General features: G+C 39.1%; 4 protein-coding genes across 6 annotated transcripts in view; 2 read left to right on the top strand and 2 right to left on the bottom strand.

Moving 5' to 3' along the window:
- The window catches only part of LOC147856473 (uncharacterized), a 7238-nt gene extending 3956 nt beyond the window's left edge, over window positions 1-3282 (bottom strand). The window contains exons 1-2 of one of the 2 annotated variants that reach the window (XM_087329316.1): window positions 2174-3282; window positions 1288-1628 (exon numbers count right to left, since the gene is read on the bottom strand). In XM_087329316.1, coding sequence (XP_087185442.1) covers window positions 1490-1628; window positions 2174-2913 — 879 coding nt within the window. In that variant the 5' untranslated portion in view covers window positions 2914-3282 and the 3' untranslated portion in view covers window positions 1288-1489. Of the gene's footprint in view, window positions 1-1287; window positions 1629-2173 lie in introns of those variants that run through there. The other variant, XM_087329317.1, reaches the window with a different exon arrangement.
- Window positions 3283-10770: 7488 nt separating this feature from the next.
- On the top strand, window positions 10771-17559 carry LOC147856472 (ATP-dependent 6-phosphofructokinase 6-like). Of its 2 annotated transcripts, XM_087329257.1 has the most exons (15): window positions 10771-11165; window positions 13410-13456; window positions 13549-13588; window positions 13704-13769; window positions 13860-13997; window positions 14161-14319; window positions 14400-14453; window positions 14542-14610; window positions 14769-14898; window positions 15753-15793; window positions 15878-16093; window positions 16539-16587; window positions 16674-16828; window positions 16924-17142; window positions 17173-17559. In XM_087329257.1, the coding sequence occupies exons 1-15, from the start codon at window positions 10809-10811 to the stop codon at window positions 17260-17262; spliced, it is 1830 nt and encodes a 609-aa protein (XP_087185383.1). In that variant the 5' UTR covers window positions 10771-10808; the 3' UTR covers window positions 17263-17559. The 2 variants fall into 2 exon arrangements, with proteins under 2 accessions (XP_087185383.1, XP_087185382.1); XM_087329256.1 differs by having other exon boundaries at window positions 10772-11165; window positions 16924-17559.
- Window positions 17560-19177: 1618 nt separating this feature from the next.
- On the bottom strand, window positions 19178-24882 carry LOC147856471 (phosphatidylinositol/phosphatidylcholine transfer protein SFH2-like). The gene is made up of 11 exons (XM_087329258.1): window positions 24711-24882; window positions 24106-24143; window positions 23009-23092; window positions 22865-22918; window positions 22120-22197; window positions 21555-21608; window positions 21388-21447; window positions 21075-21170; window positions 20828-20929; window positions 20039-20119; window positions 19178-19873 (listed from the first exon to the last, which is right to left on the bottom strand). Exons 1-11 carry the CDS (start codon window positions 24763-24765, stop codon window positions 19514-19516), a joined length of 1062 nt encoding a protein of 353 aa, XP_087185384.1. The 5' UTR covers window positions 24766-24882; the 3' UTR covers window positions 19178-19513.
- A 31845-nt stretch (window positions 24883-56727) lies between these two features.
- On the top strand, window positions 56728-59937 carry LOC147856470 (ubiquitin-conjugating enzyme E2 28-like). The gene is made up of 2 exons (XM_087329416.1): window positions 56728-57263; window positions 59428-59937. The coding sequence occupies exons 1-2, from the start codon at window positions 57048-57050 to the stop codon at window positions 59656-59658; spliced, it is 447 nt and encodes a 148-aa protein (XP_087185542.1). The 5' UTR covers window positions 56728-57047; the 3' UTR covers window positions 59659-59937.
- The last annotated feature ends 12152 nt before the right edge of the window (window positions 59938-72089 follow it).

Raw genomic sequence — 72089 nt, 5'->3', positions numbered from 1 at the left:
GCCCATTGGACAGGACTTTGAAGTGAAGCACCTTCAATGTCGATAACAAGAGTGATGGGGCTATGGTCAAGATGGATGTGCCCTATCTGCATGACAAATTGCTATTTTGATTTATTGCAACTCCTTTCAAGTATCGAAGTTCATACCCTACTACTGTAGTCATTGAGTTATTGTACCATGGAGGAAGTGATATAGCTAAAGAAAATTGTGCGGGTTCTTGATTCATGAGGTTTTGTGTTTGTATTGTTGTCCAGCTCTCACTATATCCTTTGATTGGCATTATTGGTCTTCATATTCCATTATTTGCACACTGTGCCATAGGCATACTTGAAGAGGTAGTGGTATTTCCCTCCTTGTTTCATAAAATATAGTGCAATGGTAAATGCAGTGGCCATAACTTCATGCACATAGAATTGATTCCCTGTTGGTTAGAAAGCCCGTTTGATTCATCAATCATTTTTATTTTGGTTACCAATATAAAGAAATACCCAGGTGTACCAACCTATTCTGTCACTGCTTTCAGTAGTGAAGTTTCAAGAAATTGAGGTTTTTTCTGAAGGAATTGCTGTTACTGGCCATATCCTCCAAAGAAAATGACCCTTTCTCAGCATCACCATTTTGTTTTTTGGTTTTTGGTTTTTGGTTTTTTCTGCTTAATATATCAAATGTTCGCTTTGTTGCTATATCTAAGAATGTTTAACATAGATCCTGAAATGTCCATTGGAATATCCAAACAGTAATTATCACAAAACAATCTACCAGAAGCAACATGCCAATAGCAACTGGAATTGCTTACAGGACCTTCCAACTAGTAGATGATTAAGCAACCCTTTTTCTAACAAACTCCACATTTTATTGGCCCAAAAATTTTCTCACAGAAAAAACCATCTCGCTCTGGCTTATGGGTCTCATGACCCAATGTATAAGGTTAAGTAACTTGACCAACAGTCCCTTAGTTTTGGCAATTAATAGACCTACAAAACCAAGCTGATTGAAAAACAAAATTTGTTTGATCTTGAATATATGAAAGATATTTGGATTTTTCTTATGGTAAGCGATCCATTGGGCTCTATCTTCCTTTCAAAAAGAATTCAATACCAACAAAAGACAAAATTATCGGCTATGGAATATAAGTAACCCTCATAGCCAGATGGTTCCTCGGTTGGTTCTCAATTTGTTCAAAATGATGGAAGGACTGTGTAAAAATGCCTCATGCAAGGATCAGAATAATTCAACATTGCTTCAATCTAGGCTAATTTCCGGTTGATTCATCACAGACAACCCTCTTCTTTAAAGAGGCATAACTCTCCTCTGCCTTGTCTTTGCGAAAACAAGCAAGCCTTTTTTGTTCCTCCTCCATACTCTAAACTTTACTGCGATTCTTTTCAAACCTTAGGGTTAGCAATCACGTATTTAATTCGGTAACAGGTTCATTCTGATTTACAGGTGCGCCTGACACAGCATTTCTATAATTAAATAATATTCTATTTCAGTTGTCATCATCTTTACTGTTGCTTTCATCAAGTTTAGCCTCAGTAGAGCTGGATAGTGGCAGTGGGTGGACGGTTAAAAAGGCTGTACCAACTGGAAACATAGGGAACAGTAATTTCACTCGATGCAGGAACATCCTCACTACAGAAAAAAATGCAAAGCCATGCCACGGCCTTTCAACAAAATCCAAACTCCTATATGCAAAAACCTTTTCCACAAGGGGACAACCTTCCTGAGAGGGTGAATCTTCCCTCCCATCAGAGACTCAATGTGGAATATCTATCACTCTACGAATAGCTTGTGGGTGTGAACTGCTTCGGCAGGCAGCATCGTGCTCTAAGACATAAGCTTTTGAAGCACGGTTTCTAACCTTAAACTGTGCAGCCAAAAAATATTTCGTTATCTTCATGAAGAATTCATAGGATCACAGTACACCAGCAAGAATTTGTTGAAGAATTTATTGTCCATGTAGATAAAGATATTGAACTTAAGCAATACCACAATTCAAACTTAGTTATATTCCAGCTCAATAATAAAACAAAGTTACAATTTCTAGTTAGATCAATACCTCCACATCGAAATCTAAGACATCTGGACAAGATCGATATTTAAAACATGATCAATAAATCCGAATTGAAAACAAAATAACATGCAAAATTTCCTGTAAAACAGGTTCAAATACCTCATTTTGAACTCGATGACATTTACAAGCTCTTTGCCACATTCATCACTCCATTGAACCTTCTTCCGTTCATTCAACTTCTGGGCACAATCTGACTCTATGCTATCTTGTGAATTAACAGACAATTCCTGACCATCTACCACTGATTCACATGTATCAAATTCAAATAAAGATTTCTGATGCAAGATATTAACTTCATGTAATATAGGATCCTGATGTGCAGTTATGACTTCTGGTGATATAGGCTTCTGATGCACAGTTATAACTTCTCGTTGTATAAGATCCTGATCTGCAGTTAAGAATACTTGTGATATAGGTCTCTGATGGGAAGTTACTACTTCTGGCAATATCGGTTTCTGATGCAAAGTTACAATTTCTGGTAGTATAGGATCCTGATGCACAGTTACAACCTCTTGTGATGTAGGCTTTTGGTGCAAAGTTACAACTTCTGGTAATATAAGCATAGGCTTCCTATGCAGAGTTAGGACTTCTGGTGATATAGGTTTCTGATGCCAAGTCACAACTTCTGGTAATATAGGATCCCCATGCACAGTTATACCTTCTGGTAGTATAGGATCATCATTCACAGTTACAACTTCTGGTGATACAGCCTTGTGATTGCGATGCACAATTACAACTTCTGGTACAAGATTCTGAGATGAATCAAGCTGTTGTGGTACACTATGATGTATTATGCTTTGCTCATGTATTCTATGAATGCTGTTATTCTTTATGTCCATTTTTGTTTGTGATCTATCTTAAGACATGCTAATATCATCTCTTCCCTTTTCATCTTCATCTTCATCTTCACCTTATTCATTTTCATCATGTTTCATTATCCCTCCATTTCTGTTTGTGATCCCTCTTCAAAAATACTAATATCATCATCTTTCACGATTAAACACAAATGCTGATGCACCAGGAAACAGTGAATATTCATAGCTTACTTTGATATTATTATTATTACAATATGATCTGTGTGGAGACCCTAATATTAATTGAACGATTCAAGTAAAGAAATCATCTTTCTTGACTGAATGGATGGATGAATGAGCTAACTACAAGTAGAAGGATGGAAACGGACCCAAAAAAAAGAAAAAAACATTCATTTCTGCAAACTTAACCCTAAGCAAAATGGAAAGCTTCATCAAAGCAAAGACCTGGTGATGAAGCTCGAATGCTGCACGAATGATGATGACTTGTGCGATATGTAGAAGCGTAAACAACCCGTTAGCTGGAAGAAGGAGAGATTCTCTCTCTCTCTCTCTCTCTCTCTCTCTCTCTCCTCGTAAGAGCAGCAAGAAACAAAAAGGATTCTAGGTTTTACTCTGCAGAGCAGACAGTGAGTAGAGGCAATGGCAGAGGAAGAAGAAGAAGAAGAAGAAGAAGAAGAAGAAGAATCTCGATGTTCTGGCCATGCCACGTGTCACCCTCCCCACCCCCCCAAACTTGGACGCCACGTGTCGCCCCTCGAAGTGACCGAGGAGGCCAGACACATGCGGGTCATTCGGCCCGGCCATCTGAAATAGGCTCGTATTGCTCGGTAGTTACGAGGATGGGAATCGATCGGAAATGGGATTGTAATGCTCGGAAGTAACGAGAATTGGAATCAGCCGGAAATGGGCTCGTAATGCTTAGTCGTAACGAGGATGGGAATTGGCCAGAAACGGGCTCATAATGCTCGGTATCGTCACGAGGATGGGAATCGGCCAGCCGGAAATGGGCTCGTAATGCTCAGTCTTAACGAGGATGGGAATTGGCCAAAACGGGATCGTAATGCTAGGTCATAACAGGGATGGGAATCAGCCGGAAATAGGCTCGTAATGCTCGGTCATAACGAGGATGAGATCAACCAAGAATATATTATATGCCCAGGAGTAGCAAGGATGATACTCATCAATAATGAGCTCATAACACTCAGCAACAAGGATGAGATTGATTGGGAATAGGCTTGTAACGCTCCATAGTAACGAGGATGGGATCCATTGGGAATGGGCTCGTAAAGCTTGGTATTGAGGATGGGATTGATTGAGAATAGGCTCTCATGCTTAGTCACGAGGATATTGGTGTCTTGCAAATATGGGCACTTCATAATAGCCATCCCGCCAATCCGGCCTTTCGATTCTTCGCCGATGTGCAGTCTATGTGATTGGAGTGGGAAGTTCTGGAAATAACCATGAATGCTTGCAAGTATTGTAATATCACCCATACTTGGATTGGCATAAACTAGTCTATTGAGCATAAGTGTTGGGACCTATATATTGTGGTTTCTCGTTCTTATATAACAATTGTTGTTCAACACCAATCTCGAGTCCTCTCACATCTACCTTATGCCTTCTCTAATCATTAGATAGTTGAAATGTCAAATCTACATTATATAGTTCGTCATTTGTTGATCTTTTATTCGTTTTCTCGTACATTTGAGTAAAACCTCATTCACTTCTATAAATATTGTGCCCAATATGAGTGCAACATGTGTTTCTTGCTCGTGATAACATGAACCACATTCGTAATAGATAGAATGTTTCGTTCATTCCACTACATTATGTTGTGACATGTATCAAGATGTGAATTAATGGTGAATGTTTGCTTGATAAGAATTTGTCGCAAAAAAATATCACCATGTCACTTGATGTTAAGCACCTTGCCTACCAATACCAATGTTAGCTAGTGTACTAAGATTTTTACTTCTTCACTTTTCACTTTAAGATTAGTGACTAGACCTTTAGGTTTATGCTCTCTCTCTCTCTCTCTCTCTCTCTCTCTCTCTCTCTCTTCTTAAAGAATGGATTTCATTACGAAAGAAAAAAACACCACATGACTAACTTAGAACCCTTCTAGGGATCTAAATACTACTCCTACAATAACAAACTCAATGCCACCGTACACACCAATTCAAATGGCGAATATGATGATATGTGACCTCCGGTTTTCATATGGTGTTTGAGGTTATACCTTGTATGTAAGTATGGTTGGTTAATTAATAAATAAGATTGTGTTGTTGGTTAGTGATTTATTGTATTCTTTTGTTTGTCGATCAAGTGATTGTGTAGCATTAGGAACATAAATCCTGGTCATTAATACATTTCATTGTTTTATCATGTGAGAGTGAGTGTGAGTGCAAGAAGACGATTCACAGAGTGAGCATATTGATTGACACACTCTCTCCCTTGTCTCACCAACTATAAGGTGTTTGCCAAGTTCCAACACAATCCTTGTGCATATTGGTGATTTGATTAGTAATATTCCCGCTATCCATTAATAAAGTATGACCAATACTTTACTTATTATTAACGTTTGTGAACTCATTGTAAAAGTATTCTTCACAATCGTCAAACTAAAAACATTGTATCTTTTGATCAACCACTTTCTTGACAAGACTCTTGATGTTTTGGGAAATGCAAGGAAGACTTCACTCTTATCCCACATCATGAAAACATAGAGCCATGTATGACGAGAGAGATCATCAATGAAGGCCATCTAGTACCAACATATGTTGAATTTCACAATTTTGCTTGAGTTCCCATACATCGAAGAGGATGGTTTCCAAGACTATGATACTCACATTTCACACTTGTGGAATGGATAGCAATGTTGTTTCTTGAGTTGGCACACTTTGCACACACCAATCACTCAATTAGGGAGTCTATTGACGACTTTCTTTGGCTACATTGATTTTAGCGTCCAAAAGTTTATGTGACTGGTCCATTTGTGTCACTTTTCAAGGTCAATCATGATCTCTTGCCATTTGGGAAACATGGCATATTTCACTTTTCTTTTGCACAATTCGAACTTTCAACCTTCTCTTCAACCATAGGTGACTATGTAACATTTATCCTTGAGGTTTTTGATTAATCGCACACGTTGGTTGAGATGTGGTTGCATCATTGCTTCCTCCACAATTTGTTTGACAAAAACCATTTTTTTGTTTTTTGTGCGCATATGTAAAACATTGAATATGCACCTTAGATATCCATCATCATTGTTGAATAAGACGTTCTCAATGTGGCAAATCAATGTAAATGATGACTTGACATGGTTGCAAAGAATGGAGTGTGTCTAGTAGAAGAATGCACATGTATGCAAACTTCGCAATATGCAAGAAGCCAGTCGACCAACTATTATTGTTGGAATATCCAAGATACTATAATTTCATATTTATATACTTGATTGCCACATTGTGGATGATAGCTTAAAGAATGCTTCAAGAGATTACAAGTAACTTGGGAGTAAATGTTTCAACAACTTTAAGATGAAATATGACACTTGAACATTGGTAGCGTCATTTGGAAAATCATAGTGCAACTAAAATACTTACAATTCAAATGGTGAAAACAATTGCCATCATGGGAAAAAAGGACCATCTATTTGCATACAAGGAAAAACAAGATTTAAAAAGTGGTTTAAGATGTATTAACTAAAGGTTGGCATTGAATTAGAACGGTTTGACAATGTTGCAACCTCCCTTTGTATAATAACAATAGTTTTATACTTGTTAGCTATCATGCATCTAACTTAGATTTTTATCATAGCAAACGTTACAAGCATAGCCTATTTGAGACGGTGTAAGGCATGTGTGAAGGAGGTTTTAGATTTAAGTTCTACAACTTCCAAGTCATTCATGAAATTTGTATGATGGTGACGAAGTTAAAAAAGTTCACAATCATTGTCCACTTTGGAAGCCAAGAAGAAGATACAAGCTATTGTAATGTTCCTTATAAACCCAATCTATTTAATCAAAGTCAATTTATGATTGGGTGATTGTATAAAAAGCACTAATTATATATACGTGCATTGATGATCACTCACTCTTATCAAAGTCAACTAATTACACATATTGTACAAAAGCGATCAATATACCTACACTTTGATGGTTGTACAAAAGCGATCAATATACCTACACATATTGATGATCAACAACCCACATTAACAAAGCAATGTATTAGTAAAATCATTTATGTTTTAGAAGTCCTCATTTAGATCTATAATTTATAAATTATAATAAAATATGTCACAAATTGGATTTGCGTTCAACAATATGGCATATGAACTCCTAAACGAGGGATCACACGAAACTCAACTTACACTTGAGTCAATAGTAAATATTAACTTATGTAAAAGTGTTTAGTATCATATGATTACAATATGGAGATGGGAGAAGAGTGGAGGTTAATAACATTGTTTCAAAAGAGGTGGAAAATCAAGTAGAGACCAACCAAATGGTCACTTGCCAACAAGAACTCCCCTCCTCGAGGCAAGTTTTCACCTCAATATAGACATCTCAGAAAACTCTAGAACTAAAATTATCATCAATATGTTTCAAAGTTGAAACCTATTTTCTAATATGTTTAACCAAAGCTTCGTTGAATTCGGAAAGTTGAGGCTCTAATGCCACGACATAATTTATCCCCAATCGAAATAAGAAAACAATGAAATAAAAATCTTTGGTGCTTATAATGCAAGGAACTCAGAGCTCTATGGATCGTGATAACGACGAGATTATACCATCAATATCTAAAGCCTAGACCCACACATAAAAACTTCATCGAGAGAATATCCTATTTCTATATCACTCTCTATCTCAAGGTCAACCTAACTCTTCCATTTCATAACATCGGGTATCAATGAAGACACAATGAACAAATAAGATACATTGGGAAAATGGATGGGTGTGTTTGCCCATTATTTTAAACCTCCACGGATAATTCCGTTATATCACCCAAACTAGGTTAATCAATGGATAAAAAGTTAGGATTAACATAATTCAACCAAATTAATGTACTTAAATAACTATATAAATAGGTAATGAGATTAAATCCAATATAGTTGTCCCAAAACAAGTAAAACATGTGGAGTTTTTTTTATGAGGGGTATGGTGATATTAATGAAGATATATATATATATATATATATATATACGGCCAATAGAGTCAACATTAACCCCCTAGCCCAAGGGACAAATTTGATCTTTTTCTATTCTTAGCATATGAAATACTGTCTATTGCCACTTACAATGAGTCGATAACATCAAGTCAAACAAACTATTTTATTTTCGGTGGTTGCTTATCAGAATGGTCATGGCATATAACAAAAGTAAACATTTCATTGATTAAGTGAAGAGGAAAATGAATATTATCTCTGATGTTTAAGTCTATAGGCATTATGACATCAAAAACAACAATATACACAAATTATAACATCGTTAATAGAAGCCAACTTTTATCGATATTGTTAGTAGCACACACACCGTTTAACGGATGAACACATGAATATGCTAGCGCAAATTATAAACCTTGAGTTTACATTCTAATTTTTCCCATTAATGGAATTTGGTTCCCTTCATACGAATGTTGTGAGCAATGACTCTTCAAATAATTATGACCTTGTAATAATTTTATGAATAAATGTTACAAACTATTCAAACAATTAGTTCATAATTTTATGAATAGTGGTTATGAGTTGTCATGAAGTGGTTGCCTTTCATAATTGTTAATTATTTCAATCATTTCACACTCCATCTTTGAATCAATAGTAGATAACTTGAAATCGAGTATCTAGAATATCTCGAGTTGTCTTGAACATTTTTGTGGTTATCAACTTGGTTATGTGCATTTCATAGATTGTCTAGTGAACATCAAAGTCTCTCTCTCATGCCTTTATTTGTATATTTTTTCTCTTAATATTCCTTCAACTTTTCCACATCTTTTCGCACTACAAATTATGTTGCTTGTACATGGATAAAATAGTCATTACTTTGCAAATGAGCATAAACTCTCACAAGTTTCTGCTTCTTTCATGGTTGATGACTTCTTTATATTATCTCACAACCAATAAACTAAAACACATAATGCCCATGCACGAAAAAGTAAAAAAAACATGGTAAGATCAACTAGTGGTGTTGCCTTGCTCATCACAAGGTCTTTAGTTTCACAAGCATACATTAGCTACATAAAAGTGAATGGCAGTAAACAGAATCTCGAGACAATAGTGTTTGGACCAACACTGGCATTATTACTCGTATGTGTGACTTTGTGAGTGTCATAACTTTGCATGCTAGATGAGTATCAATCCCTAAGCATGCAAATAGTTATACCATATGATAACTTGTTCAGTTGAGTTGCTCAACAAACATAACAAAATGCAAAGCAAGGACTGTGTCATCACATGCTTCTAGGTGTGCCAAGGAACACACATAACATCACCAAAAACTTTCATTCAATTGACTCAACACCAACAACTTCATGTAGCAATAGCATAATCCAATATATGTTTCCAAATCTTCTAGTATTTCCAATACTTATAATGGAACACTGTAAACAACAACATATTTAAGTCGATGGTTCAAAGTGAAATTCTTTATTTGCTTGCTAGATGTTGTATTGAACAAAGGATGGAGCACGAACACAACAATATAGTTTGCTGAGCATAACGAATAAGGTAAGGCTTCTAACAATGTAATGAAGAGTCCACTCTATGGATTCAAATGTCAACATATTAAAAGATTAGGTTATGATAGAAGCAGAGAGGTTCTAAAACAAACAAGAATGAAAGCGAAGAAGCTCATCACTTTGAAGGGAAGGCAAGCATGGGTGCATAGCTCGAAGCAGAGAGATAGAGCTCGATACGAAAAAGAACTCGTTAATAGATCAACGAGACATGGATAAAGACTCAAGAGTGAGCATGGCACTCGCTACTTGCCTCGGACACATGGCTACCAATTGCTAACATCCAAACTTGATGTTTTCTCGGGCTTCATAAGGATGCGAATCAGTTTGACTGATCAAGACTTTCAACCGTCATTCCTATTTCTAAAGTGGACATCCTATGTTAGAAACCGTGCCCTTCCCCAACTCCTCTCTCTCTCTCTCTCTCTCTCTCTCTTCGTAAGCCATTTGTCTCATGGGCCAAATTTGGCCTTAGAAGACGTTAATATATCTTTCTTTCTTTCTCTCTCTCTCTCTCTCTTCGTAAATAATGGCTTTCATTACGAAAGAAAAAACACCACAATGACTAACTTACTACAAAGTATAGAACCTATCTATCTAGGGATTTAAAGACTACTACGACTTCAAACTCAAGGCCACCCTACACACCAATTCAAATGGCGAATACGATGATATGTGGCCTTGCAAAGTTCTCTCTCTCTCTCTCTCTCTCTCTTACTCACTCCATAAGCAATTTCCACTCCTTCCTTCCACCTCTTAGGCTCTATGCTTTCTTCTTTTTCTTTTTGCTTTTTGCTTTTTTGCTTTTGGCTCTAGCTTTTTGTTTTTTGACTTTTGGGTTTGGCCTTCCAAACCATTTCTATTACAAAAGAAGGAAAAAAAAAAAAAACTCTGTTCTCTTTACCCTTCCTCGACCCTTTTTTTTCTAACCAATAAAACAATTTCTATAACAGAAAACAGAAAACCTATTTCCCCTGTTTCCACCCCCTCTCTGCTTTCTGCTTCTTCTTCTTTTTGCCTTTTGAAAAATCAAACCAATTTCTATTAGAAAAGGAAAGAAAAAAAACTCAAGTATCAGAAGAAAAGGAAACCCATTTCCTCCCTCTCAGATTCGCCCATCTCTGCTCCCTCCCTGCTTTCCTGTATTATTATTTCCATTTCCCCCCCCCCCACCCTTTCTCTCCATCTTACATGGGAACTTCCCTTCTCTCCTTTTCTGCACACTCTGGATATGTCCCGTCACACTCACATGCAAGAGAAGGAGGAAGAGAAGATGGTCCCGTTTCATCCCTTTCTTCTTCACAGCAGGTTAGGGTTTCTTCCTGGAAAGCTCTGCAAAATAGGGTTTCAAGAAGAACCTCATTTTCTTCAACAAATCGCGCCATTGAGAGGGGGCCGGATAAGAATAAGAAGAGGAATATTCTCATTATCAGAGGTTCGATTCACGGCTCGATTGGTGTTCATCCAACTATCAATGATCCTGATTCAGGAGGCCCTCCCATTTTTCAAGATGTTCCCCATCTTTTAGACTATTTGCCTCATCTACCTGTAAGTGTACAGATTAACTGGAGTAAATTCTACAGAGTGATTTATTAGAGATTAATTAGAGTAATTTTTTTCACTTATTTTCAACCTTCCTTTGAATTAAATTTTTATTAAGCTTAAATTTGCACATTTTAAGTTTTCTTTTATTAATTTATTGTTTATTCAGTGATTTTTAGTGAGAGTAAACTTCACATATCTTAAATATTTATTAGATGTTAACTGGAGCAAACACCCAATTATAACATTATCAGTTTTCTTCATGCTATTCTAAAGCTTAACTGGATCAAATGAAGAAACCTCATGATGATAATGATCCTTTCATTACTAGAGATGTACTGGAGTCATTGTTTTTACAATTTTTTAAGCTTTCTTCCAAATTTTTGTCATGCTGTACTAGAGATTATGTGGATTAGGTATGATATGGAGATATAACTAAGGTCTGGTGGTATGTAAAGGGCTAGCTACTTTTATGGGGTTTCGTTTCTATCATTTGGTTCTTGAGACTTTTTGCACACTAAAGTGGAGTTCTTATTCACTTGAGTGCATGAAGAGATCTTTGATAAAGTTGTATGTTAATGTACATGTTAACTTCTTCTTTTTTCCTCTTTTTCGATGGGAAGGAGAAAAGAGAGAATCTTTTAGATAAAGAAGGTGTATTAAAAGTATATCCTTAAACTTAATGAGTCAAATAAGGTGATATAGAAGCTTTTAGGAAAAAAAACATATCATGAGCATTTCAGTAATTGTAAGGAGTCAAATGAGGCCGATATGTCTTAGTGATACATGCAACCTGCATGGCTATGGTCTTGGCATTTCATTATATATAAAGGGTTGGCTACCATTGTGTAGCGCTCTTTATCTTTCAATTCTTTTAAATCTTTACATACTTTGATGGAGAAAATTGCATCAATTGCTTTGAACACTTCTGGGGGAAGAAAGCCATCCCCTGCCTCACAATGCATATGCAATGATAGTTAAATAGCATACTCTTTCTTTCTCACGTCTCTAAACACAGAAAACCAATAAATAACAAAGGGGGTTCTTTCTCCACTAGTGTGAATTGATCTCTTGAAATGGGTGAACCAACATTCTCTTCCTCTGTCTTTTAGGTCGATCCACCTACATGCTTAGAGTTCGTTCCTACATCGGGCCTGCTTGTCGTAGAACCAGCAGTGTTCTCCTATTGGTCTTTTATCTAATCTGCTTCATAGCCCATTAAGGAATCTGATAAGCTAATGATTTTTTACCATTTTTTGGGACACATCAACCAGCATGCTTACTAATCGATTATGATATATTGGATCTGATTCCATATTTCTGTTTCTGTTCGTCACACTGCTCCAATGTACTTGAGTTTGTAGGTGAAAGGAGTGTAACAATCCTCTCAAAGGGTTCAGTTCATCCCATAGTTTGTATTTTGGTCTCCTGTGGATGTTACTAGTCTATCTTATCTACAGATCCATCTGATTCCACGTTGACCACCATGGATTTGCATCCTAGAATATGATGCGTTTACAGATGATATTGAGATATTGTAAGGTTATAGAGGATGCACTTCCTAGTAGCGATTTGAGACATGAATTTGAAAGTGATGGTACTATTATCAGGACTGGGGAGGGTTCAGAAAAGATCCTCAAGGCTAGGAGATTAGAATTTCAACGTTATAAGAGTTCGACTTTGGAGGACTCTTAACTGATGTTATATTTCCAGAATTTTATTTAGTGTGCCTATATCAAGACTTAATATAATCTATCTATGTCAATGTTACGTTTCAAACCTGCCATTCAGTGCTCATAGTTGGGATATATTTGCTGGAAGCAACAAAAAGAAAAGAAATCCATATTTATGTCCTGGAACTGAAAACTGAAACACCACAAGATTACAATCCACTTTAAGATGGCAATCTGGGATGGAAGTATGGAACACCATAACGATTGAAACTTCAGGGGATACAATTAGATACATATCAAATGGCCTAAATGGTCTTAAAGATTTAAGTTCCAAGATTACATTAAAACAGGCTTTCAGTTGTGCTATAAAAGAAAAGGAAGTTAGTTAGAGATGAGAAAGATAATCTACTGCATTTTTGTGGATAACCTATCAGGAGAGAATCTGTTGGTCCTATCATGTTTTGTTTGTTATCTTTTCTTTGTAGATGTATTTCTGTAAGTTCAGTTCATAATTTCTGTTAAAACCATTCTTTCTTTTTTTTCGAGTTAATTGGTAATTGCTTTGATGTTATTTCAGACATATCCAAGCCCTCTCAATTATAACCCTGCATATGCGACGGGAAGGTGGGGTAACTATTAACTGATGGTGTTCTGGTGCTTCCATTAAGTCTATTGAAGTTGGTTTTTAACTCAGTTCTCTTTCTTCTTTCATCCAGACACTACTTTGTGGGCCCCAATGATGTAGTTGCAAGGAATGTAAGTCTATATTATTGCATTTCTGTAAAGCTTTGGCTCTATGGTAGCTGAGGTGTGGGAAATTTACTTGCAAAAAACTTACTAAAACTTTGTCTTGTGGCATTTGTTGTCAAAGGTTGTCACTTCTTTAAAATCCCCAGGACATGGTTGGCATTTTCGACGTGCGGGCCCTATGGAGAAAGTGTGCTTATCTGTTCATCTTCTTGAATTTTTATTTACAATTTTTGTTCAAAATGTTTTGTTCTTCTTGTTCTTACAAGTAATTACACAGGTGTACTTTGAGCCAGAGGAAGTTAAAGCTTGTGTTGTTACATGTGGAGGACTCTGCCCTGGCTTAAACACTGTGATCCGAGAAATAGTATGTGGACTATGGAATCAATATGGAGTTCGAAATATCATTGGCATTGAAGTAAGTACATTAGCTTTACGTTAGACTTGATTGTTAATTCTATATATGTGTATGTAAATAAATTGTATAGTGCCTTCTTTTAATGCTTTTCCAATTCGAAACCAAATAAAGTTTCTTAATTTTGTGCATTATGGGAAGCAACTCATGAATTGTTGATTTCCAGGGAGGCTATCGTGGATTTTATGCTCGAAATACTTTACCTTTAAACCCAAAAGTCGTCAATGATATCCATAAACGTGGAGGGACTGTCCTTGGAACTTCTCGTGGTGGACATGACACAACCAAGATTGTGAATAGTATTGAGGATCGGGGCATCAACCAAGTAAGTTATCATTTTCAGTTGTACTAGTATTGTTTTCCTCGTAAATATTCTCTAGAATAAACAAAACAGTTTTTTAACAGGTGTATATAATCGGAGGTGATGGAACACAGAAAGGTGCAAATGCCATTTATGAGGTGACCCCAGTCAATTCAAGTGTTTTTCCTTTTAATATCCTCTATCTGGAAGAGAATACTTGAATGGTATAAATTTGACGAACTATAGGAGGTGCGGAAGAGAGGATTAAAGGTCGCGGTTGTAGGGATACCAAAGACCATAGATAATGATATTTGTGTAAGTCAATAATCATATGAACATGTTCATATTCTCTTTTCAGATTCATGTTTGGAAATGTTTTTGTTAGAGTGATATAATTTGGAAATATTTTGTCGAGGTTTTAACAAAAAATCCAACCTCATTTTTCTAATAAACTGTCATCTTCATGAATTTAGGTGATAGACAGATCATTTGGATTCGATACAGCTGTTGAAGAAGCTCAACGGGCCATTAATGCTGCTCACACAGAAGCTGAAAGTGTGCAAAATGGCATTGGGCTGGTAAAATTGATGGGTCGATATAGTGGTAAGTTCATGCATCTTGCAGACATTTTATCCAAGGCTATGCATATTTTTCTGCTTGTTCTTTCACTTAGTGATTATATTGTTAAAATTTCAGGATTTTGTTGCTATGATGAAGAAGTTTCCACATTGTGTCTAGTGCTGTTAGGTTATATGCAATTGGTATAATAGGTGCATGGGAGATGTTGTTTTCAATAGGTGGGATTTCTTTGATGTGGATTCTGCTTGACTTTTTGGCATCAATTAGGGTGAAACAAGCTCTTTGGCCAATCCATACAGCTTACTTGTGGGAAGAGAATCGCATTAGAAACGATGCAAATCCTTTTAACAATGATTTAACTTAGTGCACAATGGATAATAACCATAACAATTAGGATTCACATAGAGTTTGTTGCCAATACTTTCACACAATGTATCAATAATGAGCCTTAAAGTTGAACTCCCTCACACAGAAGGTAACATGGAAACAATTACAAATTACAACTTTATGTGGTGTTAGCAATAGGTTGACACAAACAGCGATAAGCCTTAGTTGTGCTCCACCACGAAACATTCATTGCAGTTAGTTCAGTTTGCTGTACTAGTATATTGTTGCTAGTGAACACCTTTAAATTCATTTATGTAAAAAGGAATCGAAAGCAGAGATTTGAGAAACTTTTGAGTCTTAAATTTTCTAATTCTGACTTTCAAAAGATCAATTTTATGATTTTTACTGTGAATTTATAATGTTAATCTTTGCTAGTAATTTTAGTTTTGAAGTCTTGAGTTTGGCCATTTAAACTTTTTACATTGTGTCTAATAAATATCATAGGATATACAGCTAGTCCATTGTAGCTTATTTTGTCTCAATTTTTACAGGGTATATTGCAATGTATGCTACTTTGGCAAGCAGGGATGTGGTAAGTGTGGTAGTTGGGTTGGCATTGTGCAAACTTTATAAAATATAATTTATATTGATTTTGTTGTCTTTTTTGTCTTGCAAGGATCTCTGTTTGATACCCGAGGTACCATTCTATTTAGAAGGCAAAGGTGGGCTGTATGAATTCGTTGAGAAAAGATTAGGAGAAAATGGGCATATGGTAATAGTGGTAGCAGAAGGAGCAGGACAAGAACTTATTGAAACAAGTTCAACTTCACGTGATCCATCAGGAAATCAATTGCTTCATGACATTGGCATGTGGCTTTCTCAGAAACTCAAGGTATGCATAGGTTAGATGTTTTAGATGTTGCTTGCACACATCAACCCTTCGAAACCCCTCCTTATAGATATTTTCTCAAATATCTCCTCCCCTATCTTGATAGACATATCAATTTAAGTTTTTATCAAAATAATCCAACATGCTGTCCAAGCTGTGTTGAACACTTGTAGCAAATTGAACTACATTTGTAAGAGATTGAATTAGAAAAGGTAAAACTAATAATTAAGGAATAATGACTCTGAAATGAAGTTGGTGTGATACACTGTCTAAATAAGCAGTAGATGCCCTGGATCCCTTTAGCCTCCCAAGCCCCAGGTTTGAAAATTTTAACTTCCTGTCCCCTATCATATGTATACCCTTATATGCCTATACTCAGAAAATATATCTAGTATACACTCACATGTATAATACAATTGTACCGCATTTAATTATTTATTGGTCGCAGGGTCACTTCCTTGCTACAAAGAAACATATTCTGAACTTGAAGTACATAGGTAAATAAAGCTTCTCACTGTGATCAGAGAACTTCTAGAAGTGAAAGATGGATATGTTAAAAATTTCTTGATCATTTTGCCTGCAGATCCAACATATATGATTCGTGCCATTCCGAGTAATGCAGCAGATAATGTCTATTGCACTTTGCTTGCTCAGAGTGGTATCCATGGGGCAATGGCAGGATATACAGGTTTTACTATTGGACCCGTAAACGGTCGTCATTGTTATATTCCCATTACGGTAAAATGATATTTTCTTGTTTTATATATATGGCATGTGAAGTCTTCAGCTGAAAGTGTCAGTTAATACCTGTAAATTTGATAAAACTGTCACAGAGGGTAACAGAAAAGCAGAATCGTGTGAATATTGCGGACAGAATGTGGGCACGGCTTCTCTCTTCCACTAACCAGCCAGCTTTCATCGATGCGGATAAACGATATCCTAAGAAGGAATCAAAGGTAGAATCCAAGGTGGAATCAGATGTGGAATCTGAGGTGACCAACGAAAAGAAAGAAGAATCGGAGGTGACCAATGAAAAGAAAGAAGAATTAGAGGTGACCAATGAAAATAAAGAAGAATCAGAGGTGACCAATGAAAAGAAAGAAGAAACCGAGACGACCAATGGTGCTATTATACCAAATGAAATAGTGATACTAGAAACGAAAGCAGATTGAAAATAAAAATAAAAATAAAAATAAAAATAAAAAACCCGTTTACTTAACTAACTGATTGCCTCGGACTCAAGACCTGATTTGCTTAACTAACCAAAGTGGAGGTGCAGATGTCTCCTCTAAGGTGTGTAATGTTTACATATATATACCTTGGATTCAAGATCTCATATGACTTGTCTCAACTAATTCATGGGATTTAAGTATTTATTTCTTCTCAAGTGATGTCTTGAGAGCTGTAATTATACAACCATTTAAAGGGTTTATTGTACAGCAATAAAATTACACTTTTATATTGGAAAATATTTGTTGATTCATCTGGATGTCAGGATTCATTGATAAATGTAGCAATAATGCCCGAACTATTCTAAATAAAGAATACAGAAGGTGGTTTCTTTGCATTAGATGTTTCTTATTTATTCTGATGGCCACATGGTTAGTAATATATGGATCCTATTTTGTTTCTTTTTTTTCGTTAATAGTACATATATACATTTTAAAAAGGCTGATGTATTATACTAAAGGAATTTTATGCATAATAGATGTACTGTATAGGATATTTCACAGGATCGTGTCATTTTGCCTTCTTAGATTTGGGTATCCAAGCTCACTTATCTAGGTGGCGAAGAAAATATGGGGAAAATGGACACATTTAATATTGCGGCTATTAATAATTTATGGTTTTGATCATTTTTCTTGTCAAACGATATGCCTCACCATAACGTAGATACATATCAATACACAACTATGTAACACGAAATGAATCATGTGATGAAAGATGGGGTCGTGCAACAATGTCAGAGTCTTATATGCCATCATAATGAGGATGATAATCACCGTGGGCCATGGATCCATGATCATGTGGTTAAACTTGAAAAACCTGGAAATCATGTTGTGGTATTCTTGGAAATCAGATTACAGAATCTCTTAAATTTGAGAAAACAGTCTGTGTTATCTTGTGGACGATTCAGGTTTGGACCAGAACCAGATGCATATGCATGATGATGGTGATTGACAATGACCGATAACAATTGTATCACAATGATTGATGACAATGAAGCGTACATTGGAAACTCAGCCACAAACAAGGAATCAACCCCAAGAGTGATGCCAAGGGAACCAAAACTCTCATAATCACTTTGATAAAGATGAGTCTCCAAAGCAACACTACAAGCAGCTCTCTCTCTCTCTCTCTCTCTCTCTCTCTCTCTCTCTCTCTAATAAGAACATATGGGAAACATGGAAGAAGAATAATAAGAAGACATGAATGGATGATATTCTTTTTCTAATGCCTCTCACATGGCATCTCTACCTATACACATAGCTTATATGTTTGTTTCCTTCCCAATTCCTCAATTTGATTTGTGTCACTACATATCCTTCTATACTCCAGCATTCTGGGGACACTGATGCTAAGCCGAAATACTTGAAAATTGACAGGGAACACAGACACTAATCTAAATTCTGTTCCTGTACATGGTGGTGAGTCTGAATATTGATTGTGGACACGCGCAAGTTCAAATAGCGTTTGTGTATTTGTAAGCTCACATACTCATCAAGAAATTATACAATCAGTTGTTTAAACCTCTTATTTGCAAAATAGTAACTTTAAAACAAGTTCAATGTAAGTAAACTTGAAGGGTTTAGGGTTCTTAATGGGTTTAGGTTTCAAAAGCCAAGTAGGTGCACTCTTTGAGAAGCAATGCTAATAAACTTACGAGGATGAGAATTGTTGTTTTAGGGCTCATAATTTCAGCCCTGATCTGAATACTTTATTTCATGTCACACTGGCAAGCATAAAGAACGGAACTCAAAACATATACTCTTTGTCAAGGAATATAATTTTTTCCCCCAAAAGATCATGCATATCAAGGAACAGAGTGGCATCCATAATGACTTCAAGTTTTGAAAATAAATAGTCCTTAGGAATAAATATATAGTTTATTTTTTTGGTTCTATTAGAGTGAGAGCTCAGCCTCTTAGGGATATGAGGGGGTTGTTGAGCTTTAAGAAACTGTACATAACCCACAAAATTGATGGACTCTGAAGATGGTGACCCCAGTGACCTTCATACTTGTTGACAATTTTTAAATGTTTTTCCTTTCGTTTTGGAAGAGAGAGAGAGAGAGAGAGAGAGAGAGTCATATTTTTATGTCCGTGGAATGCCATCTAAAGGCATATGTATGAGAGTTAGGTAGATATATCAGTGTTCCTCAGCGACCAATATAGGAACCACAAATTGCTGCCAACTTTGAGATCAACAATCATCTCCTACATGGAGATTCGAAATTCCATTAACGACCCTGTTAGAAACACTGTTATTGTCACCATTTTCATTGGCGAGCTTCGCCAGTGTGTTCTCAAGCACAACTTCAATCTGGTGTGCTTCTTCATCAGGTTCAGGAACTTCAACATGGAATGATTTTTGTTGGGCGGGGCCGGAACATTTGGGCAAAGCATATGATTGTTGCTTGATATAGTTCCAAAGCTCAACATGGAAGGAATGAGATGAACTATAGCAATTGCTATTCCCACCTGTGCTAGAGCCTCTCGATGATGACCCGCTTTGTTTCGACTCCAACTTACAAAAAGGAGGTAACACATCAAAATCCATGATCTGCATAGATACATACATGTGTGTGTATGTGTGTATATCCATACATGGTATACACAAGGAAATCCAAAACATGTTAGTTAGTATTTCAGAGAAAGACCGAAACAAGGAAGCTTTATCATGCTATATACACGATAGTATGTATATCATATGGCAAGGGTTATTTACTCTGAGAAGTTCATCTCTTCCACACCCATCCAATACTTTAATTTTCCTTTTTGTCCTCTCTTGCAAAAGAGGCTTCACAACCTGAAAGAATATGGGCACAAGCTCTCTTTTTCAATCCTTAATTTTATTTTTTACCAATTAATTTATTTTGATAGTAAATCCAGCAGTTCCACTATGAATCTAACCATGGGTTGAGTAAGGAAATGTACACCCATCTGTCAGACACAACCATTTTTTATTCTAATCAAAGAGAAAGTGATGTGGAAAGGCTTTTTTTTCTATTTACTATCTCCCCTAACTTGGGCTTATCATATCATAAGTTTTGGCACTTAAACATTGCAAGTTTAGCATTGGATGATGAAATAGTTAATGTTTCTTCACCCAAAGAGCTCATTGAATTATAACAGGTGCAAAAGATGCATCGTGTCTTGAAGAGGTGAATTTTCTATGAACCTATCATACTAGGAAGGACAAAAGCGTCTCACAATACTGCTAGTTTTTCATCAGAGGCAAGTCTTCAAGAAACTGCCAGAGTACTAAAGCCATCAACACAAGATCCTGGATATGATCCCTACTTTTTACACGGCTATGTAATACCAATATCACCTGTAAACTACATGCCACATCATGGTTTGAAAACAATCTTAACAATGACCCAATTGGCTCTCTCATATTTCCACCTCAATGTTAAGATCAGTAGACATAACTAACAGTAATCAGTTTTTTCATCGCATTTGTAAAATGAAAATAGAAATATATGAGCAAATCTGTTTGTTTGTTTTCACTAACCTTCCAACACGCGGAGAATATGTATGGAGCATTAACAATGAAATAAACATCTGTCTTCTCAGGGTAGTTTAAGTCATCAACGGTGGAAATAATGGTTAAAATCTGAGTATCCAAAGGTAGTAATAACAAATAAAAATAGGATAACAATGATGTTAGGAAAACAACATGATGTGAAGTGAAATACATAGCGAGATGGAAATAACATAAATAAAGGATTTATATGTTGAAATGGAAAGGTATATATAACCTTCAATCTATTGAGAGCGGACAATTTTAGGTTGCTCATGTCAAGTATTTTTAAACACGTTCCAACATATCGACCATTCTTCTCACTTGCTCGCGGCTGACCATATATATATGTATGTATGTATGCATACACAAGATCAGCTATAAAAAAAGGTTAAGAATACATACACACACACACAAAAGATAAGCTATAAAAAGTTAAGAATGCATCTATTCTATGATTAGTTAGCAGAAAACACTACAATGCATGTCATTATTCGAGATCAATTCACCAATTATAAGAAAATCTTAGGTTGATTACAAAATATTCTTACCAGTAGGATACGATCACGATACTCGTTAATTTGTATATGGGACTGTACATACTTATCTACCTATCATGTGCAAAAAAAACAGAAAAACAAAACCAAAGTTCCATAAATGTTATTGCACCATCATGTACACATATGTATCTATCAAAGACTAACGAAGACAGACTTACAGGCGCTTTGTCGTAGCCACTGAGTCCCACACCAATTGCAAATACAGGGCGACCCTATATATATCCAAAGCTTTTAGCACAATAGAAAAAAGAACGTATTACATTTATACATAACCACCATTATTATTCTAGGTACCAAATTTGAAAGCATAAAAATATCAGAAAGATGATGCAACTATATAGAAAGAAACTTCAGCTACAGGTTGTAATTAAAGATATTTTAATGCTACATCCATAGAGTAAGAAATTTCACCAAGATTCTCATTTGAGATTGCCATTGAAGGGATTGGTAAAAGAAATTAAATATAAGACAATGTGCTTATGCTGCATTATTTCACTGGCATACGAATAAAAAACAAACCATCTCAACTCATATTTGTCATTTAGTCATAGATAACTTTATTGTTTCTAAGGGACCTTTAGTTGTATACTTTTGAGAGATAGAATTAACTTATAATACAGTCAGATGTACAATGTGTGTGTTCCATTGCAGAAAGAATGGAGCGATGCAAGTAAGTTGCCAAAATATTCTAATATATTTGAACCTGTGAACCTGTTAGCTTACCATTTTGCAATAACCAGTCACTCCAATAAGTTGCGAGTCCCGTATGGCATCATATGTCTCTTTTGGTTGAATTGGTTTCTGTATAAGAGTTAGTTACATTTAATGATATGGAAGTTATTGAAACAAATGCAAAAGATCCATGTACATAAAATATATAGCATCTTTCTTTCTAAAACTTCAAGGCAATGAGATTGGATTATTAACCCAAATCTTGGTATTCCTAAAGTTTCATGGAAATGACATTGGAGTATTAAATCAAATCTCTCTCACTCTGTAGGATTAGATTGTTTTTATAGCACAAAGATGCTTTGATATTCATGATCATAATATAGTGGCCCTTCCATTTACATACTAGATTACATTTCAGGTTTAGTTTACAGTCACCCCAATGAGCTTTTCTTTTTGTGTGGATGACATATTACACGACATTATGTTTGGAACATGTATGGGTCTCATAGGCCGCTTTGGCCTCCACTGAGACACTATTCTCTTTATTTCTTCTCCCTCTCATTCGTAAAATGGTTCAACATAGAGAATCGTGACTCAACTCCACATGTACTCTACGTGAAAATGTTCCATTTTTGGTTCCATAAGTCATATTTGACCACCCAGGAGGTTGGTAATAAAACCTATCTATCTATCTCAGCAATATATTTAAAATGCACCAATCTTATCATGTTTTTAGTGATACTATTATCTTTGAATGTGCATGGAGGAAGAAGAGCATTAATCCTGTTCTTCTTACAGAGAGGATGTTGTCGATGTCATTCTTTATCCTCCAATTCAAGCAATCCAAAACCTGGAAACAGGGTCTTCCATTAATATCTTCACAGAAGACGGGCGTTGCACATCATTCATGCATGCTTGAAAGGACTGAAATTGTATATACCATCTTCAAGGCCTTTGGAACATTATTTTCACGAGCTTTCAAGAATCTTTCAAGGGTTTGATCAGGATATCCCTGATGCAGGACCTGTGGTGATACCCAAGAAACAGAGCATTACATAAGGAGATATATACATATATATACATACATGCATACAGATATCTATCTGTCTATATATATATATATATATATATATATATGTTAGATATTGATGTATATCACAAATGATATACATATGCATATATTAGATGAACACCAATGCGATATCCAACCAAATGTACACTAAATTTTACAGACGTCAAATACAGGTTTTATATGAATATTTCTTTTAGACTCTGCACATTAAAAAGACATACGCATGCATATATTAGATGAGCAAAGATGGGAAATCAAACCGTGTGTACACGTACATTTCCTTTTTTCTCCAGACATGAAAAATGTGATGTATTATGCGGACAAACACAAGTGTATATGAAGATTTCTTTTAGATTAGATCTGCACACTAAAAAGATGTGATATTGATTCGCTATGGAGGATATAACTATCTATATATATACAAGAATTTCTAATTGGTCACATAAAAAAGACTCAACTTTGATCTTCCATAGGAAACCAAACCAGATATATGCATATCTATCCAAATACACAAGTTACGAACACTTTCGAGAATAGGTGGATTTATCTGGCACAGGAATTGTGTATATGCAAATTCCTTCGCGAAGCACACATGGAAAAGATGTGATATTGATCTCCTATAGGAAAGAAAACATATCTGTACATTTCTTTTTGATATTCACATAAAATAGGTGTGCTATCAATCAGCTATGGAAAAATCGTGTGTATGTATGCATACACGCACATAAAATAATGTGGCATTGATCTCAAGAGGAGGATCAAACCATGAGTATCTTGCGCATTTCTTTTAATTTACATGAAAAAAGGTGATATAGGCCTGCTATAGGCAGACCAAACCAAAAAAAAACGTGATATCGATCTGCAATAGGAGCATCAAACCATGTGCCATATTTGACTCCCGTCAGAAAACTATATGTTTATGCACATTACTTGTGATTTACACAGACATATAGAGATGTTATTACCTCAAAGGAAGAGGCTATCTGATCATCCTTTGCAGCAGCTGCGTGAATGAGAAGGTATGTTAATATAGTAGTATTACCCATGGTTCAAAACAACTCAAAAGAGGTGAGCTTTCATATATCAACATAATATGAAGGCAAAACCAAATAGAAGATATGATATCTTAGATTACCATATTTACAGCTAACATATTGTATAATTTAATATTGCTTACATGTTGACACAAAATTGGTTGGCCAAATAATTAACATTAGTGAGTTGGGATCTCAGATTTTGACCACAAATTTAATATAATGTTTCTCATTGATTTACTTAATAAAAGGGTATCGAAGGGATTTCTGGATTAAGATAGCATTCCCAGACACAGACGACCATACCATTGCTCCCAGTTTAACATAATATAGCTCACAGATTACCCCTTAAACCCTGCTCACAGATCAAGTAAGCAACGGAATAGGGTTCTCGGACTAACACTACAAAGATGAAGGATTCTCAGATTAATATACTATTTTTAAACAAGTCGATAATCAGAGAAATGGGTTGTCATTTGAACTTCAAAAGAAGAGATGGGTTGTCAGAGAATATACACACAAATATATATATATACCTTGAGTGATGAGTTCTTTGAGCTCCACGAGCAGAGATGGAGGAACAGATTCCATTGAAGTTTCCAAAGAAAGTGTACTGATCAGGGCAGATGATCAGCCATAACCAGAGAGAGAAGAAGAAGAAGAAGCAGCTTAATTTATCAGATGAGATAAAAAAAAAAGGTAGGGTTTGATCTGGCTGATCGATATATGATCTAGTCTCTGAGTGGGAAATGAAAAATAAACGGGAAGAAGAAGAAAGATGATGAATGAATGAATGAAGAGTGAGAAGAAGGAGGGAATGAATGAATGAATGGATGGATGGATGGATGGAAAATGGAGAAGAATGAAGAGTGAAAAACGGAAGAAGATGAAAAGGAAGGAGAAGAAGACGAAGACGAAAAAGACAAACAGGAAAAAAAAAAAGAGAGAGGAAGTAAATGAAGAATGAAGACGGAGAAACGATAAAGGAAAAAATGGGAGCTCCAAGATTCCTCTGCTTTCTTATGGTCTTAGATCAAGAAGCAGCCTAAATTCTGCAGTAGATCTGATTCGGAGAAAAGGGAAAGGCAAGCAAAATCAGAGAGTTTTTTGGGAGCCCAAATGAGAGGAGGTCCACCCCACCATAGCTACTATATAGCTTACCAAATCAGAGAGCTTTCTGCGACACAGATCGAGTGACTGAACGGAAATGAAGCAGAAGAAAAGAGTACGGAAAGAGAAAAAAGAGGGAGGGAGTGAATGGCAAGAAGGAAGGGCCCATACATTTTTTTTTACACACAAAACGCGTTGTTTTAGCAGAAATCTAGCTTTTGCTTTTCTGCTTTTCTGCTTTTCTGCTTTTCCTGCTTCCCTGCTTTCCTGGGTGCACACATTTTTACACACAAAACGCGTTGTTTTAGCGAGAAATCTAGCTTTTTGCTTTTCTGCTTTTCTGCTTTCCTGGGCGCACACATTTTTTTACACACGAAACGCGTTGTTTTAGCGAGAAATCTAGCTTTTCGCTTTTCCGGCTTCCCGCATTCTGCTTTTCTTCTCTCCTTGCTTCGCGCATTCTGCTTTTCTCTACTTTAACCGTTCCTTTTGGTGGCTAGCCACGTGTTTGCAGAGTAATTGATTCACCCCCCTGTCGGTGTTCGTGTTCGTGTTCGTGTTCGTGTTCGTGTTCGTGTTCGTGTTCGTGTTCGTGTTCGTGTTCGCGTTCATGTTTGCGTTCATGTTCGTGTTCGTGTCCGTGTTCGTGTCTGTGTCCGTGTTCATGATTCTCGACACAGGTTTATATCTTGCCCTACTACTAAAAGTATATGGATAGGCATATCACAACTGTGGGGTTCATTAATTGGAAATGGTTTGTCACCTTTTCAATGGGTTTTCAACGAAGGTGATAGAGTTTTACCATCCCCAGAGTATAAGTTTGTGTTTGATTATTTGCGGTACTTGGGCATGTGGTATATTTAGAACTTGCGGAATGGTTTATTATTTGATGGGCTTTCTAGAGTATCTCAACATATATGTAGGATAAGAGGAAAGTTGATTTGGCAATTTTCACAGTTATGTTGTATGGGAACTTTGTCCCCAAATGAGTTACATTTGTCTCGTTTTGTATTGTAGCACCTTAGAAGGTTGCCCTTGCCACGTCGCTACCTTTGACGTAGTTTTGATAGCAAGGTTTTTTTGTATTATCATGTTGTTTTAATATAAACATACATAGAGAGAGAGAGAGAGAGGGTTTACCAAAAGAGAGAGAGAGAGAGAGAGAGAAAGAGAGAGAGGGTTGGAAAGAGCTTGAAAGTGTCCAAAACGTATTTTCATACAAACTTTCTTCAATTGTCAACGAATGTCTTCTGAGTTCACCAACATGAAATCGGCCTCCTCGACGTGTGGCTTGACATTTCGATTTTGAAGCTAAATATTTTAGTACTATCGCCGAGCATTACTTCTCTAAAGTGGGTGGGTGGATATGTAGGTGGTGGTGGGACAAACCAAAAAAACTGAGTGGATAAGAAGTCAAATTATGATGACATGTTTGTGGAGTCAAAAAGACCCGGAGCATGACCCACAGGGGAACCGAAAAATTGACTCTATCGAAATAAATACACTCGCCATTGTTGATGCAAGGCACAGTCACCACACGTGGCTCGCATATTATCATAACATCACTCTTGTACTTAACGTCTTTCCATAACATCCAACTTAAAAGAGTAGATAGCACACACACAAACATGTACATATGTGCCTAAGAGGTGAAATCCGATGTGTCTTAAACTGACGAGTTGTGCGAGGTTGTTGTGTGTGTGTGTTTAGTAATTGATGGTGGGAAGCATTGTCCAACTACTAGCCAAGAACATTAATTTATATGGAAGTGAGAAGATGTGGCTAGTGTGTCCCGCCATTTCCTTGTAAGTGCCAAAATATGTTCGGTTGATGTGACAATATTAGTATTATGTGTGTACGTGCATGCATTCATGTGTGTGAGAGAGAGAGAGACAGATAGACAGACAGAGCCCAAATAGATGTAGCTCAGTCGGTAAGGTTCCCCAATGGAGACTTGGAGGTTGTGGGTTCAACCCCTACATTCCATAGTGACATCTAGTAAAATTGAGAGACATATATGGAATAATATAGAGGTGAGAAATTGGGTTTCAAATCCAAGACATAGTGTTAATAGTGTAACAACTTACCACTAGGGTAAGCTAATTACGATAAAGAGAGATAGAGAGATACACTACATGTTAGATAATATTTCTTCACAAACTTTTCATTCGGGAGACCTCTCTCAAGCTATGGAAACTTTCTGGGATGTTACCAAGACCCGCACGATTCCCATACTTGTTGCATATTTTCAAATATTTGGAGCGCTTTGTTAGTTTTAACCACCCACTTGTTGCATGGTACCATTGCATCAAGCTTTCTAGATCGAGTTGACTTAAATATATAAGCACAATTTCCATATGCAAGTCGAGTAAATCACGTCGATCAACCAACCACCCTCATTTATCAACAACTTGAATGGTGACATGTTTACAATCCAATAAAGAATTTTATATTAGGGAGATGCATTTATGTGTGGAAAGTATCCTTGGCCATGTAAAAATGTTTTCGCTTGACAGAATCAAATGAACCACCCATTGCCTTCTAACCCCCCCAATCTAAAAAGCTTAAAGGTATATCGTGACCAAGACGGAGCTATGTGTAATTTGAATAGTAAATCCATGTTATAATATCCTATGGGTAACCAGAACATTAGAACCTCAGCAATTTCTGTGCACTCAAGAAGTTTGCGAAGCAATAAATATTTCAATGGCTTAGTCTTCTCCATCATCAATGTGAAAAGCAAACCATAACCCTTTGTTTGGGTAGGCAAGACCCATTGGGCATATCATATTGATGTGGGCATATGTTTTTTAAAAGAGAATTTACCAAAATGCCCTTTTGAGGAAGGAGATTTGCTTGAAATAAGGTTTTGTCATTCATTTGGCTTTTGATTTATCACATGTAAATATAATTTGATGTTAGACTTCACGTAAGCTTTCAATATTGTTGGCTTCTATAAACACACCAATATATCATGCCTTGATCATCATCCTTGAGTTCATATTTCCTTTAGAAGAATATTTCCTTTGTTAACCTCAAGTGAATTTATGATGCCAAATGTTTCGTCTCCTTAGAGCATCATGAAATTTGTGTTCCACCATCGAAATTATTGCGCACTCCTATACCCCCTATAGTATTAGCTATTGTCTATAGAGTTTCCTCTTCTTACAACCTCATGTTAGACCACTAGAAAATGCTATGTTTGATGACCATGTGCAATTCAACGCATTCGGTAAAGGAATCTTATACAAAATGATTATTGAAGGGAATAAATAATCAAAGACAATGACTTTTATTGCCATGATTCAAGTAAATAATAAAATGCCTGCAGTGGCTATGTCATTGTTTGTAATGAACGTGATATTAATGGTCATACCAAAAATCAAGTGTAGATAATTCATCGAGTATGGGGATTCCATAGTAGTCTTTACGTGCAATGAATGTGAATTGTTATTGCATTGCCATAAGGCAACACTATTGCTCACGACCCTTGGGACTTTGGCAAGTGATTTATAAAGCCAGATTTTCAAGACCAAATTGTTAGTCCATGTCATTTTTAACTACAACGTACAACATTACTAAGACATCAGCAAAGTTTGCAAAGAACAAAGTTTATCGTTGCACCATATCATTTATATCTTTAAAATTCAAGTGTTTTTCATCATTGTTAGATTGAACTATACATGTATATATAAACATAATGTTTTTAGATTGTGCTCTTGCGTGTATATCTTGATTTCAAATTGCTTTCAGCAGGGGAATTTTGAATCTCAAGGATTGACTATTCTCATGGTATAATAGGATCACATAAAAAAAGAACCAAACAAGGATCTTCCACAAAAGTTTTGGTTAGCCTTAAGTTTCCAATGATTTGTCATGTGAAATTACAATGCATGGCACAAAAGGAGTTTACATAATGAGGGATCTCAAATAATTTGAAATAGTATGAAGGTTTTAATGTTGCAGATTTGACACCCATCGCATCCACCTAATAGGGAATTACAAATTCTAATACTTTAGTTATGTCTCTAGTGTAGCTTGCCCTTTCCACTATACAAGAGGTTGTCGATACGCAAAATCTATTAAGAAAGATGCTTTAATAATTGACGTACTCCAATGTTTGAAAAGATAAACCATTACACATAATTCATCCTTAAGAAAGACGCAATACCTACTTCAATTCGTGCTACAATACCTACTTCAATTCGTGCTATATGCATGCCTAAAGGTGTTGGACTAAGAAAATATAAATGCCATGATCACACACACACACACACACACTATCACACATCTACCGCATCAATTGCTACAAAGCGTGTACATAGCAATGACATGGCTAAAGCTACGGGACAATATATATACATATATCTCCACTTCCCATGATGTAGATTTCCACGATGGAGGAAAAATTCCATTGACAAATGAACAAAAAGAGATGATTCACTTAGTCTAGAGAGGTGAAATGTGAAGGCCTAATGTTTCTTTTACTTTAATTATCTATATGTATATTATATATACTTCTTATATTGATGGAGTCTTGAGGTATTCATGAAGCTTGATGCTTTTGTAACCATACATAAGCATCATGTATGCTAGGGTCCATTTATTAGAGTGAATATAATATCATTTGAAAAGAGAGAGAGAGAGAGAGAGAATTGACTAGGTCGTAGATGCACATTTCCTTGCTTCAAGAAGAGAAGTTTTCCTTGCATCAGAAAAAGAACCATTTCCGTCGCATTTGCCTAATTGTTTGATGTGATGCGCTCTAGTTGCAAGGCGAAGTGGGACATGATATGCAATTCGGTACGATTCTCATTGGGAGAACATCAAAGAAACAAGGGGTTATAAGTTAGCCCACAAATGCCAAAGTTTTTACTTGCTTTTCATTGCAAAATATGAGAGATGTGGTAGAATTCCTTACCCACCATAACATTGTGTCAATTCATTTTGCGAGGTTGTTAGTTAACTGACATGGTATGTAGTTTAGAAGAAGAGATAATTAGTAAAATAAAGATGTGATCTATGATCATCCCATAGTTAAGATGTTTACTTTAATTGTTTAAAGACTTTGAGGTTATTGCTTCAAGTTGAAGTCTTTGAAGTGATGTAAGGTGTGTATGTTTCGAGAGTTTCGGCCCTTTGGACGCAAAACCTTGACTCAAAAAACTTAAATTGCTTATCACTAGAGCAAAGAAAATTAAAGAGAGATCCTCAATCAAACTCCTCACCAAATTACTTGAAGAACTAGAAGCATATTGTGATAAAATTCCCTAGAATGGAAGTCATAATTGTGCTCAAGTCGGAAATACATGGAGATCATAATCGTGATCATGTGGCATGATTATCTCTTTGTGTTAAACCTAAATAGCTCATCACTAGAGTAAAGAAAATTACAGAGGGACCCTCAATTAAATTATTTGAAGAACTTGTGGTCATGTGGAATGAACATAATGCTTACATTGAAGGTTAGTAAAATATGTTTCTATGTACCGTGAAACTGTTAAAAAAATGTATGCTTAAGTTCAAAATTAAAGATATACATTATTCGTCAAATTTCACTTCTAATTATCTCAAATATTGCATAACCATTTTATTTATTAGAAGGGTCGTTAACAAATTTAAGTTTCTAATATAGCAAACCACGACATGCTCATTTTCTAATAAAGAGCAATTGGTCATTAAATATTGTAATGATGACAACTCATTTCTTAATGATCGCGTATTAGTCGTCTTAGCATCACGAATATATATAATAAATAATTAAGTGATTGGAGCTCATTATTTCCATGTGACTAGGGAGCCCAACTTAGTTTAACTAGGTTATTCTATGTCTAGGTAATGTTGGTAAGAAGCGACACCCAACTAATGAAGTTTCAGATACATATAAGGATATTTTAATAAAACTTCCCATGACAAATTGTCTTTATCATTATCCAATTATACGAGTTCAATACACGTAACACTTTAAACAATGATAAAGTATAATGTATTAGTGGAAATAAACGACATAAACAACTAAGACATGAGCATTTCATTTTAAAACATATCAATCGAATAAATTATCATATGTTTCCCAAGGGCAAAGAATGTTTGAAATTATACATACGTATTTTTATGCAAGTAAGTTTAGTGGTGTCCCACCTTTACATACCCTAATATTTGTTTACATGACCAATCGGGAAAATGAGTTGAACGGCAATAGTTATGTAGTATGCTAATAATGTTAATGTTAAAAAAAGTGTGTCTGTGTGGAGTTTGTTGTTGAGCATGACTCAAGGATAATAAAAAACACTACACAAGTTGTTCAAATACTTTGGTAACACCCTTGACCAATCATGGAGAGGGATCCATATCCTTGTGGATTCAAGGAGTCCCATGTCTTGTTACTTTAATATTGAAATGGCTTTTCCAATTACAATCAAAATTTGGGTGTGTGTTAGAAGGAAAAATATGTTTGTTATAAATACATTTTCCCACACCCCACTCAGCCAAGTTGTCACAAGGTGTATTGTGTTTGCATTGTTTAGATATTTGAAGAAGATCCATATGCGAGTCAAGTTCCATCATAGATTGACATAGAACATATATCATGTTTTGTTAGTTGGTGAGCTCAAATGATTGCGAATTTTCTTTACATTCAGTTGATCATTTAACATGCCTTTAGTAAGATCATTAGCCTATTGTCGTGGGGATCAACAAACTTCTTCTATATTGTCTGCAATGTTCCATTAACCATGACTAATAAACCATGAGTAGTTTTATGCATGGTATGTTGGCGTCGTGATGATCTCTTTGAATACTCCTTGAATAATTCAAAGACAATGAATAGAATTATGCCAAGGATGAGATTGTAAATTTCAATGGGTTAGTAGGAATATGCAGAAGATGTTATTTCCTTCAAATTGATCAAAATTTAATCAATCGTTTAACCTGATCAATTTTCTAATTTCACAAGCCCCAAAAAGGTTCCACTCTTTTTGGATTGGCTTTTATTACGTATAAAAAACACATCATCACATTTCATATGTATTAATGCACATGTTGTGTTGTTTAATCTCTTTAAAACAAGTTCTACCTAGTTCCAAAAACAAAAGGTATTGACATTACTAGACTTGCATATGTGTCCAATGCTAAAAAACAATCAAAACAAAGTTGAAATATATGTGGAGGGATATATTCAAATCGGAGGCAATCATAAAGAGATTAGGAAAGGACTTGAAGAAATGAAAGTCATGTAAAAGTTGCTCATGGAAAGGACATGCACTTAACTAGGCAATGACATCAACAAGAAATTGTTACCATAGAAATCTTGTCATACATTTAAATCGTGATCAAGCATGTATGTACTTATTTCTGAGACAAATCCTTTTTTTTTTCCATAAAAAAAAACACTATTTTTTTATTTTTTATTTTCCAAAAAAAAACACTACTTCGCATTAGTTAGCAAACAAAATTACATCATAGAACACCCAAAGTTCTTCTCACCAGCCCTCATTCTGGCCTTCCCACCAAAGTGGACATAGTCCCCACCTCATTTTCAACAAACGTATCCAAACAACTCCAATAACCTAATAATTTGTACCATATCTATACAGATTTACAACACCTAGACGCTGTTGGAAACCGGAAACAGCCATCGGGGTGCTTGGTAGTTCCATTGAGGCCCTGATGAGGATCTGCCCACCATAGGAGAGTTACCCCATTTCAGCAAGAACTTTGATCGAGATCTTTCAGCTGCATCAGATTCCCCCTTGATTGAGTCGTATCGTCCCCGCAGCCAAGATACCAACTCAAACCAGATATTTAATAATACCTCACCGCTAGGGATCTTTTGTTGTTGAAAAACAAATTTACAACGGTTGGTCCAAATGTGCCAGACCGATAAACAAGACACCATCATCCATATCTCCTCAAAAAATTCTGAGTTAGTGCCATGTCGAACTCCATCGAATCCACAATGGGATAAGTATATACAACACGGAGGAACAACTCCAAAACCAACAAAAAACCCAACAAAACTCACTCGGCCCTTATCCCCAACAAAACTGAAACAACCACCTAGACGCCTGGTAGTTCCACTTAGGCCTCGTCGAAGATTTGACCATCATGGGAGAACCACCCCATTTCAGCAAGAACTTAGACCTTGCCCTTTCTGCTTCATCCGATTCCCCATGAATTGAGTCATATCGTCCACGCAACCAGACCACTAGCTCAAACAAGATATTTAGTATCACCTCACCGCATGAGACCTTTTGTTGCTGAAAAACAAACTTACAGTGCCTGGTCCAAATGTCCTAAAAAAATTCAAAATTTGTGCAAGGTCTCACCCCATCACATAGGAACATGCTACCACTCTGCACTATAAATCCATGTCCCTGTGGGTTTAACTGTTCTGCCCAACCTTCCCCATTTAGGGTCAGACCTTGTATGGAACCCCACACAACATTCCCATTCACATCGCAAGTTGCCACAATTCTGAGGCTTCTACTCCAAATGTTAATTGTCTCTGTACCATTCTAGAAACAATGAGAGATTGATTCCAAAGCGTGTCCACATAACTTACAACCAGCCTCACTACCATGGGAACTCAACCACTCCCCTACAGGTACCGCCTTGTGGCTAAGAAGCCACAACCAAACCTTTATTTTTTTTGGCGTATCCAACGCCCATATAATGGCTTGTTATTGAAAAGCCATATTTTACAATCATGACCAAGTGTCTTAGGGTTCGGGTTCAATTCTACCTCTTATCCTCCAACAGTGCCACCCACGTACCATCATCTGTCAATGCACTTTGGTTACCCCACAAACGCTCCTCATTAGTTGTGCACCTGCCACGGATAAGTTGTGCATCACTCTCACCTACAAACCAACTTGACCAAACTCCCTATTCTGTGTTCAACTTACCTAATCCATAAACGGCCTTATCTATCAGTTGGGCCACCTTCTCACCTTCCCTAATCGTCTAGTAAACCTACTGCTACCAGCTTGACATTCCCACCTCTTCATGTTGAAAACCTCCCAATCTCTCCCAACCTCTTCATGTTGAACCCAATGTTGTTGGTGATAATTCCTTGTTTGATATGGATGCTAAATGTGGTTGGATTGTGGAAGTTACATGAGTGTTCAATAGTTTTGTAGTTAAATATGTTGTAATATTCTTTGTAATAGTGGATTGTTTTGTACATTGCCTTTGGCCACTTTATGTTAATACCAATGGAGGATAATTTTTATGGGTAAAAATATCACGTTTTGGGAACAAATAAATGTATGTAGTACTACTAAGCCATGAATGAATTGTCAAGCCCCAACATTCTTACTTATACACCATATGATCATATTGTCTTGTTTAGCAAGCCCTGGATCCACAATCTTTAAATGGATCATCTAGCAATCATCTAGTAAAACCAAATTGGAACGAGAAGAATCATCTAGTAAAACCAAATTGGAACGAGAAGAATCATCTAGTTCCATCAATAATCTAGTATTTAAAGTCGAACATTTATCTAGCCTATTGTGACTACACATACTTGCACGTTCGAAGGATTCTCTTCTGGCGCATGTCTTAGGCATTATTTCCTTCTTTGAAGCTTCCCAATGGAATAACAATCACATCTCAACATAAAAGCCAACTTTAAAAATTCACTTCGCGGTTTCACATCATTTTCATACTAGTTCTATGTTGTGATTTTATTGTTTTCCTACACCCTTTTTTTCATATTATTCCAATTACATAGTGGTGATTGAATTTGTCAACATTAACTCATTGTGTTGACATTTGATGGTGGATAGAAATTGGAATTATTTCCAAACTATCAATATGGATTGTTTAACGTGGCACTTATTAATGTCCATTGTCACCATTAATGTTGTTATAGGTGGGGAGGGGGACAACTTGTAAACAGTTATAACATATGGGTTATCAATACATAGTTAGATTGCTAACTTGCTAGGAATGATAAAAGAAGCTTAGGTGTAATGTTTAGATGCTTTCTCTAGCATCCAATGAAATCACATCAAATGAGATAAGCACTACTAGAGTATCAACTCATCAAAATGGTAGAGTTCATTAAGCTATCAAGGGTTTGGCAAGAGAATTGAGTAATAGTAGATGAAATAGATCTAGATCACGATCTTAAGAACTACAAGAAATGGCTCAAACTATGTAGTCCAAGAAACACTTTCAATAACCCATTAGTATTTATTCAACACTTGTTAGCATAAATGTTCAATTACCATCACATGCTTCGATATACTTGCTTGATAATTAACTTCGGAACATTTATAAGGAAGTTGATATGTTCTCAAAGAAATTACAACAAGAGGCATAAAAAGGCTTCATTGACTTGTGCTCACATAGAGCTATAAACTCCATTGCTTTAGATAGACATTAGATATACCATTATTATAACATTGTCCATAATCTAGTTGCACATTTTGAAGCCAAATACATATTTTTGGCCATTGTTTTCCATAAATTAAAGGGCATTTGTTTAGGTGAATCTACTTGCCATCTCTTCATATCTAGCCCTTTGGGGCTTGTGGAATCCACAATCTCACGTTTAAGATGGTCATTAGGGTTCACGTCGGTGTGCGTAATGAGACAATGGAAAGAAATACCTAAAGATCGTCACTTCTAGACTCCATTGTTGTTGGAGAATGTTCAAGAGTTATCTCACCATTTGAATTTATGATGGGGTGAAGAATATATGAAAAATGTTTTTCTTTTAACTTAATTAATATAATGCTAAAAGATAATACTGACTGTACACCATGTGTTTTACCTTCATTGGACACAAAAGCAAACATAATCTTAAGAGGCTATAAATGATGCTCCTTTTAGTATTTAAAATGATGGGTGTGAACACAAATTCATGAATGTGTGAGAATGTGAACCCACTTTGGATAGGGATGAGATGTCTCAAGAGGGCCTATATTCATAAGATGAACATGATATGAGCAATTGTTGTGGACATACTTATTGGTTTGATATTGTATATATTCCTTCTCTTAGTCACCCTCTCAGTCATTGCTTGTTTTTAAAAAGAAAGAAAGATACACCTTAGTATATTACTTGAGAAATGTACATATAGAAAACAGAAGGAGACATTTCATCTCACCTCTATTGTAATGCAAAAGCTAATACCAACATCAGATCAAACGGATGATATCATATAAGGAACAAATGGAGCACAATCTACAAGCTATGCAATAAAAAAGAAGGTATGACATAATTCCACTTCATATTAGAAGTCGTATCTGAAAATAAGTGAAGTTTTCGCCACCGTTTCTTAAAGTCCACTTGACGTTGCCTTTGAGCATCCGTTGAACCTTGTAGATTATCATATTGTCCACGTATGGTATGGACAAATAACAACCAGAATTCAATAAGCATAGTATTGAGATGTATGTGAGCATTATTAAAAACGACCTCGCATCTCATTTTCCATATTGTCCAAAGAGCTAATGACATAATAGTACGCCAAATAACCAAAATTTCAGTTCTAAACCGCGGAATAAAAGATGGAAATGAAGTGAGATAAATGTACCCATTGGAAAAGTGAAAAACATGAGAAGCATGCATACTTTCATACTTCATAACATCTCCATGAAGGACACCCCATAATACTGCACCCCACGAGAAGATAGAACGAGTATAATGGTGTCTCAGTAATTTCTTGTTGCTTTCCTACTCGATTAGTGGTTCATCATTGATTTAACTTCAACCACAACCCGCCATGCTTATTTTCCTTGGATAAAAAAACGAGAACATAGTCTTCAAATTTGTTGATATAACCACCCTTACATTGACCTTATAAGATAGATAAGTAAGGTTTTTGGGTTTCATTTTTCAAACAGACAAGGGCTATCAATGCTTAGCATTAAAGAAGGGGAAGTAGTGAGAAATAGTTACACAATTATGTGGAATTAAAAAAATTACCTCATGAATTTCGTCAATATTATAGATAGAATCATAGATGATTAGAGTTTTTTTTTAAATTTTAATGTCAAAGAGTTATAAAAATACAAACAATGCATTTTCAATTGTTTTGGCTTTTGACTAAGATATACCCCTTGTTTTGCTTGTTTATACTTGCTAAGAAGGGATATTCATACTTGGAAGCACAAAATCTCATTGTGTGAATAAGCTCAACCTTCTAAGAGTTCTCTTTAGTGTGACACTGAAGTCATCACCTCGGTTAACATGTAATCCTAGTGTCACGACCGAAGCTTCGAAGACGATGTCGATTTCAAAGAAAAGAATATAATGACAAAACAAGAAGGCAATAACAAAACAAGAAGATAAGAATTTGTATTACCAGGAGACCAAGATGACATCATATAACATACATAGGATCATGCACGATCACCACTTGCCATACATTTTGTGTGCCACTTGGCGTACATGCATGGATGTCATTTGGCGGTCATCCATTGTGTGTTCAATCCCACATAATTCTAAATACATATTTTCTAATTAAAATAAGTGGGTGTGATGGTTAGAGTGTAAGATTCTCGTTTACAGGTTACAGGTTTGAATATTGATGTTGACATTTTGTGACATCATCCCCTCCTTTGACGATGAGTTACATGAGTCACAATACATGAAGTAAGATTTGGATTATTGGGGTAGCGAAGATGAAACTCATGTATAATTTAGGGGCATTAGCGACGTTCTCTATGGGTTCCCACGTTTGATCGTCATGCATGTATCCAAGCCAATCTACCAAGTAATACAACTTGTTGCGGATGATCTTGGAGTCCAAAATAGCTTCTACCTCATATTCGGGTCTTTCACTAAGTTGAACCAGTGATGGTGGTGGAACAACCCGATTTGGAGTAGAACTTGATGTTGTCCAGAGGACAGAAATGTAAAATTAGAAAATTAGCAAACGCCGAGTCCGAGTATCACGGGCCACCGACGACTCGGCTATGTATTAGGGGAAAAGTTATTTAAACAAGGACCAGTACCTCAGAGAGCAGGGAGAGAAGAAAAATATAGGCGGAAGCACTAGTTGAGTCCCTCGTAACTAGATAATCTTGTAAGGTCACCGGCCGTAGGCCGTGTTATGTAATCTTTTCTGTTGCAGTAATATATCTGAATTGTGCCCAATTTGCTCCATGTGTCTATGCTTTGATTCATACCTATGATTTGAGCGCCGCCCACGTCTGCCAAGATCTCGTTAGTGTTTTCTCTCTGAGCACTGTCTCTCTCTCTCGACGCCTCTGTTACGAGCCTTCACGTACGACACCCTTGAATACCGATAGCCGCAGATCTATCGAAGGTGTTCACCCAAAGGAACGGGTAACACAATTTGGCACGCCCGGTTACAGCTGTGAGTGCACAACGAACTTGTTGAAGGTAACCACCAGCCGCCGTTACGACGCCCTCTCGCACCACGAGGTCTCGGCCACCCGCCCGACGCCCTGAGCCAGTCGAAGGAACTTCCGACTCGGCGGTCACTGACCAATCCTTTCCCGATCAATCGGAGGCTTGTCCAATGCAATCCTCGCCACCAGACACTCGATCGCGAGTTGATTCACCACCAAAACCGCCGTCGAGCCCTCCGGAGGTCAATCAACCGGAACTAAACCCTTTTCCGGTGCTACAAGAAGACCCATAGTACGACATCATGTCGTACCCATACCCACGATACACCGACGGACCAGACACAGAGTCACACATCCGTGCCTTCATATCCACGTGGCAGGCCAACCACTCAACGCACCGCCTCACACCGGCCGAAATCGATGCCTCAAAGATTGCCGAGTTCACACTCTCCCTCGATGGACCGGCCGCACGATGGTACTCTCGCCTCGAAATAGGAGAGGCCACCACTTTCCAAATTGTGCGCACAAAGTTCCTTGAACTTTTTCATCGCGAGGTGCCTAAACGGGAACTGCTCTGGCAATTCTTCTCTATATGCCAGGAACCGCACGAAACGGTCGCGCAGTTCACGATCCGGTTCCAGGATCTCTACAGACAAGTGGCCGATGATGTCTCGGCACAACATATACCGGACACTTTCCTATTCAGTTTACGAGAGCCTCTCCGAACAACTCTCGCACTTACAAATTTCGCCAACCATACTATCGAACAAGTCATAGCGCGCGTTCTCGCCCTCGATCGGACCTAGCACGGTGCGGCCTTCTCGATGACATCCTTGCAAAACGCTCTTCCCCAAGAGGACAATCGCTTTCGCGAAGCCCTCCAATGCACGACGTGTTCAGGATCAGGGCACCTGGCCCTCGAATGTCCCCACCGACCACAGTGTCCGATCTGTCAGTCTCGAGCTCACACGGTCGAGCAGTGTGAATATAATATGTTGAACTGCACAACGACGACACCGGTCCGCCAGATAGAGCCACGAAATACATACTCTCGGCAAGACGAGTGATATTTCTATCGAGACCAGGATAACGACCGACTGCGATCCCCGGATCGACGGCGCCGAGACGACGACTACCGACATGATGACCGCCGTGATCATTATCACGATGATCGGCACGACGATTATGCTCGATATGATGACGATCGCGATGACCGGTATGACCGATGGAACTCACGCATTGATCGGCGAAACGGCAACCGCAACACACGCAACAATAGAAGACCTAATGACAACCGTCGACGGGACGCTCCTCAAAATGACCAACGCAACTCCAACGCACCTTGGAACAACCCACCACCAAACGAGACCGAGAATCAACAACAACAGCTTCCACACACAGACCGAGCGGACACCAACAGCTCGGCCAACGTTACATGTTTTAAATGTAACCAACCAGGCCACTACGCCACGCAATGTCCAACAACCAACTGTGGCAAGGCACCCGCGGTGAACAGTATCATGGCCGATGTTCAAACAGTCACTACCCGGAGTAAAGCGCAGACTACTCAGTGGCAAATCCAGGATGAAGTACGTCAGGCAACAAAAGAATGGATCGACACGGCCAATAAAAATAATGTCGTACGCATGCAAACTGACATGAGAGACGGGCCCAGTGAAGTACCACAAACCTCGGCACCATCCACGTCATCGGAGGACGACCAACTATGGGATGTTCTTACCAACTCCCGCATCTCGCTGCCCCTACATAAACTGTTACCACTCATGCCGAGATTTCGGGACACCCTAGCGGCACTCCAGGCCAATACTAAGCCCGTGACGCCACCGGTACACCTCACCGAAGCAGGAACCGGTCCACCACTCATGGATTCTCAGAACCTAGCCTTGCGAATCATCATTAAGGGACAAGACCTGCACGGATGCATCATTGACGGCGGATCCGGCGTAAACGTTATTAGCGAGTCAACGTGTCTCAACCTCGGCCTGAATCAATGGGAACCATGCCCCCTTTTGGCTTCGGATGGCCGACACCCGCTCCGTTCGCCCCATTGGTTTAATCCGCCATCTCGACTTCACACTCGGAGGCCACATGTTCACGATCTCGGCCGTCGTGCTAAGACTGGAGACACAAGGCGCCTGCCCAATGTTACTAGGTCGACCATGGTTGCGTACAACGAATATCAAGCAACATTGGCAACGCAACATGATCTCGTTCCGAAGAGGCAAGACAAAAGTCTGCATCATCACTAAAGAACGAGTCCCTGTCGCCCTCAACACTTCGCCATTATACGCGGAAGGGGTCCATATGCTTGACGGTGTCGTGAAGATCCGTCACTACGCGCGGATCGTGAGGCGGAACCGCCGGGGTTCTGGACCAGAAGGATTTAGAGTCGATACAAGCTTTGGCGAGAAAGTACTTAAGATAGATTGGGAAAGAGAGAAGTTGAGATTACACGATCAATTTGATAACGAATTTCTTCCTCTTAATTTTCATAAAAAAAAACCGTGTTTTTTCTCCTCCCCCTTCCCTCTTTTATAGATGCTCTCATGCATATGATGCATGTGAGGGTACAAGACATGCATAAATTGCATGTTTGCCATTTGGCGCTTAAGTATTACATGTGGTGCATGCTAACCATGTCACTCATTTTAGCTCTCATGTATGAGAATTTACATATAAAAGTACAATGATAGAAATATAATTTCAACTAAATAGCATGGCTTAATGGTAAGCCAATTGACTCCTAACTTGGAGGTGCAAGGTTCGAAACCATACTTGCCCTCCTTGTATATGTAAATATGTATATATATTTATATATTTATTTATCCGGACGTCGGTTCGCCGGATACCGTCGCCGTATATGTAAATATGTATATATATTTATATATTTATTTATCCGGACGTCGGTTCGCCGGATACCGTCGCCGGATACTAGTGCCTCGCCGGATGCCGTCGCCGGATACCGGTGCCGACGCCGGATTGCGGTCGGATCACCGGCTCCATCGCCGGTTCGGTTTTGGTTGGCCAAAACCCTTTACGAGTAGCTAGCCACCTCCACTCTTAGTTCAAGTTACCTTGAACTCTCTATGCTCCACACATAGACACAAAGATAATATCTTTTGCTCCACCTTATATATGATGAGAGCCGTATTTGTCGTGCCTATGTGGGATATCTCACAATTTTCTCTTTTCTTTTCACAAACTTTATACCCTCATATCTTGACATTTAGTTGTCCATTTCTCGTGTAATAAAGTGCATTCGAAACCTCCATCATTTTGTACTTAGATATTAAAAATGTTATCTTCACAATTATTGTATTACGTGATTCATACTCGATTTCGTACATTTTATGGGATTTTCATACTATTGCCGAAAATCTTCACGACAACGGTTTGGCCGATGAGGAGGTCGATGACTTCCTAGATGATCATCCCACGATCATCCCTCTCTTCGAAATCAATGCCTTACCAACCATCGAGCCATCTAAAGACGAGGAAGTCACGGAGGAGTCACCACCCAAAGATGAACCAGATCCAACCACAGTTGCCGAGCTACGTCATGCTCGGGAGGCTTTCGAACGCGAACTCGCCATTTCACAACGAGTGAAAGCATCAACCCTGGAAACAATAAACCTCGGTTCGAACGAGAATCCCCGAACGTTACAAATTGCCAATAATCTACCAATCGGAGAACGGGCATGCCTCGTAAAATTGCTCACCGACTACCAGGATGTTTTCGCTTGGTCTTACACCGATATGAAGGGGTTGGATCCTCAATACTACCAACATCAAATTCACATCTTACCCGACACTCGGCCGGTTCAGCAGAGGCGCTACAGGATGAACCCCAACTACGCCGCTAAAGTCAAAGAGAAAATCGACAAACTACTACGAGTGGGCTTCATTCGCCCTGTTAAACGGGCCACGTGGTTGAGCCCGATCGTAGTGGTCCCAAAGAAGAACGAAAAAATCCGCGTTTGCGTCGACTATCGGAAGCTTAACGCGGCAACAGTCACCGACGGTTTCCCTCTCCCATTGACGGATAGCGTCCTCGACACGGTAGCCGGCCACGAATGCTACAGTTTCCTTGACGGGTTCAGCGGCTATAACCAGATAAGAATGCACCCGAAGGATCAGGAGAAAACCGCTTTCGTCACGGAATGGGGTGTTTTTGTAGCAGAAGTAATGATGTTTGGTCTAAAAACGGCGCCGGCTACGTTCCAGCGCATCATCATCGAAATCTTTCATGACTACACCCCGGCGTTCATGCAAGTCTTTCTCGACGATTTCGCCATGTATGACCATCGACGGGAACACATGACCCAATTACGACTCTGCCTGGACCGATGTTGCCAAGCTCGATTGAGCTTAAACCCGACGAAATGCGCGTTCTTAGTCACCAGCGGCAACCTTCTCGGCCACATTGTCAGTCAAGAAGGCATCGCTATGGACCCGGATAAAGTAAAGGCAATCCTGACCGCCACCGCACCCTCGAACGCTAATGCACTAAGCCGTTTTTTGGGACAGATCTGGTGGCACAACCGAATGATACGACACCTGGCCGATTTCGCGACACCTTTACACGTGGCAGTCCATCCCCTTCCCTTCCAATGGACGTCAATCGAGGACACGGCCTATCAGACCCTGAAACGAATGTTGTCACATGCCCCGGTGGTCCAGTCTCCGGTTTGGTCCGAACCGTTTCATGTCTTCGTAGATGCTTCGGACATCGCCATCGGAAGTGCCCTGATGCAATGCACACCCCCGAATTGGTATAGGCTCGTGTACTACGCCAGCCGACGGCTCTCGACCGTGGAAAAGAATTACTCCACCACCGAGCGGGAGGCCCTCGTTATGATTTATAACATCAATAAATTTCGGCATTACCTCTTGGGCCGAAAATTTACCTTTCACGTGGATCACTCGGCCCTTCTTTATTTGGTCAATAAACAAGCCCTCACCGAACGGTTGGCTCGGTGGATGCTCCTACTACAAGAGTTTGATCTCCAGATTCAGCATCGAGCCGGGGTACAACATGCCGTCACCAACTACTTGAGCCGTCTTGAGTCAGGGGAATCGTCGAAAACAACGTACGACAAGCTACCGGACGCCAACCTATTTAACCTGACCACGATACCAGACGATAACGGAGATGAACGAATCACGGAGATGACCCATTTTCTCACTACCGGTGTACCTCCCAAGCACATGACCCTTGACACGAGAAAACGCCTAGCAGTGCGTAGCCGGAATTTTTGCCTCGTCTCGGACATTCTCCACCACAAAGGCTCGGACGACATATGGCGCCGAGCGATTCGGCAATTCGAGAAGAACGCCGTTCTTCAGGAAGCCCACCAAGGAGTGGCTGGGGGGCACTACGCCGGGGATTCCACGGCAAGGAAAGTTTGGCAAAGTGGATTGTGGTGGCCGACAATGAAGAAAGACGCTCACGAGTTTTGCCGGCAGTGCGATTTGTGCCAACGACTGGGGCAACCAATGGAACAGTCACGGATGCCACACCAGCCGATTCTTCCGTTGGACCCATTTCAAAAATGGGGTTTGGATTTTGTAGGCCCTTTCAAACCACCTGCGGCCTGAACAGGGAATAGGTATATTATCGTTGCCACGGATTACTGCACCAAATGGGTCGAGGCTAAGGCACACCGAGATAACACGGCGGCATCCACGGCTAAATTCATGTATGAGCACCTCTGGTGCCGTTACAGATGCCCAATCGAGCTCGTTAGTGATCAAGGTGGGCACTTCATCAATCATATAATACGTGAGCTTACACACCACTACGTAGTGGTGCACAAGAAAAGCACACCATACTACCCGCAGGCGAACGGCTTGGCGGAATCAACCAATAAAATCCTCCAAACCATACTGAAGAAGATCGTCAATGAAAATAGGACCGATTGGGATGACAAACTACAGAGCGCGATGTGGGCGTATCGTACGACTTTCAAAACAAGCATCCAATCAACCCCCTTTCGAATGGCGTTCGGGTTAGAAGCCGTAATGCCCGTCGAGTTCCAAGTCTCGAGCGTCTGAGTTCAAATCAAAGCACGGCTCCTCGAGGCCCAATCCAAGCAATACCGGCTGGAACAACTCCTCGAACTCGGCGAAGATAGGATAGAGAGTATGGCCCAACTCGAACAACGCCAACCGCAACGCAAGGCTTTCGTGGATCGACATCAACACGGGCTGGAAAAGGAGCTCACCATCGGCAAACCGGTTCTTCTTTTTCAAACACGACTCGGGTCTATGCCGGGAAAATTAAGATTTCGGTGGACCGGTCCATTCTGGATTATCGACGAGTTCAACGGGACGTTCCAGCTCGGCACACTCACCGGCGACACTGTCAAAAGCTAGGCCAATGGTTTCCGACTTCGACCATATCGAGGCACTACACCACCCAACCCGTTTACCGAGCCACACGGCACAAACGAGTTTTGGGAGACCACCACGGAGGAGGCCACGTGTCCCCCTGAATAAGGACTCACCCACCTTCTTGAAATTAATAAAAGTAGTAGTAGGTAGGGTTAACCATAGTTTAGCCACCGATTAGCTACACCTACACCACCCACCTAGGCACCCACAAATTTAGGAGCACCCCTCGCCACCACTCATTTAGTACCTATTTAAGCACATGCAAAGCACTAGAAGCACCCCACTCACCTTCAGGACACGTGGTGCTAGTCACTTATTATGGCACCCACGACTCAGAATCTTCAAGATTCACTTCAAGCACAAAACCCTAGGAGTAAGTTACTAAAACCGTTTCCAAAACGCAGCACAGACACAGAAGTTCATTATCGCTCCCCATCTCCATCGCTCTCAAGCTCCGAAACCCCGTCTCGCTCTCATCGCGCTAAACGCTCTTGCTCTCAAGCCCTCTTTCGCTCTCATAACCCCTCTGCTGGACTTCCCCTTCCTGTTGTTCCTTCTCTGTCTCGCCCTCGCCTCATCACTCTTCTTCACGCTTCCACACAGTCGAACCCCGTCTCCATCTCCACCATGCCTCTTACCGCTTCAACAGAAACCCGTGCCTGGCTCCAGGAACGAGGAATGGGCGGTTACCTGAAGATCATCGATGCCCCCGCGCACCCAGATGCCCAAGCTGTGGCTAAACATATAAGTCCCGAAGCCATCACCAACAACGTGCTTCGGGCTGTTTTGGACCTGCAACGGGGAGGGGACCATGAGGTTGACATACCCCCGGCATCAAAGATGAAAGTGTTCTTCGGTGAGTACTCAGCCTCAGGGAAGGCATATCGCACGTATGGCGGTCCCAACAGAGCTTTCGGGGAGATTGCTCGTATATTAATGGAGTATGCGTTCGTGCATACGAACCCAATGAGCATGCCGCAGAACAAGGCAACCATCATCATCAGCGCGTATGAAGGAAACATAATCGATTGGGGAATCATCACAGGCGAAGGACTCCGCGCCGCCTTAGTTTCATTTCAGTTCGGTAAGAAGATGTTGTCTGTTCTTACCCACTTTTTGATGGTTCTATACCCACCCTCTTCTCTTCCTCCCCCCCGCACACTCACGTCCCCACCACCACCACGAAGGCAAAAAGAGAAATTAGTTGCCATCAGCCACGAAGCATGGGAGGAGCCCACATCGCCTTCACCTCCTGCCGCAGACCAAAACCCCGCATCTGCACCACCACTCACCCAACCCCAACAAAAAAGGGCAATTTCCGAGACCTGCCAAGAATGGGAGGAGGAGGTAGCCGCGGAAGACAACACGGCCGATGATGTCACCATTCGACAGCCAACGTCGTGCCCCTCGGTAACGTCCCCAGGCCCTAGCCCACGCCCCAACACACAACAGGCTGCACCACCACGACCCCAGAAAAGGAACCAGGTGGAGGAAACGACACTACCAGCCCCGGAACCCCAAACACAGCCGAGCAAGAGAAGACGACTCAACCGCGAGTCCTCAGAAGAACAAAAAGAGCCACAACAGGAGCAAGCCTTAGTTGTTAGACAGAGCAACCTGGCCATCATCCCTGAGGAGGCATCGCTGAACCAGGGAAAGATCGAGCATGGGTAGACAACGCAAATCTCGGAGGATGAAGTCCTCGGGTATCCGCAGAGGCTTACGAATTTAGTGCGCTCCTACGCCTCGATACGACATTTGAGCTGGTCGACTTCCTCGCCAGAGCCCAAGTCGCGGCAGCCGCTCGAATGGCGGAAGAGCACGCCGAAACAAAAATGATTCAACGCGCGCTAATAGGTGAAATTGAGCCCCAGGAGGACAGGGCTTTACAAAAAATCGGGAGAAAGAAGCAGGCAAAACAGGCCGCTCTCCTCATGGAGGTCCCCGAGTTGAACACGGCCCTTATCAAGGCATATAGGGACCTGGATCGCACTACGCGGGCAGCCAAAGACATGGCCCGAAAGATAAAAATAGCCCAAAAACAGGCTAAGATGGCTACAGAATTATGGCACGCTGCGAAACAGAAGCTGGCAGCCTAGGAGCAAAACCGGTCGGAACAACAACTCTTGAGCCTTCCGGTCACGACCACTGAGGCCCTCCCGGCCCCTCCACGCATAACAATGATGGATGAAAGCACCATCACAGATTCAATCCTGACGATGCAGGTCAGTACACAAACGGACTCGTTACAAATGGTTGATGCCTGCACAACAACCGAGGCGGCCACGCCCATGGAGAAGACTGAGATACCACCCCCTCGTGCACCCAAGGAGGTGGCAACCCAGACAGAACCCCCGCTCCGGGATTACCGCGCGGAGCTTAAAGAAGAACAACGGCGAACCAAGAGACACGAACAACGACATCAAGAGGCGATGACTCACCTAAAAGAAGAAGCTTCCAAGCAGATGGCCGAGATTAGAGTCTAGGCCGACCAAAGGATACACGAGCAGAACGAAGCACTGGGCCGGGTACAAGCGCAAGCCGTGGGCAAAGAAGCCGAACTCAAAAGCAAGCTGGAGGAATACGCAGCCATAGTGGCAAAGAAAGAGAAGGAGGTCCTAGACCTACAGGCCGCGCTCGACAATGCGAAAGACTGGAACCATCGGCAAGAGGAAAGAAATCGCCAACAGGAGGAGAGAATGATCGCGGAGAATGTCGAGCTGCAGAGTCAGCGTACGACCCTTAAAGAAATCGCTAACGAGTTTTTCATCAAATGCAAGCTACTTTCGGAGCAAAAAGACGAATTATCGGATTCCTACTTCGCCCTACAAGAAGAGAGAATCGTCGAACGGGAACAAGTCCGGGCCGCGTGTCAAAAAGAACGGGAGCAAGCCACCGAAGAACTCACCAACCGTTACGAGCAAGCTATCCAGCTCGTAACCGCGGATGCAAAGAACACTCAAGCCATCTATGAACTACGACGAGCACAGAAGCTTCAGGCCAAGGTCGACGGCTTAAAACAGGAATTAGCAGCCATCCGAGCACAGCTTGACATGGATGAGACACGCATCAAAATACTGATCGAGAAACAATGCCAACACCTTACCAAAAAGGTCGAGGAAACATTAAGTCGCGCAGGAGACGAATGGGCAGCCCAAGCTGCCGAGTTGCATATTTTACGCGCTGACGCCGAGAACCAACGGAAGGAGGGCCGCGGCTTCTACAAAATGGACGAAGCCAGCATACAAAACTTGTGTGCAGATTTAACCAAGGATTACCAGTCCTTGGCAAAATCTCACACCGCGGCAATCGAGCAAATAATGGAGGACTTCAATGACGGTCAGATGATGTTTCGCCTGGAAGCAGAAGCCTTCGAACGAGAACGACTCGCAGCCATCCCAACCAGCCCTCCAACGGCCACAGAGCAGAAGGAAGAACCTTCTAGCAAGGAGATCACGGACACGACACAGGAGGAACTTGCCCCGGCCAACAGACATCCCATGGACACCCACACGGTACCAGATCCAGTCGAAGTAGAGGTCAGCGCCCTCGAACCCACACCCCCACCAGAAGAATCGGTCGCACTTGAGGCAGACGCCCGAGAAGATATGACACCCCCGGACCAAACTCAATCGCCCGCACCGACAGTCCAACCAGACCACCCTGCCACCACCCCGGACCCCGAAAACATCCTCGACATCTTAAAAGAGGAATGAAACGAGGATCACGCCTAAAAGGACATTTTTGTAATATTGTTAGTATTTTGTAAGTCGTGGGTCCGACGGACAAGGTCCTGTCCCACAGGCGTGCTAGGTGTTGTCCAGAGGACAGAAATGTAAAATTAGGAAATTAGCAAACGCCGAGTCCGAGTATCACGGGCCACCGATGGCTCGGCTATGTATTAGGGGAAAAGTTATTTAAACAAGGACTAGTACCTCAAAGAGCAGGGAGAGAAGAAAAATATAGGCGGAAGCACTAGCTGAGTCCCTCGTAACTAGATAATCTTGTAAGGTCACCGGTCGTAGGCCGTGTTCTGTAATCTTTTCTATCGCAGTAATATATATGAATTGTGCCCAGTTTGCTCCATGTGTCTATGCTTTGATTCATACCTATGATTTGAGCGCCGCCCACGTCTGCCAAGATCTCGTTAGTGTTTTCTCTCTGAGCACTATCTCTCTCTCGACGCCTCTGTTACGAGCCTTCACGTACCACGCCCTTGAATACCGATAGTCGCAGATCTATTGAAGGTGTTCACCCAAAGGAACGGGTAACACTTGATGTCCATGGCTCTTACAATGAAACGTGAAATATTGGATGAAGATGCATATGTGAAGGCAAGTCCAAACGAAATGTTATATTGTTGACTTGATTAGAGATTACAATTAGACTTAAACGTTGGAAATTCAATTTGTCATAGGATCTAGTAGTTTTCACATTCCGATGTAATTGTCGTACAAGATCACCAACTTTATACACATAATAGACATCCTTGATCTAAGTGATGTCTATTTGCAACCTTCTTGTACTTTCCTTGAGCATGAAGCAAATGATCAAAAAGCTTGGCTTGAAATTTTTTGAGTTGTTCTAGACAATCCTTGACGCTAGGATTGTTTTAGACTTTTGGAATGGTTCAACATTAAGTAGATCTTTTACTTCTATATCATATATAGGATCACATATGATCGCCATTAGGCATACATGATGTGTGCCACTTGGCGGTCATCCATTGTGTTCAGCCAGATAACTCTAAATAATACTAATATGAAAAAATATTTGAATTAAAATAAGTGGGTGTAACGGTTAGAGTGTAAGACTCTTGGTTAAAAGCTAGAAGTTTGAATCTTGATATTTAAATTTTGTGACACATAGCTTCCACAATTTGCATTATATGTAACAATCGCCAACAATTCTGTTTGAACCGAACCGAACCGAACCGCAACTTAATGGTTGAAACAATTTGGTTCATGTTCAAGCTTTTTTTTTTACGGTTCGGTTTCAGTTTTAACGGTTTGATGTTAAATATCTTTAAATATTTTTATTTTATTTTTAAACAACCTTTTCATTTTTAAGCCTAATTCTCACCTTTTAGGAAAAATCTTTAAAATTTTGAAAAATTAAATTTTGAAATAATGTTTCAAATTTTCAAATTTAAATTTGAATTTTGACTTAAGTTGAAAATCGAAACCGGCAATTTTAATGGTTTGATTCTTACCTAACGGTTTGGTGTTCGTTTCAGGTTTCAAAATTTTAAAATGGTTCTATTTCAAATTGGCTCGGTTTTGACACTCTCGAACCGAACTATTGTCAATTGTTAATTATATGCAAAGCAAGTGATACTCAGCCTCTATTAGGCCTTCCTTGCATACCTTACATGTCTTTATATCTGATGCATTTTGATGCATGATACCTAGTTTGGGTGATTAAGTGTGCATGAGTTTTCAAGGCCCTACAATTATAGTTAATAGTCATGTTAGTAATAATACAAGGTTGATATACCATCAATAGGTCTTCTTGCCCTACATTGAATCCAACATTTAGGGTTAGTGTTTGCAAAATAATATTCTAATTTTTTTCTTTTAGCATCTTCCTACCTCTTCCTTAGTGATTCCATTTACCTTTCCTTGATAAGTACATATTTCATAACATCACTTGAACGCTCTAGTGGATATTCAACATCCCATCTTTTTGATGTCAACTACCCAACTAGATGAGAGAATTTTGGTCGTGTGATTCATTTGTAGCTTACATCCAACATTCCAAGTGACAATATAATAGATCGATATCTTATCATCTATGATGATGCCAAATTTGTAGTGAGATGCAATTTGATACATTCTGACATTTTTTTCTTGAATTGGGGCCAATATTTGCGAGAATATACAGTTTTCAATGTAATTATCTGAGAACCAAAACATAACATTTTATGTGGTGTATGAATTTGGTAAATGATTCAATTTTCAAGAGTTTTACAAATGAATGTTGCAACTGCAATAGAGAAATATGTGTAGAAATAGGTCATGGTTGAAAATATGGGACACAAAGTTGATTATGATAAAGGCCATTTAGAAAAACAATTTCTAGAATCTAAAATATCAAAAAATATTCATATTAATTTAATCTCCAACCTCCCTTGTAATAAATGTCAACATGCCTAAACAATGGTTCTATGTGATAATTGCACAAGAAGGTTGTTCTCTTCAAAACATCATTGGATAAATGAAGGAGGATTGCACTGAAATTTGATACTCTCACTTGCAAACATATGGGGGCAAAACATGATATAGCAAATTAGTCTCCTTGATTGTGACCCAATGCCTTGTATCACATAAAAGGGAATAAATATAAGTTGTGGATATTAGATATGGGTCATAGCATGTGCATGGGATAATGGTCCTCTCATTCAAAGAAAATGGTGTATTATAACATGTGTATGCGAGTCTTTTGAAGGTTTTCACTTGTTCTCATACAATTCTAGGAAGTTGATATAAGAGTATCTTTTGGAAATGGATATTTTTAACCATAAGTTGACCAGGTAAAGCATGGAGGAAACCTAGATGCAAATCCAAGGAAATTTTAGAATATTGAAGAAATGATATGTACCATGTTATTTAGGCAAAACAAAAATAGAGTACGCTCAAGAGATATTCACAATAAGCATTGAAGTGGAATGTTGGATCAATGTCTAAAAGCTTCCTTATATAATGTGGAGAACTACCTCTTTCATGCTAAAGCATGCAAGTTAATTAGGCAAAAGGATATCCTAGAACATTCCATATGGAACCACTTCATTCTACATCAATGTATGTGGGATAATTAGGCAAAGTGATCTTTTAGAAATTTCTAAATGGACCTCCCATTGACTGATCATGTGTAGACTCGCGTTGACATCTATCCAAGAGCCAAGTTTCTCCTAGTCACTCTAAACATTTTTCCTTGCCACATATCCTAGCTAATAAAGAAGACAAGATCCTTATTCCATTTGTTCTTACTCCCCATTTACAACTCCTAAAAAAGTGTAGGATTTAGTACTTGAGTGGTCAATGTTGTGACCATGCTTAGACACTTTGGGGATTGTACATAGCCACACCTCCACCCCAACTCCTCTCCAAACTTCACCAACCGAACCTTGGTTATGTGTTTTATTCAAGTGATGATCTCTAATAAATTCTCCACTTCCACCATTTGATATGCATCTAACTAATTATTTCCATTCTACATCTCATATCGATTGTTCAAGCATTCACCATCTTGGAATGTGATGAATTGATATCAACGTTGAATCAATTATGGTTGGAAGTTGGCATCATCAAATTCGTTACACATGTCACAATGTCATACATGGCACATACATTTTTGCTTTTATGCTAACTCATCCATTGCAAAGGAACGATCACAACAATCAGGTCCTTTAGATTCATTCAACTTTGTACTGACTTCGAGCTAGTTGTTCATAACACGCTTATGAATCCAAAAGGCGACCATTTTCAACTTCCATAATCTTACAATCTATTTAATTGATATTGTCCTATAATAATGTTGATGGTCGTGACTTTTACCCATTGGTGGTTCCATTCAAACTTGTTGACGTCATCTAGTCCACTTTTCCATGCACTCATAATCCTCTTAACCATTATTAACTCTATTCAAATCTCGTTCAACTCTTGTCATTTGTGCATATTGGTTGTAGTTATAAGACAATGTTGTTTTGAAGTGTCAACTATCATTTGATTACATAGAAAGAAAAATTAAGGAGAGGGCCCAAGGCTATTGAGTTAGATGGATGTGCTAGGGCTTGCCATTGTGGCCTAAGGGACACCAAACCCTTAGCTAATGAGGAATAGTAATTGGGTGGTTGATGAGCATTGATAGGGAGCCAATTCTCAATTTCTTCCACTACAATGGACTAATATCTGCTTTGGAATTAGACATTGTTAGGTGATCGAGAGAACCAAAGTTCAATCCTCACCATGGGTCGTGGCTATCATAGATTGCAATCGGTCTTTTGTGCATGAAAAATATATCTATCTATAGATCCATTCATCCATATATCTCTATTGCTATATAATTAGGAACATTTTGCTCTAGTTATGTATAATGATTGCTCTTACTATAACCAACTACTCCTTGTTTTCGTAGACATAGGTGATTGACTGAGGTAATGTCTCCCTCTAATTGTAGTTCATTTAAGTTTTATTTGGCTCTCAAGTATGACATACACATATGTAAGAATCATAGAAAATATTCTAGAGCATGTGACACCAATTAAAACTTTGGGATGATAGAAAGGAGATTTATGCTTAGATTGCACGTCATGTTATGATTACTAATCCTAATACCAATAGGCACGAAATGAATTTAACTCCTCAACCACCCATTCCATCGACCACATTTATATGTGGTTTCCATGTGCACGACATTGAAACATATCTATTAATGATGGAGTTTTTCCTCCTGTCATTAGCATTGGGCCAAGGATGCAGACCATCTTTTACCCTATTGGTTGTGAACCGGGTGAGAGTGGTTGTTGGTCCCACTTGAGCGTCTAGCTTCGATAACCTTAGGTTGTAGCACTTACGGTTGCTCTCCAAAGAGATAAATAACACACAACTTCTTATTATTCAAGAGCGTTTGACACACATACAAGAATTAGGGTGATTAGTGGTTTGCTAATTAGCTCTTCACCTTAATCACTCTTAAGATCTAATGAAAGATTAAGGGAGAGAGTGAGAGCCCTATTACACCAAGTGAAAGAAGAGACCCAAGAAAGAAGAAGAACTAAAATTCAATAAATGGTGACTTTTATAGCTATTTACAATGAAGTTGAGTTACTTTCACACCACGATAGTCATTTGGCTATAAGCATTTTAGTGACATTTATTGTATCCCCCTTTTCCTAGTGTCTTCTTGAGCTTCATTTACATTATTACTGTCGATGTCTCATAACTTGTGCCTTGGATGAGAGATACTTAACAAATCAGAGGGTGAATTGCTTCTTGTTTACATTAAGAATATTTGGTATGTGACACATTGATCGATAAGATTGTCCCACTCTACTCTTCCATTATAGTTTGAGGCCAATTATGTAAATGCCAAACATTTAGAATAGAGTCTAGACGTATGTGTGTGTGTGTGTGTGTGTGTGTGTGTGTGTGTGTGTGTGTGTGTGTGTGTGCGTGTGTGCGCATAATCTTTTGTGCAATATCTTTCTTTACAAATGGTCATCGTATAAAGATATGGTCTATACTAATGCACCTTTTCTAAATCTAATTTGTCACGAGGATCTAGCTCCTTATTCATTAATCCATTCACTCAACTAATGTTGCAATATAAGTATATATATTTTGGCCAAAGTGTCCCAATAATGATGGTCCTATAGTTACCATAGACCATTGGGTCTTTGCTTTAATAAATTAGGACAATGGTATGACATGCCCAAGTGGTTAGGAAACCCTCACACATTCCACTATTAAAGCTTTGAGCAAACAAGAGTGTCAAAATATTGTACGCATTGGTGAAATAATCTACTACAAAGCTGTCATGACTTTTCGTTATTCCACCCTTTAATACAATATGACATGTTTTACCTTCTTTTGCAATGCAATGGTCAAAATTCAAATTTTTGGTTAGCTTGTTTGATTGGCAACGTCATATAATTAAGGGAAAAGTACTAGGATACCCCTGGAAGTTCGTCTATTTACTAGAATGCGTCTGGAAGTTCCAAATTTACCAAACTACCCCTATGTCCAAAAAATTACACTTTATAAAGTAATTATACACTCAAATATTTGGTAAATAAGGGTAGCTCGGGTCCATTTCTTCCATCTTTGGTAAATAGGGCTTGTAGATTTGAGTGTATAATTACTTTATAAAGTGTAATTTTTTGGATATAGGGGTAGTTTGGTAAATTTGGAACTTCCAAGGGCATTCTGGTAAATAGACGAACTTCTAGGGGTATCCTAGTACTTTTCCCTATAATTTATGGCCATGTATATACAAAAGCCTTGGTTCATTGGCATGTATTGATTGGTGCATTGACACGCAACACCATTTGCATGGTCCTAGATTCCCATGCTACGTTATCACAGGAAAAACTCATTAATTTTCTACTTAGATTTGACTAGATCCTCTCTCTTTTCGTCTCCCAAACTAGTGATTGAAGGAGTGTTCATTTTTATTTTCAAATAAAAGCCCCACGTTGGATTCCTTTCATGTTTACTAGTTGTTTTCCTACATTCATCTCCATATCAATGGATTTGAAGAAATGTACATATTTGTGGCATGATGCATGTTATTTTTTGGAGGAAACCATATGTTGTATTGTTGTGTATTGCTTACGTCAATACGTAGTATAACCAGTTCTTTGAGTGACAAACATGTTAATATTTGTATTTCCCTCAATTCATCATGCAACATAATATTGTATATGTACGTGTGTAATCTCTGCCACAAAATCATATCGTGGGTATTTAAATTTAGGTATGTGTGGGCATCCATTTCCATGGCTGCTAATGTGAATGACAAAACAACACGGTCCAAGGGTATGTGCACACTTAAATGGCCTTTCTAAGATCTTAGATCGATAGATGATAGAGTATCAGGGGTAAAGTACTCATATATAGTCAACATGTGTACTATACGCGTGCACCATTGAGCTGGCAAACAATCTATGATAAAGGTCATCTACATGTCTAAACATTAGCAAATGTTGACCATATAGTTGTTCAAGTGGAAGATGTGATCGAGAAAAAGGGGGTGATGAGTGAGCCATAGAGATGGAGTGAAAAGGTATATGCACGCATTGACAACATAAATGCAATGCGCAAGTTGTCCACATGATTGAGAAAAGAGGGGGGATTAATCAACCGCGTCTATTAGTCCGAACGGGCAGTTGCCGGCCGGGGCAAATTAGGAGAAACTCGAGCTCATTTCCAGACTCATGTAAACTCGACGACATTTTGTTCATGTGGATAGATTATTCAAGATTTTGCATATTGTGTTTAGATTTTGTAATATACATACATATAAATTCGTTTGAATGATTATATGTATATGTATCATTAACGCTGATCCTCAGCCCAATTTGCAACAAAACTTAACCCTAATTGTTTGGCATGACCCTTAACAAGAAAACAGAACAGAATTGCTTTTTTGTCATATTGATTAATGGTATGCTTTTGATTTTTTAAAACTTAATTAAATGCCTTTGATTTTTAAAACTAATATATATGATTTGTCTATATTATAAAAGTAAATGCTTTTGATTCTTAAAACTAATACATATACATATATGATTCTTAGAGTTTATTCATCACATATGTTTAAATATATACATATGACTTTTTATAAATTAAGTTATAATCAAAAGCATTTATTTATACTATATATATCATTATATATATAACTCTTATTAATTAAGTTTTAAAAATCAAAAGCATATTAATATCAATAAAAGCAAAATAAAAAATTGTGCTCTGTTTTCTTGTTTATAAATTATAAGTTTTAAAAATCATATGTGCATATATATATAATATATGTATGTGATTGATAAAGTTTAAAATTTACGTATATTAATTAGGTTTTAAAAATCAAAATAATTTATTTATGCTATGTACAAACATACCATACATACATACATACATACATACATTATACGTATATATATAAACTCTTATTAATTAAGTTTTAAAAATCAAAAGCAAATTATTAATAAGTACAAACAAAATTGTGCTCTGTTTTCTTGTTTAGGGTTTGTTTTACTCTGGGGTCCTGCCAAACAATTAGGGTTACGTTTCTTGTAAATTGGGCTCAGTGTCAGTGTCAGGATTAGGGTTAGGGTTTCTTGCTGGCCTCTCATAGCCAGCACCGAGAGTTCCTTGGTCCCCCCCCCCCCCCCCCCTTCCTTCTCCTGCGAGTGAGGGTTTTGTTCCAGTAGAGAATTAGGGTTTCTGTTTTTGCCTTTTGACTTCTCCAGAATTTGAAACTTAGAGATACAGAGACTCAGAATTCTCCCAAGTTTCTATGGCGTCCAAGAGGATTCAAAAGGAATTGATAGATCTGCAGAGGGATCCACCCACGTCCTGCAGCGCTGGACCCGTGGGAGAAGACCTCTTCCACTGGCAAGCCACCATCATGGGACCTCCAGACAGCCCTTACTCAGGGGGGGTCTTCTTCGTCATGATTCATTTTCCACAAGATTATCCCTTCAAAGCTCCCAGAGTCAATTTCCAAACAAAGGTCTGGTCCATTCTGGTCTCTGTGTTTCTGTTTTATGAGCACTTGCTTTAAGCATTTGCATTTTTTATTCATTTAAACATATGGCTTAAGCTTACTCCGAAGATATTATTACAAAGCATATATTTTTGTGTAATGAGGTTATCTGCTAAACATCTATCTATCTATCTTTATATATAATATATATATATTTCTTATCAACGTTTTCGTTATGCATACTTGATCGTCCTATAAGCATATTTGTCAAGCATACTTGATTGTATTATCAGCATATGTATTAAGAATTTTTTATTGAGGTATCAGCATGTTAATCTAGCATATATCTGGTTGCGCATTTTCGTGGTTTAGATTATTGTGGGAACCATATTTTATTGTCTTATGTAGGATATGTGTTATGAGCATAGATGTTAAGCATATATTTTGTTTTATGATGATATTGGCTAAGCATATAGCTTAAAAAGTATACGCATAAAACAAAATATATTTTTTTGTGATGATTATATCCGTCCATCTGATATTTGTGTTGTGAGCATATTTTACTGTGTTATGAGAAATGTGGATGTGCTTGTTAAGTGTGCAATTGTTTTAGTATGCATAATTATGTGTCAAGTTTATCTTAATCTTCTATGAAGATATGTGTTAAGCTATGATTTAGTTGTGTGTTTCAGCTTTTTCCTAACACAATGTTTACTGTATTTTGGCTCTTGTAACAATGGTCTTGTTATGATACTGTGTTCAGAACCTGATCAAGAGCTTGGTCTTTTGTATGTTTCTTCGACAAAACCTGGTTGTTTTTTGGCTTGCATACTCTGTTTTTGTCACGAGCCATGTGTTGCGAACATAATTAAAAATCACTCTTCTTGATGTGAGTGGTGTAAATAAAAGATGATGTTTCCAGATTTTTGAAAAAGAAAGAGGGAGAGCTGAAGGAGTGGTAGCTGCGAAGCCCTCAACAGGGGGTCTTGAAGTCCTTATCTGTGTGAATTCTTGAACCCTCATTGATGATGATTTCACTTCTGGCCACATTATAGTTCCACTTGATTCAATTCAATCATATGTGTTGACAACCTGATGGAGAGGGAGAACACAAGTCTCCCTACAACGTGGCATTCTTAGTAGTTGCAGAAACTTGAATGCAGGTGCTGAGAATCCCAGAGTCACACTATATCTTGTATCTTTAGCCCCCTCTATGCTGTTGGTCCCTTTTACCCTTTAGGAATTCGTTAAAGCAGGGAGTAAGATTGATTATGAGTAGGCACATCACATTATTGGAAGGCAATCACATTGTAGCAATGCCACCTGAACTTTCAGCTTTCGTCCCTTGTAGAGGTCAAAGTGAAAACTGATCCAAAACATTTATATGAAAGTTAGGCATGCAAGCCGATCATGAAAACAGATGCAAGACACTGTTTTAATAGGTTCCAAAAGTTAAACATAAAGCTATTAAAATGTAGTGGGATGTGACTCTTGCCTGTTGGAGCTATTCTTGTTTTTTTTTTTGCCTTCTCAGTATTTGAATCAATTGAACTTAGGTTAAGAAAAAACCAAAGACCTTTGATTCCTGAGGTTTATGTAAGGGCGAATTTAGTATCTTTTGCCACGTTACAAGATTTATATTCTAGTTTTGTATCTAGGGAGGGGATGGCAACAACATCATTGATTACCTTTTGATATTATGTTCTAGTTTTAAAAAACCATGGTTATAGCATATTATTTACTACCTTTGAAGATTATTTTCTGGTTTAATATCTTCATATAAAAGAAAAAAATGTGGTTATGGCATCATTTACTGATTCTAGTGTTGTATGCAATGAATGAGATTAGAAAGGGGTGGGTATTAAACTTCTTTTTTGATTCTTTGAAAAAAGAAGTTCAAAGCCCTTTGTTTATCATTTAAATTTATCTAGGGCAGTCAGGGCATCGTTTATTAGCTGGTTTTGTATCAATTACAACATATTCAGTTTATGTTCTACTTTTGGATTCAGTGAGACTATAAAAGGTGGTTGTAGCTTCACTTATTGCTTTCTAAATATTGTTTTGGTTTTATATCGAATGAGGTAAAGGAAAATGGTGTCTAGTGGATGTCATTTTACAATAATTTAAATTATGTTCTAAATTGCGATGTTAAAAAAATAATCCTGAAAAATGATAATTTGCTTCTATGTAGGTTTATCACCCCAACATAAATTCAAATGGGAGCATATGTCTTGACATTCTCAAGGAACAATGGAGTCCAGCACTGACTATCTCAAAAGTGTTACTATCCATTTGCTCTCTACTTACTGACCCAAATCCCGATGATCCCCTTGTTCCTGAGATTGCTCATATTTACAAGATCCAAAGGGCTAAATATGAAGAAACTGCAAGGGCATGGACTGAGAAATATGCCATGAATTGATATTTGCAGGAAAAAGTGAATGATAAATGGTGTACTTTTGACCTGGAAAAGTGCGAAGTGTATTCACTCGCAAAAAAAATGATATGATTGTTTGGGTTTGTAATGGCCGGCTGAACTGATAGATGTGTATAATTACTTTTTGTTATTGAAGATTAGATTGCCTTTGTTTTTCATGTTTAACCAAGAACTATGGCAATAATCTCCAAGCCTGGCATTGTAATTTTCTCTTCCATGACATCTGCATGTTTCTTTGAAACATATTTAAAATCACACATTTCTAATGGATGTGTCTGAAATCTTGGCATATGCCACATTTTGGATTATGGATTCAAAAAGTTCCACTGTGGTCCAATTTTGCATGCAATTAGCTTTTAAGAATAATTTCGTGTGTATGCTCATCTTTATAAACTGATTGTATTCATATCATTCTGGTATTAGCGAATATGGAAATCAATGATGGATAGTAACTAACTTGTAGATGCATGTAGTTCTGCCTGTCTAATGATGGCTAAAGGTCCATTTCCTATTATGTTGTACAAGGCAATGGTAGTTGTTACATGTGCTTGGTTGCTATTATTGCAAGGAGATAATAGCTGAAAGTGTGTAATTGTATGCAATTTTATGTTAGCCCCTAACATAATGTTTGGAATTTGGACATTAAAAGACCTCAAGTTCATTGAGCTAGAAAGACAATTTGATTGATCCACATTGGCTTTTTGTGGTCTAAGTTAATTGCTGGAGGGTACTTTTCTAGTGATCACTATGGTATGTGGGCATCTTGCTCCCCATGGAAAGCTTATGTTTGATATTAGTGATCGATTCAACTTGTGCTCTTATTGGATCAATGGTCCATTCACGACCTATGTTTAACATGATGCCTAGATTAGCTACTATTACAAAGCAGTAGCCCTTACATGACAAAGTAGTAACCCTTACCTACTATGAGAACTTTATGTACCCAAATTTGCAAGGAATGAACTTTAATAGTAATTATGACATATTGGGTAAAGGTGATGGCTATTTGCTTATGTAAATTCTAATATGGTTGTACATGGTATGATTGGTCACAAAACCGTGAGAGTTTCCACTAAGGTAATTTGGGGAGAGAGATTTAATTATCGTCTTTGGAGGTCAAAGATGATTCATGAGAACAAAAATATAACATTTTCACAAAATACTTGTAAAGTGCTTTACGACTCTTGATGCTTGAGAACTTTATGGATGAATGTCAGAGTCGAGACTGCATGATATGATTGTGTGAGAAGTTCGTGTAAGGATTGGGTTCGGTTGAAGATGTGCAAATAGTCAAATGTGATCGGAGGCAAACCATTGTATGAAACTATGATATTCAAAGTTTGGAACATGTTTAGGGGAAAATGTGCACAGGTGATTAGGCTCCTCATATGTACCTTGATGTCCAATCTCATATTGAGGCGAGTGTGAATTAAGTCGTTTAGAAGCCATGGTTCAATTAACAGAAGAATATGGTTTTATAGTATATGTAGTATATTGCATGAAGCATGAGCCTCCACATTTTCCCCATGTCATGATACATTGGCATTGCAAAAAGGCCTCCTTCACAGAGGAATTTATTGATTAATATCATAAAGTAAACGTTTGGCATCCATCTTCCAAACCATTTACTCGCATATTGCATCCCACCGAAACGAACAATTTTGCTTTTATGCGTCATTTGGATATTTTTTCTTGCTTCCCATACAATTATAGGAAATTGATGTAAGGGATTTTTTTGAATCTTAAGCATGTACTCAACAAAGTTAACCCTTTCCATGGCCATGAATCTCAATGAGAAGTGACCCCACCTCAAGAAGTAGGATGGTGGATGACATTCGTTTCTTGATTTCAAGAAACTTTGTAAGAAAATGCTTTTGGCTATTTCCAAGTTGAATGAGTTAGAGATGCTACTTTTGCCCCATCGTGAAGCACCGACGTCCCCAAAGTTTTGAAAAGGTATTTCTTGTGGACACAACATTTAGTTTCTTCACTGTTGCATATGTTCTTAAAGGTGTGATATGCTCTTTTTCCCACCATTTAAGAGGCAGGCAAAATATTTAATGATTCAAGGGAACTTTTACTTCAAGGTATTTAAAGCTTTACATGGTTTAAGTGCACCATTATTGTACATAATGCATTGTTTATCCTTATTTTGGCTCATCACATACATAAAATTTGTTTTAGAGGAATTAATGCTCAACTTAATATGAATGTAAAACTCTCCTAAAGTATTTGCTAAAAGCAACACATCACCTGCATGTAATTAAAGCATCATGACGACATTCCCAATAGCACGTTCTTAGGTGCCTTTTTCCTTAATAAACTTGGAAACCATTTGTTCTAATTCATCAATGCAGTCACTAAATAAAGTTGGTGAGAGTAGCATCCTTCTCAAATGGACATGGCATATACCTTCTTATAAATTCGAGAAATTACAAGTATTTATTCACTCTATACCAATGTTCTTCCATGTGCCTCTAAAGATGCTCACATATCATAACCTTTCTTGAAGTTTACGAAGCTATACTATATAGTATAAACCATTAATACTTGAATGACTCTCTTCAAGTTTCTTGAGAAATTATTGACTTTTTCTCTTTCTTTGAATAAGATTTTTGTAGTCATGCAAATGTGTTTGATGATTTTCTTTTTCCTTGATTGCCACATAACTCATAAAATACTTTTGAGCTTCTTGATGCTTTTACAAGTATGCGCTTAGCCAAAAAGCATTTGTTTCAGGAATAACTTTCTTGAAAGCTTCCCATTTGCATTCTATGTTGCACCACGTTGTACCTTTGTCATTCGTAACACATATATCCTCAACCATCTTGAAATACATGGGTGTTGGTTTAAGGGCACACAAAAGAAACAAAAAGCCAGAAATAGGTCAAGTTCTATACAAAATGCCGTTGGGCCTATCACTATGTGAAATGGTTAATGTGGAACCTTCCAGCATGGGATAATACACACACACACACACACACACACACACACACACACACACACACACACTCACTCACTCACTCACTCACGCACTCACTCACTCACTCACTCAACATTAGTAAATGACATGAGACTCCTTAATATCTTAGACTTATATCACCCTCAATGTAGAGTATTTTCTATGTAAATTTCCAATTTTATCTTGTTTTGAGACCCAAAATAAAGAATATGTATTTTTGTTGACAATAAGTTGGCCAACCTAAGAACACAAATGTTTACTACTATTCTTAGTTAGTTAGTAAACAAATGCGGAAATAATTGGCTCTTACATCATACATGTGTTGCATTGCATATTCTTATTATTTTCATGGACGCAACATCAATCTATTGTGTTTTGTGACATTGAAAACTCACATGCATCACGTTTTTGGTTCGATGTTCAAATATTGATCTACTCTTCGCAATTTGTGATATGTGATTGCTATTTTCTTGCAAATTAAGATTCATGCCCTAATAAAGACAAGGGTGTGTATCTTACAAACAATAATTTATTGTACTATATCATCCATCCCATGTTGAATGTTAAATGTCTAAAAGACTATCTTGGACATGATGATGTAGTAGATAGCTAGAGAAAACTCAAACCCAAACTACTGCTTGACCAAATGGAAAACTTCATACCCATCATGTCTCACTTATTGTTTTTGATCAAGTGCAAATGCATTGGGAATTGCATTGATTGATAAGGATTTGAAGTGACATGTGATTGTTGTTGGCCGCAAGAAAGTATTGTATGTTTTTTACTTTTCATGATTCGTTACATGTGATTGTTGTTTTCTTGTAATTTATGCCTCAAGGGAGAAGTAGTCTAATAAAGGCAACAATATGTATACTATAAACTAGAATTGCATCCAAGTACTAACATCCACCTAGTGTTGAAGGTTCAATGTTTAAAAGAATTTATTTCACATGATGATCGAATAATTGATTAGAAGAAACCCCCTCCTTAGTTTATCATAGTTTATCATTGATGCAAACAACACTTAAAAATAAAGAGAGGTACATGCTATATTTGCATATATTGAAATGGAGCAATAAAAAGGGCCACTAATGGGTTTTAGCTTAATTCTATTAACAAGACCAAGACCCTCATTCTTATTAAAGTATGATCACAAGTGACCATTCTTCTATGCTAAAACGCATTTGAATTCTGAATGGTGACATTCTCCTTTCACGAAACATTTGAGCAGTCAAAATGATGAACCCCAATTGAAGTGATTTAGGAAACTATTGTTGGTACTTGAGGGCCCATGGGCATTATCTCTAAGAAATCCATCGATGGGTATGAGGGCTTATGGTTGTTGGTTTGAAATTTGCATATCTTATTCCCGCTCTCCTAGTAACATCCATGAATATTTAAAAATGTTTGTGTTTTATTTTGTAATCGTTCAACACAACAAGGTTAGTCAAGTTTTTATGATTATTATATGAGTTGTTGCCTTGCATATTCTTTATATCACATATGCATGTTTGTGATATGCCATGCGCACATGCATCACATTCTCTCTTCCATATACAACATTAACATATGCTTTACTTTTCCTGATTTGTGACATGTGAATGTTGTTTCCTTGCGATAAAAGGTCCAACGTATATAAAGTAGACTTGAAATTACATATTGTTATGCACACATAACGTAGGGGAGGGTAGGTCATTGATATTTACATAAGTGAAGGGTATGTTCACTAATGTTAGAAAGGGACTAATGTGATTGGATAGAAGGAATGCTAGACGCAAGTCCATCATGATCGTGACAACAAATGAATGCAGAGTCTTTTAAAACGACACATCTATTCAAGGGGCCTAGGAAGAGGTATAAATATGAGGCTTGGCAACCCTCATAAGACACATTACGTCGAAAGGTTGTTGTCTTAAGACATTGGTGGTGCGGGCTAGGCTTTCGTCACAATGATCGTGTTATCTCTTCCAAAGTATTAGTCATCCTAATATTTGTCGATATAGGACATCGATGGTAAGTTGGTTATGTCTTGATTAGAGCTTGGGGGTGGTCAGTGGAACGGGTTCTTTTATCCAATCTATTTACTCTATTTTACTTTATTGGTCTATTGATTAGTAATAGACTCATAACACATACTACCATCTAACTTGCATTCAAGGTTAAACTTTTAAAATGATGTCTTAGACATGATTTAGTAAATTGATTAGAGGAAATTCTATGTTTCAAAGCTACAATTTGACATTAATATCTCATTAGAACTTGAACTAGAGCTTTGTCCAATTGTAAACATTGTACCCATTATGTCTTACCTCAAGTTTCTTCCCAAGCTACTTGGGAATGAGCTTGATCAATATGATGTAGATAACACTTAGAAATAAGGAGGGGAGTTTGTTGCATATGTCGACATCCAAATGGACGAGCATGTTAGTGTCAAGAGTCTATTACTAATCAATAGACCAAACTAATCAATAGATCAATATGATGTAGATAACACTTAGAAATAAGGAGGGGAGTTTGTTGCATATGTCGACATCCAAATGGACGAGCATGTTAGTGTCAAGAGTCTATTACTAATCAATAGACCAAACTAAAGTAAAAGAAGGAAAATAGATTGGATAGAAGAGATAGAAAACAGAGATTTATGGCAACAGAGATAGAAAACAATGATCCACTTAGAACGCAAGAGAGAGAGAGAGAGACACTGGGCACAAGATGAACTAAATTATATCTTCTCACTATTTACATAAATAGCCTAGACCTAGTGTTTAGGGTTTAGGGTTTAGATTGATACAAAGTTTTCGAGAAAATCGAAATTTCGATCTAGTGGGTGAACTTCGAAAAACAGAACTGTCGAAGTCGATTTTTCAAAAACATCCTGAGTGTCCAACTTAATTGGACCAATTTTTTGTAATGCCCATCTGGTGCCGAAGGGATCAGAATCGATCCTTCGAAAGACACTTCCTCATCCCATCTGCGACATTATCGGTTGTAGATATCTTCTCGAGGCCAATTTTCCTTGAAGTGACACAGTCCCGAACAAAGTGATATTGAACGTCGATGTGCTTCGAGGCGTTGTGATGAACTGGATTTTTCGACAGAGCGACAATGCCCTGGTTGTCACTGTAGACAACTAGAGCCGAGTTGGATTCGACTTGTTGAAACATGCAAGCCAACCGACCGAGCCGTAGGCCCGCCTCTTTCGCCGCATCGGACGCAACTACTTATTCGGCCTCGGTCGTTGATGGCACTTCTGAAGTTTCAATTTCCACGAGATTGCTCTATTGCCGAATATAAAGCAATATCCGGTTGTCGATCTTCGACTGTCCACACAACCGGCAAAGTTAGAGTCGGTGTAGCCGACTATGCCTGAAGTATCGTTCAGACTGAATAGAATGCTGAGGCCTTTTGTGCCCCCCAGATATCTAAACACATGATTTATTGCGTTCCATTGTGATCGGCCAAGGTTGTGCATGAATCTGCTGCCGACCCTACGACGAGAGCAATGTCAGGTCGTGTCATGACCATGCGTACATCAGGGAGCCGACTGCCGGTGCATACGATACCGACTTCATAGTTTCCCCTCCGAACCAGATATTCGGCAATCTCGGTGAGACAGTCGTAGGCTAATGGGGAGCGGGGTCGAAGCATATTTCGCCAATTGCATGTTGAAGTGTTCGAAGACACTTTAATATAGTCGGACTGGGATAGAAACAATTCTCTTTGATTTCGATTCCGACTAATCTTCATGTCGAGAATGTGTCTTGCCGGACCGAGGTCCTTCATGGCAAACTTCAACCGCAGTTACCGAACGAGTTCGGCAAGCTCTCCGACTTGCCGACTGGAGATTAGAATGTCATCCACGTGGATGATGAGGAAGATGGGTGACCCATCTCGAGCGGTTTTTGTGAAGAGACATTGGTCCTCATTGCTCTTTGAGAAACCGACCGACTGAATGAAGTCATCGAACTTCTTATACCACTGTCGTGGTGCCTGTTTCAAGCTGTAAAGACTCCGTCCGAGTCGGCAGACTAGATGTTCTTGACCGGGTGCCACGAAGCCTTTCGGCTACTCCATATAAATTTCCTCCTCTAGATCACCATGGAGGAATGTTGTTTTGACATCTAGTTGAATCAGCTCTAAGTCCTCGACTGCCATGACGCCGAGCATGAGTCAAAGGGTTGTCATTTTCAACACTGATGAAAATATTTCGTCGAAATCGACGCCATATTCTTGTTGAAAACCCTTAGCTACTAGTCCGGCCTTGAATTTTGGGGTGGCCAAATTAGACGTCTCTTTAACTCGATAGACCCACTAGCATGGGAGAGCACATCGATTCTTGGGTAATTTGACCAAGTTCCAAGTTTTGTTTACTCGATAGACCCATTTGCATGGGAGAGTGCATCAATTCTTCGGTAATCCGACCAAGTCCCAAGTTTTGTTTGCGCAAATGGAGTTCATTTCCGACTCCATGGCTAGATGTCGATGCTTCTTCGTATGAAGTCGGTTCTCAGGCGTCTGTAAAGAAGATACCAGGAGAGTATCTATTTAGGGGCTGCGACAATCTCTCGGATCTTCGAGGTATGGCTAGACTAGTCACATTGGTTGTCGTAGTCGGATGGTTTGAAGCTGAAACATTCGGATGCAGTCGAGTCGGAACTCGAGGTTTCGGCTACCCGTGAAAGCGACCTTGTGTTGTGTGATGGGCCTTTGTGCAGAGTTGGCACATCCGAAAAAATTACCCTTCGGACTTCGATCGACTTTTCGGCCTATTGATGCATGGCTGACTCATTGAACACTACGTTCGAACTTCAGACAATCTATCCGTGCTCAGGGTCCCAGAGTCGCTAGCCGATTTCACCATCTGGTCCATAACAAAGGAAAATACATTTCCTGAACCTTGGTGCAAGTTTGCGGCGATCATCTCTCGGGATGAGGGTGTACACCTTGCACCCGAAAATCCTCTGCTTATCATAATTCGGCTTATTGTGGGTTTGTAATTCCTGAGGTATCTGAAGTCCTAGAGGCCTACTTGGTGACATATTGATTATGTGTACTGCCGTAAGTAGTGCCTTTGCCCAGAAGTCATCCGATAGTTCAGAGTGTTGGAGTATGGATGCTATCCTTTCTTGAACTGTCTGATTCATCCGCTCGGAAATTCCGTTCTGCTCTGGACCATATGGTTTCGTAAATTCACATCTTATGCCGCGTTGTCGGCAAAATCTGACGAATTCCTCTTATTTGAACTCTCCCCTGTTATAGGTCCGAAAGCATTTCAATTTTCGGCCGGATTGATTCTCAACCATAGCGAGCCAATGGAAAAAATCGAGAACACTCCATCTTTAGTTTTAATTGGGTAAGCCAACACCTTTCAAGTCAAGTCATCAATAAAGCTGACGAAATACAAGGCACCACCGAGAGATTGATGTGGCATAGGACCATAGACATCCGAGTGGAACAAATCGAGGGGACTCGATTCTCTCGGTGCTGATATCGGATGTGATGTGGCTATTTGTTTGCCGTATTGGCAATGCTCGTAGAACTGATGATCCAAGAAGGAGAGTTTGGGGATGTATCTGGCTCTGGATAAATGCGTGATGTCGGCCTTGCTGAGGTGTCCGAGTCTTCCATATCAAAGTGTTGAGAATCAAGCTTAACATAGTGCAACGTGTGAACACACCTTTTGAGAAACTATGATTACTCAAAGATCAAGAGTCACACCACTACTCTCTACACATTAACTATGTGTCATAGAATCATATTCTATAACACATAACTAATGAGTTACATATTCCCCATGCCTATGAGTCTTCACATTCCCCAAGAGAGAGTGGTTGTTGTACTTAGTAACTAATGAAGAGAGAGGGTGACTATATATAAAGCACCCTCCTCATACTTCATACTAAGTTGGTTGTGACTCCTTGTAATGCTACATTTTTGTATCTCTTATTTTACTTGTGAATATATATCTTCTTCTTGAGTACTTTATTGTGTTCCCATTCTATCTAATCTATCTTGTGTTTCTCTTCTCTTCTCTCTTTCCTCTCACACATACACATAACACACATCTCTTCCGCCACACAAGAATCATACCCGATTCTTTACACAAAGTGATGACATGGGAATTTCGACCAAGAATAAGTCACCCTCTCTGAGTGTGACATATAGCAGGTACAACGAGTATACTTTCAGTCCTCGAGCAAGCATGAGGTTCCCCATGTTGAGTGTCCACCCTCCTGATGAGAAGTCGGCACGGATGCCATCTTCATCCAATTGTTCGATTGAGATCAAAGGTCTTGACAGCTTAGGTACATGTCAGACATTATGTAGTACTACTATAGAGCCACCCGAAAGGTTGAGCTCTACTGTGCCGATTCCGATAATCGCACAGTGTTGCGAGTTTCCGACTCGAATTGAGTTGGAATGTCGGGCTGAATATTGCAGAAATTGTGATCGATGAGGAGTCACATGATATGAAGCACCCGAATCCAAGAGCCATGTGCTCGATTCCTCAATCGTAAACAGAATTTCTGATTCGACTAGGTTTTCAATGGATAGAATGTTTCGATTGTTCGACAATACTTCAGCTGAAGAGCTGACATAGTTTATCTCCTCATGCCGGTCACTCTTCTGATCCGCTTGTTGAGTGTTATTGTTTCTGGCCTTGAGTGAAAGACAATCGGCTTTGATGTGTCCAGGTTTCTTGCAATAATTGCAGACTCGATTATGTTGGGACTTGCTCCAACTTTGCTGGTTGTTCGGTTGCCGTGAAGAACCTCTTCCTCGGCTGTTCAATCGGTTGATCGAACCTTGTACTACATACGCATGATTGGCCGAATTGTTTGCAACTGATTTCCTCCGAGCACTTTAGTCAGAATTGTGCTCGTGACTGAGGAGTATTTAACGACCGCAGTCGATGCGTTGCACACGGTTGTGACGAAAGTTTCCCACGAAGGGGGGAAACTATTCATAAGTAGCATTGCTCTTACTTCATCCTCGATAGTCGTCCCTTGAGCTGAAATTTGGGAGCTTAGACTTTCGTACTCGTTGAGGTGTGCTTGACTGAATCAGATTCTTTCATTCGAAGGTTATAGAGGCGTCGTATCAAATACATCTTTGTGGCGACGACCAAGTGTCTGAAAGTGTCTTCCATAGTTGGAAGGCAGTCGAACACGATTGCACCGTAAAGTACACGGACTCGGATAAGTGCACCTGAATAGTGGCTCAGACAATTCTATTGAGATTCTCCCATTCAAGCGGCTTGTATCCTTCTAGAGCATTTTCATTTTCGATGGGGTCGATTTGCCCCTTGACTATTAAATAGTCTTGCATCTGCTCCTTCTAGAAGTTGAAGTTCGATCCGTCGAACTTCCTTAGACTCATCTCTGACGAGCCAGATGTTGATGCCATCTGTGTCGATTTTGGGGGGCTTTGTTTAGGGTTGGCTACGAACAATGGTTGGGTGCAACATATTGGCTCGTCCGAATTCGTTCTAGCCGAGTTTGAACACAAGCCGAATTTGATTCGAAATTCGGGAGACTCGATCCAAAGTGACTACGACTGACTAACCTAGTCGAGTTGGACTCGAGTATGTCGATTCGATCTCGAATGTCGATTTTCTAGATTTCCGAACACGGAGTATGTGTCGATTATCCAGGTTGATTCTGCTTCAGGTGACTACGACAATGAGAAGAACAAATTTAGCTAATCTTTCTGAACGTTGTCTAGCCGAATGAAGCATGGAAGGGGGTTGTTCATGGAGCCCAAACAACTACGAGTGATTACGACAAACGAGTGGGTAGCGCCAAGTGATCTATTCGATTGTTGTCTAATCCAATGTAGTTCGACTGAGGCAGAGCTTGTGAATCGAAATCTCACTCCTGTAAAGCTTTGACGCTATCAAATCTTTCGCCTCTCGGCCACAACCGAGACAACACGGATCAATGCAGCAGAAAAATGAAAACAGAGACACAGAGAGATGAATACACAGGGTATAACGTGGAAAACCCTAAACGGGAAAAACCACGGGAGTGCACGACTCCAACTACCACTATACACTGGAATATACAATGGCGAGCTGCAAGGCGACGACCTTGAGCTCGCTGTCCTCGCCACAGGCGGCGGTATTACACAGAGGCGTCGACCTCTTCGTTTCTCTCTCTCTCTCTCTCGGCTGCTCTCACTTCGCTCCCTCTAAGTGGAAAAACAGACAATGAGCAACAACCACATAAAACTGTTTGCCCTAAGTCATATTTATACACATATGACTTTCGGGCTATTTACAAATATAGCCTCAAGGGCTCTTGGCAAACATATTCACAAATATGTCTCCGCATCCGGATCTCTCTCCGGGTACATTCATCATCCGGTTCCGTAACCGGGGTCTTCATCATCCGGCTCCGTAACCGGGGTCTTCATCATCCGGCTCCGTAACCGGGGTCTTCATCATCCGGCTCCGTAACCGGGGTCTTCATCATCCGGTTCCGTAACCGGGGTCTTCATCATCCGGCTCCGTAACCGGGGTCTTCATCATCCGGCTCCGTAACCGGGGTCTTCATCATCCGGTTCCGTAACCGCAACCGGGCTTGCCGTCATTCATCTCCGGACATCCCATCCGGAGGGACCGTAATCCCAACAAACTCCCCCTTCACTTCGGCATGGGATGTCTCTCCAATCCGATCCTCTTCCGGCATGCTTCCAGCTTGTCGGGTGTGAGCACCTTGGTCAGCATATCCGACCCGTTCTCGTCCGTGTGGAGCTTCGTCAGCACGAACTCCTTGTCTTCTATCCTTTCCCGGATCCAGTGATATCTTCGCTGGATGTGCTTCGTCCGGGAGTGATAGGCCGCGTTCTTCGCAAGGTGGATTGCACTCTGACTGTCGCAGTAGAGTCGGTACTCCTCCTGCCGGATACCGAGCTCTCTAATGAAGTCCTTCATCCATATTACTTCCTTGCCGGCTTCAACAGCTGCCATGTACTCCGCCTCCGTGGTTGACAACGCAACCGTCTTCTGCAGCCTCGATTGCCACGAAACGGCTCCCCCTGCATACGTCATCACATACCCTGATGTGGACCGGCTGGTATCTGCATCAGCCGACATATCCGAATCGGTGAAGCCGTCGAGTTCGGGCTTACCGGAGCCGAATCGGAGGCACACATTCGCTGTGCCCTTCAGGTATCGGAGTATCCACTTGACCGCGTTCCAGTGCTCTTTGCCGGGATTGCTCATGTACCGGCTCACCACTCCGACTGCGTATCCTATATCTGGTCTCGTACACACCATGGCGTACATCAAGCTCCCGACGGCTGAGGCATACGGCACTTTCATCATATCCTCCTTTTCAGCTTTTGTCTTGGGACATTGCTTGCTGGACAGCTTGCAGTTTGCCGGGAGGGTCGATCCGACCGGTCTTGCTTCCGACATGTTGAACCGGTGAAGCACCTTCGTCACGTACTT

This window comes from Azolla caroliniana, unplaced genomic scaffold, assembly GCF_043228905.1.
Source record: "Azolla caroliniana isolate FFs.n. ecotype wild unplaced genomic scaffold, voAzoCaro1.0.p SCAF_13, whole genome shotgun sequence".
NCBI lineage: Eukaryota > Viridiplantae > Streptophyta > Polypodiopsida > Salviniales > Salviniaceae > Azolla > Azolla caroliniana.
Note: the sequence above shows the minus strand (reverse complement) of the source record. Positions and strands in the feature narration are given on the sequence as shown.

Bases quoted from the DNA above. Each gene is read 5' to 3' on its own strand.
- LOC147856471 (XM_087329258.1), bottom strand. From the start codon at position 24,765: ATGGAATCTGTTCCTCCATCTCTGCTCGTGGAGCTCAAAGAACTCATC. The intron at 20,120-20,827 runs GTTAGTGAAAAC...ATATTCTTTCAG, and splicing joins TATTCTCCGCGTGTTGGAAG to GTTGTGAAGCCTCTTTTGCA. The intron at 19,874-20,038 runs GTAAATAACCCT...GTATCTATGCAG, and splicing joins GAAGAGATGAACTTCTCAGA to ATCATGGATTTTGATGTGTT.
- LOC147856472 (XM_087329256.1), top strand. From the start codon at position 10,809: ATGGGAACTTCCCTTCTCTCCTTTTCTGCACACTCTGGATATGTCCCG. The intron at 11,166-13,409 runs GTAAGTGTACAG...ATGTTATTTCAG, and splicing joins ACTATTTGCCTCATCTACCT to ACATATCCAAGCCCTCTCAA. The intron at 14,454-14,541 runs GTGACCCCAGTC...GACGAACTATAG, and splicing joins GTGCAAATGCCATTTATGAG to GAGGTGCGGAAGAGAGGATT.
- LOC147856470 (XM_087329416.1), top strand. From the start codon at position 57,048: ATGGCGTCCAAGAGGATTCAAAAGGAATTGATAGATCTGCAGAGGGAT. The intron at 57,264-59,427 runs GTCTGGTCCATT...GCTTCTATGTAG, and splicing joins GAGTCAATTTCCAAACAAAG to GTTTATCACCCCAACATAAA.